Source organism: Vicia villosa, linkage group LG7, assembly GCF_029867415.1.
Source record: "Vicia villosa cultivar HV-30 ecotype Madison, WI linkage group LG7, Vvil1.0, whole genome shotgun sequence".
Taxonomy (NCBI): domain Eukaryota; kingdom Viridiplantae; phylum Streptophyta; class Magnoliopsida; order Fabales; family Fabaceae; genus Vicia; species Vicia villosa.
The window spans coordinates 118165828-118236547 of record NC_081186.1 but is presented as its reverse complement, the minus strand read 5'-3'; the positions used below and the strand labels follow the sequence as shown (position 1 = coordinate 118236547).

The window sequence follows — 70720 nt, the reverse complement described above, 5'->3', positions numbered from 1 at the left end:
AACTCCTGATCAACACAACGGTGTTCTGCATTTTCTCTCATACAATACTTCATAAGGTGTCATACCAATACTCGCGTGATAACTATCATTATACGCAATTCAACAAATGGCAAAAGCTCTTTCCAATTTCCTCTACTTTCAAGCACACACGCTCTAACATATCCCCTAAGGTTTATATCGCTTATTCCGTTTGACTGTCTGCTTGAGGGTGATTCGACGTGCTCAACACCATTCAGATCCCGTGACTTGTTGAAAAGCTCTCCAAACTCGATGTAACTTTGGACCTCTATCCGACACTATACCAGAGGGTACACCATGTAACTTCACCGTTTCTGCAATAAATAACCGTGCAAGATGACTTGTCTTGTAAGTAGTCTTCACGGTTAAGAAATGTGCAGATTTCGTCAACCGATCTACAATCACCCAAATAGAATCATATCCACCTTGAGTACGAGGTAAACTAACTGCAAAATCCATTGGAATACTATCCCACTTCCATATTGGAATCTCTAGTGGTCGTAACAATCCACATGTTCTTTGATGTTCTATCTTTACTTGTTGGCATACGGTACACTCCGATACGTACACCGCGACATCTCTTTTCATTCCGGACCACCAATAATCTCTTTTCAAATCTTGATACATTTTTGAAGAACCCGGATGTATAGTGAAAGCACCCTTGTGAGCTTCATCCAAAATCCTTCCTTTCAATAGCGCATCGTCCAGAACACAAATCCTCTGATTAAACATAATCACCCCATCTGTAGCTCGAGTAAATCCTGGTTGAACCAACACCTCTTGTAACTTAGTATCAGACGCTTGTGCTCGTTGGATGTCGTTTCTCAAAATAGAATTAACATTCAAGTTTCCCATCAATACTCCATTTTGGGTCCAAACAATTGAAGATTGAGATCTCGAAATTTCTCCAATAATGCACACTCTAACATCATCGATTCGGCCCTCTTTAACACCTTCCGACTCAAAGCATCTGCCACTTTATTTGCTTTGCCTGGATGATACTTCAAGTCAAAATCATAATCCTTTAAGTATTCCATCCACCGCCTCTGACGCATATTCAACTCCTTCTGGTCGAATAGGTACTTTAAACTCTTGTGGTCGCTGAACATTTCAAAATGAACTCCATACAAGTAATGACGTCACACCTTCAGGGTAAAAACAACCGCAGCCAAATCTAAATCATGAGTTGGATAATTCTCCTCGCGGAACTTTAACTGTCGAGATGTGTATGCTACCACCTGGCCCTCCTGCATCAATACACCTCCTAACCCTTTCTTGGAAGCATCGCAAAATACTTCATAGGACTTATTTGGATCAGGAACGATCAAAACAGGAGCAGTCGCTAATCTTTTCTTCAAACTCATGAAGCTTTGTTCACACCCTGAATCCCAATCATAAGGACACTCCTTTCTGGTAGTCTAATCATCGGTAGAGCCAATTGAGAAAACCCCTTTATAACCCTTCTGTAGTAGCTGGCTACACCCAAGAAACTTCGGACTTCTGAGGCATCATTCGATCTCTCCCAAATAATTTACCGCTTCAATTTCGACGGATCCCCCGCCACACCTCCTTGAGATATGACATGACCAAGAAATCTTACCTCCGTCATCCAAAACTCACACTTGCTTAACTTACCAAACAATTGATTCTAGCAATACCGACAGAGCAATTCTCAGGTGCTCTTCGTGCTCTTGTGGAGTACGAGAATAAATAAGAATGTCATCAATAAAGACTACTACAAATTGATCTAAGTAAGGCTGGAATATCCGATTCATATAATCCATGGAAACAGCTGGAGCATTCGCAACACCGAAAGGCATCACCAAGAATTCATAATGACCATAACGGGTTCTAAATGCAGTCTTTGGCACATCTGAGCTTTTCACACGGATTTGGTGAAACCTGACCGCAAATCAATCTTCGAGAACACACAGGCTCCTTTCAGTTGATCTAACAGGTCGTTTATCCTTGGTAAAGGGCATTTGTTCTTGATAGTGGCATTATTCAACTGACGGTAATCAATACATAACCTCATCCCACCGTCCTTCTACTTTACTAACAACACCGGAGCTCCCCACGGTGAGACACTAGGTCGCACGAAGTGTTTATCCATCCGTTCCTCCAATTCTCTCAATCCAAGTGGTGCCATCCGATACAAAGAAACGGATATAGGAGTCGTTCTCGGTATCAGGTCAATAGAGAATTCCACTTCCCTTTCCGGAAGGAAGAGAACTGACATCCTCGGGAAAAACATCAGGAAACCACTAACAGAAATTGTGAAATCTCGAATCGCCACCCGTCTCCTTAGTGAGAACCAACAGAACAAACTCCTCTTTCTCAAACAAGAATTTAATCATGCCTACCGTACCTTCCTGTATAGTAATTAAAACATCTTTCGGAGTAACTTCTTCAGATGGAATAATGATCAACTTCTCCTCACACCCAATGAATACTAAAATAGCAGAAGACCTATCCATTCCAAAACAACATCTACTTTCTTAAGTGGTAAACAATTAAGGTCAATCTAGAAGTTTCCTACCACCCACAGATAACACACAATTCTCATACACCAACGGTGTCTCGACTATCTCATCCAAGGCATACATTCGACCAGTACTTCTTCCTTACATTTGATTCCTATTCTGAGGTCCATTCCTCACCACATGCCTTTCTTGTCAATAATAAAACATTTCACCCTTTTTAAGGTTACGCCTTCCAAGGTGATTCTTACCACAACCACGACACACCGGAGGTGCACTCAACCGAGAACCTTACACTTGTTTCCCTTAGAAAACTTGTGACCTAGGCCGAAACTGTTAGCTTGGCCTTCCTTTCTCATTCTGATTCTTCTTCAAATTTTCCTCAGCTTGAACTTTCTTCAAACTTGTCTCAGCCACATAACATTGTCACAACAACTCCGTATAGGTAGTGAACTCCCTCTAGGACACACTATGCGAAATTTCAGCCCTTAAACCAAACAGAAACTGGCCCACCTTCCAACTCTCATCAGGAGCATACCCGGCCTCCCTAGAATAAGCAGCCAGAATTCCAAACTTCTCTGCATAAGTAGCTACCGACATATTCTCCTGCCTTAACTATTGGAACTCCAATTCCTTTTTAGTCCTCAGGGAACTAGGAAAATATTTCTCCATAAAAGTGGTCTTGAAAATTAACCCACTCCTTAGGTACTTCTTGAATAGTCATCAACGCAGAAGCACTCTTCCACCATCTCATCGCTGGACCTTTTAGCGAATGAGAAGCAACACCACCTTGCCCTCTTCACTACAATGCACGATCTCCAAGATTCCTTCCACATTGGCCACCCACTCGTGTGCCTTAATAGGATCTAATCCGCCATGAAATTCCGGAGGATTCATGCGAATGAAATCCTTATAAGTCGCACCTGCAGCTTCGGGTACAACCACCGGAACATATGACCGCCATTCCTCTGTTGCATCATCTGCAGCATGAACTGATTCTGCTGCTGTTGCATGAACTGGGGCCACGGAAATTCTCGCCGCCATACGGTTGATTCACTTATGGGGGTTGAGTGTGGGGGTCTACCACGAGTCCTGCGTCCGTCCACCATGTTCCTGGAGGTCATGAAAATGGGATTAAGTTGATCAGGCTTAATACCATAGTCATAACACAACAAAAATCATGGGAACCCAACACATCTTGGACAAAAAGAAACACTTATAATATCTCATGGCTAGGTCGAGGATACGACCTGCTCTGATACCAACTATAACACCCATATATAATTACATGCATCAAATCATATAAATGTACATGAATCCAAGTATTTGGTACTGAAATACCGATAAGTTCCTAGTCAACACATTATACATATTAATGCCCTAATACAAAAATTCTACACAATGGCATAATACATACAAGATGTTCAAAATAAAATACTAAGAACTAGATCAAACAATGATCTCAAAAGGACTCCACAACGGAAGCTTCGCCAAACCAAAGAACATAAGGAATAAGGGATTAATTGCCTTCTCCTTACCCTTCGCGGAACCTGTAGTACCTGAAATCAATATATAATGGGGTGAGATATAAAATCTCAGTGAGTTCCCTATCCTATGGATCCTCTCGGCTTTACAAGGTTCTAACCTATAAGTCTCAAGTCATAAAAGGAACTAGACCTTGAGCTCTCATACTAACATTATATGGAATCATACTTAGAGTTCAACAACTCAACACAAGATTATTAATCGGAACCAATACCAAGGCATCCCCATATTCCCGTCCCCTTCTACGTCTAGGAGGTGGCACGAGTCATGAATCCTTTGGAAAAATCTTGACATACGAAATGGATTCGGACTCATGAGCCTTTCCCCATGAATCGTCACTTCACATGGCCCGTACACCATCACAAGTCTCTACCCGTAGGTTCCATTCGTACACAAAAGCGGGAATCAAACCTGCCAAGATTATGTGCCTCTCTGCACGGTGAATGCCTGTTAGCATTCAAAGGAAAAATAAAGAAATAAAGAAAATACTACGGTTCCGATTAATACATCAACAATGGTGATCGCTTCCGCAAACCACTAGGCCTGTTAGCCTTTCATACTTTGGTGACCGCTCACGCAAATCACTAGGCCTGTTAGCCTTTCCTCATAAGATTCCAAACACGTATGTTCCATATAATGTCTCATCCTAGGTTTTCTTTGTTAAGCTACATAACCTAACAATTCCTAGTTTTCCTCACTTATCCTTTATTCACATAATAATGAAGTTATTCAACCCTCTTGATATAAACATATATAACAAGGTATACTAATCCACCTGCAATAGAACTCAATAACAATTATAGAGTACACAAGCATCATACCAAAAGCATGACGTTCTCAAGAATTCGAACGAAAACCAACCCAAGAAATCAAGAAATTCCCGACTCTCGATTAAATAATTCTCCCTTTGTTCCCAAAACCTACACTACTAGAAAGTACACGCTTCTAGCTTCCTATCACTTCGAACGGTGATTAAAACAGAGTTATGGTTCAAAAGTTACGATCGAAACAGTTTTATCTCATGAAACTAAAGAACTGGCTAAGTAACCTTCAGTTCGCGCCGCGCAACAGCTAGGTCGCGCCGCGAACCTCAGGCAGTGGCAACCTCACAACATTCTCATAGTGTTCGCGTCGCGAACCCTTGTACGCGCCGCGTACTGATGACAGAACCAAGACCCCTAAAAACCTGCATAGCTCGCGCCGCGTAGCCCCGTTCGCGCCGCGAAGCGCGCGAAATCAGAAATTCCAGATCTGTTTCTTGCTTTTCCCCATGGTTTAATCCAACCATCTCCATACTTAAACCTGTTCCAGAATCATACTAAAGCATAGAACAACTTATACATGGTACACTTGGAATATACAACACTAAATCATGAACATTCATGGTTTGATTCAAAACCTAGGTTTTTCTATAGAAAACCCCAAAAAGCATAACTTATGATTTCCATCCATAATCAAAAGCTATAAGTTTCTAACTAGAACCCACCTCGATTATGAGTCGTTGATGATGAAGATGAGTTGATTCGGCGGAGAAACGACGAAGATCCAAGCTTTTTCCTCTTTCTCCTCTTGCTCTTCCTTCTCTCTACTTCTTCTCTCTAACTTGCCTTTGAAGAAGAATAATGAAGGAGAAAGCAAAGTGAAGGATATAAGAAAAATATCTTAAGTTAGCACTACTAACTCATATGTCCAAAAGTATCTCTAATACACCAATTAATAAAACCTCAGTGTCAGCTAATAACATTAGAGCATTTTAATTTAATACGGGGTATTACACAGACGGTACATAGTAATGGTGTGCACTATATAATCCTACGTGGCATCGACTAAGTCAACACTGAAAAATTCTAAGTCAACATTGCTTTCTTATTGGCCAAAATTATGACTTCACCAAAAAAAAAAATTTATGACTTCGCCTTAGAATTTTCCTTCAATTATTAAGAGTAGCATATACTTCCTCCGTTTTTTTATAAATTGTTTTTAAATTTTCACACATCTCAAGAAATGTAATCATTGTTGTATGAAAAAGATAAATTATTGAAAATTTTACAAAATTATTATTCATTAATTGTATGAGAAAGACAAATTTAAAATATTAAGAGAAGAGAATATAATAAATACTTAAGAGTATTATGGAAAAAATATCATTAATGATTCTTTGGTATTAAAAAACGAATTATATTTTGGTACACAATTTTCCCTAAAACGACTTATAAAAAATGAGGAGGGTTATATTTACTCTAAGAGTAATTCATTATAACTTACTCCACATCCTGACCATTAATTCTTTTCAATCTAATGGTTAACAATAATAATGAATAATTTTCTCTCTCCACATTTAATTACTTATTATTTTTAACCATCAAATTGAAAAGAATAAATGGTCAAGATGTGGAGTAAGTTATATTGACTTACTCTTTGAGTAAATATAACCTTCCTCATAAAAAATCACAGGGAGTACATTATTAAAATCTAGATCAATTTTAAAAAAAAAGCTTTTACAATTACTTTGGTTTGCAAAAGAGAGATCAGTAGGAAGCTTGAGACTTCCAACCATCGAAGCTGAGAGACGGACATGTTCAAGCAAATACGGAGGCCACTAGAAAACTATACTCTCTTAAACATGCGAAGAGAGGACATTTTATAGGAAGTGTATCACATCAGGGCCATTCTCGAACCCCTTACATCAAGGGGGACGACGGGAGATGGGTTGTATAAGTGGTGCAAATACCACAAAATTAGTGGACACCACACAGATGATTGTCACCATTTGAAGAGGGAGATAGAATGACTAATCCAAGAGGGGCATTTATAGATATATGTATGAAGGATCTCTCAGAGCTTGAAAATAAGGCCACATCCACTAGGTTGTGATAGCCCTAAGACTCCCATGCTGAGAAGAGACATAAACCAGGAGGAAAAAAGTGATGTTGGGCAAGTACGCCACACTTTAAACATGATTGCTAGAAGTTGAAGGTAGAGAAAAACACAAGAAATAAGGGTTTGAATTGGGTTTTATAAACTTTTCTTCTTTAGAAATAATATTCATTCAAGATAAACATTAAAGAGTGCGATGAAGATAAAAATGACACATTCATGTTATTCAGGTTCACCTTAGAGAAGGTTAATCATGTCAACCCACCAAGGTGATTTTGCCTTAGAAAATGACTTAATCCACTATCATTAAAATGATTATAGATGCACGGGCCAACTGCCGATGACTAACAATCAAAGCAATGATCAATCTGTGAGTGATCTCTTAAGAATTATGATCCAACTGACCCCCTAAGAGATATAACGATCATTGACTCTTTAAGGATTCTTACCTAACTAGTCCCTTAAAGAAGATTTCTCCACTATGATAATTTTTCTAAGTCTTCTTGAGTATATAGACTAACACTAGTCACTCAAGAAACAAAAAAAATACATGTTGCTTAAGGTTTGTGTTTACATAATTGCTTCCTACAAGTTGATTTCACAAATGTTAAGTACAAGAGATAATAACACAAAAGTGTTACGCAAGTTATGAGCAACAACTCCTTGCTTTTATATAATTCTACAAAGATGTATTTGATATGTATTTAGATAGCATCTTGTAGTGTTCTTCTATCTTCTTCTTTCTTTTCATTCTTTATCCCATTTTTTGTTCGGCTTCGACTTTCACAATTTTGGCATGAGCTTCCGCTTTGCTTGAGTATTTTAGATTCACCAGCTTCAGCAACATCTCTAGCCTTGGAAGCATTCACATCCTTTGTTCTAAAATAATTGATCTTCTTTTATAGCCTTCAAAAGAGACGTTGAGAAGATATAAAGGTCCTTTTCAAAACCAACAGTTACTTTCCAACGGATACTTTCAAGTGTAGATGTTGGATAATACGACATGTTACTTCCTATGCTTGTAGCTTGCAGCTTTATCATGAAAACATGGAAGACATCTTCTGAATAGTACCAACGTCTTTGTGATAGTGGATTTGTTAAGCATAATGTTTTACTAAATTCTTCTTGAGAAATTTTCTTAATCTTGTCTTCAAATGATGTACTTATGATCTGAAGCAATGAGCTGGGAAGAGATCAACTTCTTATATTTGTTCTTCTAATGTATTTTCTGATGAGTAGTTCAGAAACTACTTTGTTATAACAGTGTGAAAACATCAGAGTCATTAGGAACGGAACCTTGTCTTTCAGAAATGATAGCAACAAATTTTCTGAAATACAACGTAAGACTTCCTATCTGAGACTAAAGTATATTTGGAATACATATAAGATATCTGATTTGAAAGAGTGAAAGAATCCATATGAGGTTTCGTGCAATAGTGTCAGAGTCTTTCAAAATTAGTAAAATGTTTTTAGATATATAAAGCAACAACTTTTCTAAAGACAAGTCTTAATATCTATACTTTGAGTCATGACAACTGAACTGCATTTCTGATGTCTGATAACCATATTTCCGACCTTAACTTTTATTAGTTGTAACATGACTATGTCATTAGAATTAGACGCAACAACTCTTCTGACGAACACTTCTTGACTTCTGATCTTTTAAAGCAAAATCTTGTATCTGATGTGGTCTTGTTTTCTTATCTTGAAGCAACATCTTCTAACAAACTTATTTCTTTTGGAGACACTTGATACTTCTGAGTATCAGCTTATAGAGAAGTACACAGGAGATACTCTTTCTGGTTAACATTTAGCATTCTTCAGAACTGTTGATGTTTCCTCAGGAGTGGATGTGAATAGTCTTTCTGACATGCCAAGAACATTTCTGATGATTCCTTAGACAACAACTTGTGATTTGCACACTTAAGAAACCATTAGAAACAAAATTATTTACATATAAAATATATGTGTTGTTATCATCAAAACTTAGAGATTTAGTGCAAAACAAAATCTTGTTCTAACATTCTCCCCTTTTTTAAGATGATAAAACCATGTATTTTGATGTAACAATTTTATAAGGTAATATCATAATCGAATTAAAGTAAAGAAGAAAACCTCCCTTGATTAGCATAAGCTCCCCATGAGTCAAAGACTTAAGAGTTTTTGGAATTAAGGGATAACTGAGCATTATTTAGAAAACTCCCCCTGATTTAAACAATCTCCCCCTGAATCTAAAACTTGAAACTTTAACAGAAAAGTAGGGTTTTATGAGCTTGATCAATATTATATAGATTTCTGATTGAAGCAATTGGAAGCAATTTATCAGGGTTAGATTTATCAGAAATTCTTTCTTTTTAAGAACCTTCGAATCATCAGAAAGGTTCGTTATCAGCTTGATCTTTAGACCCTTCACGATGTTTGAAGTTCATAATCAACACTCAATCTCTCAAAACATTCTAACCATTAGAATTTCCTTTATCAAAGTTTGATCAACAGACCCTTCACAATAATAAAAGTTCTATATCACAGCTTGAATTATTTCTAGACTTTAGAAGTTCTTAATTCATTCTTGTATCTGAAACACATTTTAAACTCTCCCAAAATGTATGAAGGAATTGTTGTGATTTCTGGATAAAATGATAGAATCTTGCAGAAATTTGAAGATAGTCTGAGGGAGATTTATTTGACATTGATTGACCAGAAGGAAAAGAAATAGCCGATAATCATAACATAAGACATTTTTGTTGACTGCTCGAGGAAGAAAATTTGTTAACAACAACTTAAACCAAGCTCTAGGAATTGGAAGGAGACTCTTAGGATTGGTAGGTTCATATTTGAACGACTTATTGTGGAGAGATCCAAGCTTCTCAACGAAAGAATATTGATATTTTACTTGTTTAAAAAGAAAACCAATGTTCTCACAACCACTGGCAAGAACGTTCGAGAATGGGTTGATGGTGATGGGAACACCAAAAACATGAGATGCAATGGAACGCCTTTCATCGCTGATATAGGCATGTTTCAGGAAATCTTTTACAAGATTTGCGTAGATAGGTTTATCCAGCATGGTGAATTAATTTATCCATTCTTGATTGAACATGGTTTGGGTAATACTACAGGCTATTTCTCTTTCCCCCAGATGAAGAAGATCGATTTGTTCTTCAGATATGACTTCAAGGAGGTTTTCATCTCCGCAAAAAGTAACCAAAGACACAAGATAAAAACTAGAAGGAATATTGGAACAATAAGAGAATGATTTCAAGACGATAAAATCATATAAGATGTAATGGGAGAAAAAGTATAAGATATGACATATATAGGATATGAGACGTGACTGACGGGATAAAATATTTCCTTGCGAACACAATCAAACTCAGGATGCCCAAAAAACATTCTGAACAAAAGGGGAAAACAATTGAGAAGAGAAAACAAATCCTTTCCAAAATACTTTTATGAGATAAGAAGCAGGACGATAAACTAGACTAGGAACATAGGGATGTTCTAAGAGATTATTTTTCTATAATAGGGAATTTCTAAAGGAGCTTTCATTAGAAGTTATGTATACTTTATCCCAATGTATCTTTTCTATGATGAGCTCACTTTCTTCGACCTTGGGTCTTACATACTCCTCGTCCTCTTCAGCCTCAGGTATCACTTGTATCTCGTTGGTATAGGTAGTATTAATCAATCCTTATAAGTCTTTATTCAACCATGCAATCCCATCCCTGCATAACCTCATGATCCCTCTCATTCTGATGTGAATTTGGTGACCACTTTTTGCCCTTTTCGGCATCGGATGTTACATGCTCCTCGCCCTATTCGACCTCGGGTGTTAATAAGGACACACGCGAAGAATCTTAGATACACAATTTCAAATCCAAATCTCATTCACTATTCTCCTTCATATACTGACTTGGGCATTTGAGTGTTATCATTGTAGGTCCACCCCCACACCACCACATAGGATATTAGTACTACCGAGTCAGGATTATTAATCATCAATCAACACCAATTCTAGTTCATGTTTGTAACATGAGGTTTTTCAATGTTTTTGGATGATTTGAAATAATAGAAAAACTCTCTATTTTTAAGCCAAGAAATTGTGTAAATTTGGAAACAATAAATGGACCAATTAAATGGCCTACTAGATTAACTAATGGATTAGGCAGTGCAAATAAACGATTGTTGTTGCCCAAAATGGAAAGTCTAGAGAGATATTTGTTACCAATCATTAAGAGATTGTCATAATCCTTTATAGAATCGATTATGCATCATCTAATAAATTAGGTTATAAATCTAATCGATTAGAAAACTTAATAAACATTTCTTAGTTAAGTAGACAATCCCCTAATCAATTGGCTAGGATCCAAAAATATTTTTTTTGTTGTTTTAATTAAAAGGTGAGAGGTTTTTCAATGTTTTAAGTGTGTCTAATTTAGCCATAATACTTTCAGAAATGCCCTTGTGTCTTTACAATATATTGATCACTTAGACAGACACGATCATGCGAGCTTTCATATTTCCTCTCTTTCACACTCTAAAACTTCAAGTCTTGGCATTATCTTTGACTTTATCACATAAGAACCTTGAGTCTTATTAATGAGGCTTGAGGTAATTTTGTATTAGTTGTCATCGTATGAGATGTATTAAATCACTAATGATCATAAACCCTAAGTTTTCATGTGAGAGTCTTTGGACTAGAGTGTTAACTTTAAACAAAAGTCTTTACCTTGAATAAAAAGGATAACTTGATCAACCACCTTGTGCATATTTGTCCGCTTGAGCTAAGTTTAGTAATTTCTTGAATTTTAGTGTTACCATCATCAAGATCATGCCATCATTAAAGCTAAGATGGAAAAAGCGGTTGAAGGTTGGATTGAGTGTGGTCTAGGTTAGTTTTATCGAGACCCCACGATGACCATCAATTGTAATTGTGAAATACAATAAGGATTAATGAGAGTAACTTACTTGTTTGATAGCAAGTGACTCTATATGCTAGGGTTTTATTGAATTAGTGAGTCAATTTTCAAACCCTTAGGTTGAAGTATTTATTAAAGGCTTTTTGGACTGTGTTAGAAAGAGAGAAAAGCTTTTACCTAACTTTCCAACAAAAAAGTGGAAGTAAGGGAAGACAGGTTCTTCCTCAAATCAGGGAGACACAGTTTTCCCCTTTGAATGGCATCCTAGATCATTATCTTTTGGATATCTCACATGTCACATGTGATAAACCGACAAAACATGAATCTTATTTTAGACTAAACAACTAAAACTCAACGGACGACTCAGAGAACGCCTAAACCCAATAGAGTGAATCATAACATACTCGCCCTATATTCCAGCAATTCTTTTTGACCTACTTTGCCTTGAGTTGCCCCTTGTCATACCCCAAAATTTGCCCTATTACTATTATATTTTATTAACAGGGACGTAGTACAAATTCTACAAGGGGTGTATATCAAACTAGTGGGCTTGGCATCTTGATTGGCAAGCCCATTTCAAAAGAGTAACCATTCTATAAATTGTCCAATTCAAAAGATAGGAGTATACATTAAGTAAAAGTGTGTATTTAATTGGGCTTATTATTCATAAGAATATGAGGCCAAATTTTAGGATTCAAAATTATTTTTAAACTTGGGTTTTATAAACTTCCTCGGTTATCTATAATATTTTAGATTTTTGTAATTATTTGTTTCTATCAAAAGTATAATAGTTTACTCTTAAACTATTTATATTTTAATAAATAGAAAATATTTGTCTATGCTTCATATACTTTCAATTGGCTTTTTATTACAAATAAATAACATATCACAATTTGTAAGGAAGCAAGACTTGCAAATAAGAAATCGCGAGTTCGAATTCCATGGGTGACATTTTCACACTTTTTCTCCTATTTTTACCAATTTTCAAAAAATGGGTTGTTGGGCTTGTGGATATGGGTTATTTCTTTTTTGGGATTTTTAACCTAAATTTCCCATTATAAATAGGACCTTTGGCAATCCTATTTGGGGGATATTCTTTCAATTTCACGTACTTTTTTTTCCACAAATTCACACACACCCAAAAACTACGCTTTTCACACAACTACGTTTTCTACGCTTTTTCTCTTCTCCCTTTGAGGGTTTGTCTTAAGGTTTGTCTTGAACATCCCTAATATGCCATTGTCGATTAACTGACAACGACCGACAAACCCTTTTCCCCTTTCAAACGCAATTTTTAAACCACTCAAACCCAAACGTTTTGGCCGATGATTACCTATGAGGCCCCCTTTTAAAAAATCTTTGTTTTGGCCAATGATGAACATTTGAGGCTTCTGTTGAATTTTAATGTTTTTTTATCTTTTAAAGGTTTTTGGCCAATGATGATGCATTGAGGTCATAATTTTATATACTTGGCCATTGTCCTTTGACCATTGTTGTCTCGATCTGGCAATGGTATATTTTTTTACTATACACGTATTTTGGTTTAGCCATGGTCATTGTTGTCTCGATCTGACATTGACCTTATCAAAACCTTTGAGGTTTTGCCCTTTTTGCCATACACGGTCTTTGGCCTGTAGTCATTGTTGTCTCGATCTGACAATGACTCTATCTGACAATGACTCTATTAAAACCTTTGAGGTTTTACCCTTTTGGCCAAAGGTCTTCTTTTTTAAAATAAAATATTTTTTCTGCTAATATATAATAAAAACCTTTTTTTATAAAAATCTAAAGGCTAAATGGATCCCCTTGAGTACAAGGGAGGCAAAGGTTGCCTAACACCTTCCCTTTGCCTAATTAACCTACTTACCCAAAATCTCTTATTTGTAAGGGTTTCTCACTTACCCAAACAAAGTGGGTGGCGACTCGTTTGAATGTAAATTTTTAGGCAGGTTGCTACACCCCTTTATAGTCCCACTAAAATTATCTTAATCTACAAATTAATTGGCAAAAAATAAAATAAAAATTATCTTACAAATGAATTAAAAGTACTGCACATATTTATGACAGATAAATTAAGAAAGTTTCTCAACCCACCCCATGATTATCTTACACACCATGCAAAATTCCATTTTTGCCCCCAGCTTCTGTAGATCCACATCCAGAAGCACCCCAAATTTTGAAAAAATTGATTCCTTCTGTAGATGTATCTACGAAAAGGTAATAAAATAGTGTATATGAGATAAAAATACACATTAAAATATCTTAAGGGAAGCTTCCGTAGATGCATCTACGGAACAGCTTAGCGCCACATTGTTTTGTAGATGCATCTACGGAAGGGTCTGATATAGTTTGAACCAGCATGATCACTCCCTCCATTGTTTCATTTCTCCAAACTCATCATACTCCACACCCTAAAACCCCTACATCATCAATAACTTATTTCACTCCAACACTCAAACTTTTTGGTGCAACAAATCAAAGGGAGCAATAAGAGTCTGAATTTCAGGTAAATAATCACTTCCAACCACTACATTCTTCACATTGTCAATGAATTTTTCTGCAAAAAAGTTACGTTGCTTCCGTAGATCCATCTACGGAACGTGTTGAAGATGAACACTTCCGTAATGCATCTACGGAATAGTCCCAGCAATTTTTTTCCAGCATTTTGTAATTCTGAGTAATTTTGTCAAATTAGGTATGGTGCACCCCGATAATATTTCAAGAGAATTAGCTACTTTAGTCGATGTAGCTACAAGTCTCGATGGGGTAGTCGCAAATGTGGTAGATTTCGGAGGTGACTTTCGTAGCAAGCAAAACTTTGATGATCGTGAAAGCTTGCTAACATGGATTTGTAGGAACACAAATAGTCTTAGTTTTAGTGTGGTGATAGGAAGATCAGATAATGGTACGACAAGAAGAAACCCGTTTGTAACAATATTGGGCGAAAGAAGCGGGAAATACCATCCTCCTCTAAAGAATTTTAAAAGACACGACATGGGTACTAGAAAATGCGAGTGTCCATTTAAAATTCGTTATTAGATGTTGGCTAGCACGAAGTGGAGATGCTCTGTTGTTTGTGGTTTGCATAACCATGATTTGTGCGTAAAATTACAAGGCCATCCGGTGGCATGTCGACTCAATCCGGTTGAGAAGGCATCTATAAAGACATGTCCTTGAATTTTGTTCAACCGAAAAATTTTCTTGTCACATTGAAAATGAAGGAACCCGACAACATTTCAAATATAAGGCAAGTGTATAATCAACGATACCGCAATAAAAAGGCGAGTAGGGGAGATAGGAGCGAGATAAAACATTTTTCGAAAATGTTGGATGATAACAAATATGTGGTGCGGTACAAATATTACGATGACGAGGTTACGATCTGAGATATTTTTTGGACTCATCCGGATTCCATAAAGTTGTTCAACACTTTATCGACAGTGCTCCTTCTCGATTCTACCTACAAGACTAACAAGTATCGAATCCCATTATTCGAGATGGTCGGTGTTACATCCACCTAGAAGACATTTGCCGTTGGTTTTGCTTTTTTGGAGTGTGAAAAAGAGGATAATTTTAGGTGGGCCTTTGAGGTGTGTCGCTCACTTTTGAAAAAACAAGACGAGATGCCTAAGGTGATTGTTACGGGCCGCGATCCCGCTTTGATGAATGCGATTGCAAAGGTATTTCCTTCTTCTGATGCATTAATTTGTCGATATCACATATCATGTAATGTGAGAAGTAAGGTTAAACTCGCAGTGGGGACCAAACAAGTAGCGACCGAAGGTGGGAAAGTGGTGAAGCCCGGAGTGATTGTTGACCAAATAATGGATGCATGGACTCGTATTGCAAGTTCGTCGACAAAAGAATTATATGCCGATACCGTATTGCAATTTCGGAAAATATGTGAAAAAATCCTGATTTATTGAAATACATTGAAAGCACCATTCTTGACATACTGGAGAAGTTTGTTAGTGCATGGACTGATAAGGTCAGACACCTTGGGAATACAACCACCAATAGAGTTGAGTCGGCACATGCTACTTTGAAAATTTGGTTGTGTGATAGCAAGGGTGATTTGTGTACAGCATGGGACATCATAAATCACATGATTTCGAACCAACGCAATGAAATAAAAATTTCGTTTGGTCGGAGCATTACGGTTTTGGAGCATCGATTTAAGAACAACATCATTTACTCTCAATTGATCGGCAATGTGTCTCGGGCCGGATTGAATTATATCTTTCACGATGCGAATCAAGGTGAAACAATTGGTGGCGATACCGCAAAGTGTGGTTGCACTATTACTATCACGTATAGTCTCCTGTGTGTTTGTGCTATTGCTAAAAAGGTGAGATTAGGTGAGCCAATAACGATGAATGAAATCACTCCTCATTGGAAGAGACTTAGTTTTGATGATGATGGTTGTGTCGAAGAAGACTCGAATATCTCTATTATTTCCGAATTGTAGGCGATACAAGAGATGTTTTCGAAGGCCGATGACAACACGAAATTATACATCAAAGAACAATTGTGGAGGATTGGATTTCCCGAAACAACCGACATGAAACCGTCGTCTCAAGTCGTTAAGACAAAAGGCGCTTTGAAGAAAGTGAGGTCTACGCCAAATGACAACTCGACAACACAGTCTCCTTCATATTATGAGCACGTCGACAAACTCTTTCCCGACTCACCTACTCCGAAATCGCAAAAATCTCAAAAGAGTTCAAACAAGGGAGCTCGCCTAAGCAAACCGCCTCCAACACCTATTCCACCGCAAGTTCTGCAAGTATCGACTTCGATTCTTACACCTATTGTTCCAAAAGTTCATATTCTAACACATATTGCTCCATCAATTGAAGAGGTACAAAGTGCTCCAAAAATTCCATTCATTGACGAGATGCCGGTTTTTATGCATATATACATCGACCAGATCGTTAATGTGGTGGGGGACGGTAATTGCGGATTTTAGGCCGTATCGGCTTTGCTTGGTAAGGAAGAGGATGCCCATGATGAGCTTGTCTGTCATGATCTTATCGACGAGTTGGTGAACCATAAAGACTCGTACACGCGGGTATTTGAAGACGAAACCAAATTTCAATCGGTCAACGAAGCTCTTGTTTCTTGGGGGGCGCCTACGCACCGGTTTCATATTGGATGAGATTCCCAGAAATGGGACATCTTATTGCATGCGCATATGACATGGTATTCATTGACTTGACGCGTTATGGTTTTTCCAAAAAATTTTTTCCGCTCCGCACCTCCTACAAATCCAATTGATCGTATTATATGTGTTGGATGGCTCGCCAAATCGCGTCATTTTGTACAAGTTTACTTGAAATCGGGATGCCCCATATCACCTACGTCACCGGAATAAAATCTTCATCATACCGAACTTGCCGAGACGTGGTCGGATGTATTTGTTGATAGGATGCATGAATTCGAAAGATTGAAGAATATCGATTAAATCTCGAATGCGGAAAAGTCAAAATTGGAACCACCAATAGATTTAGCCGGGGACAGTTTTTTTCATATATTTATCTAGTTTCAAAGTGTAATATATGCACTCTGTAACATTGCAATATAATCATTTTTTGTGTTTGTGTGTTTTTGTGTATTTGTTTCCTGAAATCTGCTGCTACTGCTTTCTGTTCTGATTTAAAAATAGTAGGAAAACTTCCGTAGATCCATCTACGGAAGGGTATTAAAATGAAAATTATAGGTCTTTACCGTAGATGCATCTACGGAAAGGTGTTACGTATGACCCTTCTGTGGATACATCTACAGAACTTTCTATGACAGAGATTGTGTGGTTCATATTCTCCAAAGGCTTCTATAAATTTGAGGTTTACAGGTTTGCATTACACACAAGCACAAACCCTAAACACAAACACAAAAATGTCTCGCATTAGGCCAGATGGATGTCACCGAACATCAATGAAGCGTCCCAATCCTGAACCGGAATACTGCATAAGGAATGGGTATGTCATTTTCTTTCCCGTCAAACCACTCGTGCCGGTGAAGTTTTGGAATATCCATTCCTTCGACCAACTCAAAAGGACTATCATGTCTTTTTTAGAGGGGGAGTACAAACCCGGAGAAGAAATCAAAAGGATCTAGAGGCTTAGAACAAGTACTTCGTTTGCGACCGGAAAAATTGAACGTTAGTGGGTTGAAGTGAAACGGGACATGGATTGCATTCAAATGATGCATGAATTAGATGACATTGTTTTAACCATTGTAATTTCTTAGATCTATTAGTTTTCTTAATTTTCTGTTTGAAATTTTGTTGTAATATCGATTAATCAATGAATCAATGCAATGTTTTTTATGTTTAGAAATGCTTCTGCTCTGGTTTTCTGGGTATTGGGTTTATTCTGTAGATGCATATACGAAAGACTTCAGTAGGTGCATCTACGAAACATAACAACATTAAACAAACAAAAAGTAATTTCGAAAATATATCTACAGAAACACGGGAACAAAATTGTCAATTCGGTGGTGCGTAAGATGGATATGAAATTGGATGAGAAATTTTCTAAATTAATTATTTGTCCCCTATATTACAAAATTAAGTATATTTAAACATAAAAAAGAAATACACACTCTAGCTTCCTAACTTAGAAGAAATGAAAAATCCAAAAATTGAAGTTTTTAGTCCGGTTAAAAACAAAGAAAAGGACTTAGCGGTCACGCGGCTAACAAAGCTAGCTGAAAAGTACAAAAAAAAATACGTAAGCTTCATGTATGTCTGTATGTCTGGTCACACCTGCAAACGTAAATAACCTTTGTCAGACAACCTCTGACACCACTTTACTACCTTTCCTTCATCCTCATCACCATCTCTCTCTTTCTCACACTTCACTTCTCAAACTAGATAGATACCACTTTCATTGAAAAGTGAAACATAAAATTAAGCATTTTCTTTTTTACTTTGATCATCATCATCATCATCGGTATCAGCAAACAAACCGACCCACTAGGAAAATAAAAACCTCATTCCATGTCAATGTTCACAATGGAAGCTAACACAACTGGTTTCATTCCACTCTTTTCTGTTTTTGTTTTTTTTTTCTTCCTTGTTCTTGTATTTGTGTTATGAGCTATAAATTTTGTGTTTTTTTATGAGGGCTATTAAGGAGGTGAAGCTCAGAAGAAGATTAAGAATGAGGAAATTGATGAAGGGAAAAGGGGTGTTGTTGTATTGAAGAAAGAGATTGAAAGAAACCCTTTGATCACAGAAGCTCAAAGGCGTGAACTTGACCATCAAGTTTTCATTTTTAATCACTTTGCTTATAACATTCCTCTTCCTCATTATCTTTTGCAGTTTCCAACTCTTGTGTCAGGTTTGTGAAAATTTCTTGTCACACCCTTTTCAATTTTTTACTATTACATTGGAAATTGTTATTTGTTGTTGTGCATGCATTTTCCACACTTTTTGTTTGTTTGAGAAAGAGTATATTTTGGAATTGCATTGATAAATTTATACAATTAATCGTGTTCACAGGATGGTCTTGAAAATGAATTTCATGTTTCAATTTGTAACTAATTAGTATTACCAAAATTCGTAGTTTATCTGACAGAAACCGATATTATTAGGTTGGACGCAATCATAAGGTTTTGATTCACGGTTGTGTGTGTCTGAGTTTCTAGTGGTTATTACCATTTTTTACGATGAAATTGGAAGATACTAATGGTTCTGATTAATTTTTTTCGATTGTAGAGTACGGCTGTCGTGGTTCTGATTACAGAACTATGTTGGATTCAGAACCACATAGGTGTAGAAGAACAGATGGAAAGAAATGGAGGTGTGGTAAGAACACGGTACCTAATCAGAAGTATTGCGAACGCCACATGCATAGAGGTCGAAATCGTTCAAGAAAGCTTGTGGAAGCATCTCAACTTAACTCTCCTAATTTGAAATCAATGCCTAGTAATGGAAACTCACATGCAAAACAAGTCCCGAAAATTGAGTCTACAGTTTCAAATCCAAACCCTTTGGTCATTCAACATAGCCATGCATACTCATACACGCCACCGAGGAGCTTCTGTGTTGTAAATAACCAGTCCAGTTGTAATCGACCGAGAAATGCCATAAGTTCTGATGCCACTTTGGTGACTGTGGTGACCGCTTCCTCGATCCTGCCTCCTGCAGTTAGACCTAAGGTGACCACTGCCTCGATCCTGCCCCCTGCAGTTCGACCTAAGATGACCACTGCCTCGATCCTGCCCCCTGCAGTTGGACCTAAGGTGACCACTTTCGGAGGCATGGCATCTCTTACTTCGAACAACAGAAGCCGTGTTAATGTGTGCAATCAAGGCTTCTCCCCGAAGAGCGTTCTTCAAGGTAATACTGATGGTGTTGCGACAAAATTGTTTTTTTTCCCGAAGTTATATCACTAACTTTGACAGTTAATTTTTCATTAGAAAGCTAAGAGAGTTTTTGATTCCCATTTTCTGCTGTCATTTCAGTTTCTGGTAGCAATGGTTCATACCTCAGCCATAGGAACAGTATAGTAGAATCTGAACCCGGTAGATGCCGAAGAACAGACGGTAAGAGATGGCGATGCAAGAGCGCAGTTCTTCCAGGTCAGAAATATTGTGCAACACATATGCACAGAGGTGCTAAAAGACGTTGTACAAACACCGAATCTCCTCCTTCCGCCATTGCTACTACAACTTCAATTAGTTCAGATGTTACCCTTGCCCGGCTTCCTTACGCTGCAGCAGCAACCGACGTTCAGAAAGCTGACTGTCGAATTCCAAACACACAGCTTTCAATGTCAGTTCCAGAAAGTGCAGCACCATCCTTAGAATGTAAGGAGAAAAGAGGCGGCGGCATCAGTGATACCGATACTAGTACTACCATCACTGACGCCGTTGACGAGTGTAGCTATCTTTCTTTCTGAGTAGCTATGTTTGATTTCTCGAAACATGTTTAGTGTTTATATGAGTGAAAATGTTAAGTTATCAGCATACTGAGATCAGTTTTGTGTTTAGTGAACAATGGTCTCTTATGTCTACATTATGAATAGATCAACTAAATTATCTTAATTGCTGCTTTTTTTAGGCCAAAGTGTTATTTTTATCCTTTATCTTATTTTTATGTTACTAGTTTGGTGGCTCTTTTAAAATGTCACAGCACTTATTTGTTTCTTGTAATATTTACATTTGGGCCTAATTGCTTCCTTTCAGAGAATTTAACCTCCCACCTCGATTATACTTGGCACCCCCACTTTATTTGATAATTCCAAAAGCATGTTTAAAATTAGATTCAAATGTGCGTATGAAATTTTCGGTAGGTAATTCAAAATTTCTGGTAGTGTATTCATAATTTCTAATATGAATTAATCTAAGAATTTTCAAATATTTCTGGTACGTTTGAAATATTACTAGTATTTTCAAAAAATACCATGTTATATTGGAAGTTTCAATTAATTTAAAATTTCCGGTAGTGAAATTTTATAGAAATTTTAACGGTTAGGATTTTGCGGACAGTTTTTTTTACGGTTGTGATTGCACCGACCGTTTTGTGTGGTTCAGAATAAATTCAAAATTATATAAATATGGGTCATTTGTTGTTGAGAAAAACATCTCAAAATATCTCTTTCTCTATTTTTGATTAAGGGAGAAGTGTATTTCAACGAAATGAAACCTTATATAGAGTTTCGGCTTTCAGATGACACCACATTTCAAAATGTCTCTTCTAAGACGAATCACCCAAGGTTCTTGTCTAAATTGAAAAGATCCCAACCAAGCTTTAGATTGGTGGCCTCATTAAGAGCCACCAACGATATAAGACCTAAGTCACCGTGACAGTTTTTCTCTTGGAAGAGTCACCACAGTAAATGAAGCTTCAAACAACATGCTCCAAATCTCTAAGTTGAGTAACCAACCACACATAGATAAACATGGAATGAATGAGTATATTTGGAATGATTAATTAACAAGCTTGACTCTGCTAGCAAAAGATAAAAAAGAACCTTTCCAAGACACAAGTTTATTGATAACTTTATCGACTATCGGTTGGAGAAACTTAGCCTTGGGCCTTCTTTTAAAGATGGGCACCCCAAGATAATTAAAAGGAATGGTGCATATGCTGAAACCAGATAATCCCGACAGAATATTAAACCTAGAAGTAGACATCGTCCCTCGATAGATATATGACTTTGCACAATTAACAATTTGGTCAGAAGCTAAAGAGTATTCTTTGAAGACAGAGATGAGAGCCCTTATATTAGATGTATTACCTTTCCAGAATATAAAAACATCGTCAACAAAGAAAGTGTAAAAAAGAACTTTGATTTGCTTAGGACCATGATCAAATCGAGAGAATCGGAGTTCACCAACTTCGAGATATTCTTATTGAGCACTTCTTTCACTAAACAGAATAGTAAGGGAGACAGACGGTCTCCTTGACAGACTCCTTTAGTTCACTTAAAGTAACCATGAAGCAAACCGTTGACAGAAATAGAGAGCCAGGCAAAATGCAGAATAATGTGGATCCATTGACAGAAGGTTGAATTAAAATCGAATTGATGAACTTTTGGAAGAAACGGTTAGCTTAAAGTGTCGAAAGCTTTAGTTATATCCATATTTAGCGCAACGTTACCGCACTAGACTTTAGAATCGAGCCGATTAAAAGTCTCTGAAGCCAAAGAAAAAGTAAAAGAAACAAAATAAAAGATTGTTCTATATAATCGTTTTTTATTTTAGAAAAACAAAACATATATATCCATGTGGTATATTTTAAACACAATTTAAACGGCAAGAAGACATTGAAAATAAATGGGGAAATTAAAATTTTTAAAAGATAAAGAATATGTGGTATATTTTAAACACAATTTAAATGGCAAGAAGACATTGAAAATAAATGGGGAAATTAAAATTTTTAAAAGATAAAGAATTAAAAAACCAGATAAAGGATTATTAATTTAAGCTACACTAAAAAAACTGATAGAATTAAAAAACCAGATAAAGGATTATTAATTTAAGCTACACTAAAAAACTGAGGATTAGAAATTATTTGTTAGGTGAAAAACCAATACGGGCGAAAATCTGGGCCAATGGCATGCTCTACTAAGTACTAACCGTACACGATGTAAACCGAACCGATGATTTCTTAAAAAATGAAGAAAATGGTTTTTATTGTGAAATTATTTATGAATTTATGCAACAAAAAGAAAATTTACTCTTTCAATATTAATAACTTTAAATGAGTTTTCTAAAACATATAAAAAAAAAAGAAAGTGTTATAGTTTTTTATTGTGAAATAGTCTGTTATTTTCCAAATAAAAAAAATTGGTTCTAAAATCGTTTTTTATTTTAGATAAACAAAAACTGATACCTAAGTGGGAAAATTAAAAAACTGAGCATTAGAATTTATTAGGTGAAAAAGCAATACGTGTACTGATCTGGGCCAATGGTTTGCCTTACTTAACGTACAGGAAGGTTTTTGTGATAAGCGAAGTGAGTGTTTCAAAGAATAACAAAAGATTGGCTTCGCCAGGGTTCGAACCGGAGACACTTGAGTGTTTCAAAAAATAACAAATAATTTGGCTTCGCCCGGGTTCGAACCGGAGACCTTCAGTGTGTTAGACTGACGTGATAACCAACTACACCACGAAACCGTGTTGTTTTCTTTTCATATTTTATCTTATTTGATTGCACAAAGAAATGCCTTCATAATATACACACTGATTGATATTGCATACATTAAAAATGAGTTACATGTTATGTTAGCCTTTTCTCTCCAACTAAAGGCACCTAGTTCCAAACCTGTATCGAGAATTCCTAGATCACTATTCCAACATGATGTTTTCTTATACCCCTACACTGACCATCACCACATATTCTACTATAGATGGATCATATGTGGATCTGGTATGGTCTGGTACCTGTCTGAGAAAGTCTTACCACAGTTCTTGCACATTCACATTATTCCATAGTATCCATATGTAACCCAACAACAGGTTGACCAAAACTATATTGAGCATACATATTTTTCATGGTTGGAAGACTGAGGTGGAATATAATACGAGTTGGTGCTGGTAGAGGAGAGTTGTTGAAGCTAGCTGAAGAGAAATCACTTGCAGATAAAACAACATAAGATGAGGGCAATCATGCAAGTAGTTTGGTCCTTGCTTGGTATGATTTACTGTAAAAATCATACCGAACCGAACCATATTAAAAATGGACTCGAACACAACCGAACCGTTTCAATTTACTCAGAATCGAACCGAACCATAATAATTGGTTTGGTATACCATTTCGAAATTCCAAACCGTTAAAAGTTAATTTTTCTCAAACCGAACCATTAAACTATTTTATTTTTTAAAAAAAAAATAATTAAAACTTATTTTTTGTATTTTTCATTTTTAGTTTCGGTTCAATTATAGTTTCGGTTCAATTCGGTTACAGTTTTGGTTCGGTTTTAGAATTATTTGTACAATATAGTTTGGTTCACTAACCAAATATAATGGTTCGGTTATTTTAACTTTAGTACAGTTCAATTCGGCGGTAGTAGGGTTCATAGTTTTTTTTGAACATCCCTAGTCCTTGCATATGCGTGTATGTGAGACATTGCAACTGAGATACTATTTGATGGAAATAGAGAGAAACACTGCAGTTCACAATATTGTGCTGTTGATTCTCTAGGAGGCTTGAAATTCCTTACAATATATTGTATATGTTGTTATCTGTTTCAATTCCTCATTCTTTTCTGTAATGTCTATAGCACCCAAGTTTTTGAAATCTCATTAGCTTACAAGACTAAAGCATAACAGCTTGATAAGTTGTTGCCTTTTGATATACTTATTCGATCATTTGATCCTTGTTTCCGCAATTTTGGTCACAGTTCTCACAGATTCTATTGAATATCAATCCAACACATTCCTTACTGTTTAAATGGTTAGTACCTGTTAAATTTTGATTGAAGATCCCATAAAAATAATTTATATATAAAAAAAACAGTTTGACTATTATTTTGTCTTTCATCAGAAAAATATTCTATATATAACCATTCTTATGATAAACACTTAAACTACAGTGAGCTATTTATCACAACAGGACTTAGTCAAGCAAAAACCAAGATTATCATGGCTGTAGTTTGACATGCTATCTTCATTTTATGTAAAAGCACAATAAATGTGGATTTTGAACACAGTTAAATTACAAGCATGTTCCAACTTCAAAATCTCATCTTAGTTATTATGTTTGATGAGGATTTGATTTGTTCTGTCCTGCATCATGCATTTCTTCAGAAGCATTTAGATGATCAATGGTAAAGATTCATACAAACAAAGGAAAGATCAAATGAATTTGGGAAAACAGGCGCATTTGCTCAACTTCAAATTGCCTGGAATATTATTTTCAACAGTAGCAGTGTGCGTGATTTCATTCCAAAGAACATTTTTTCTCAAATGCCTCCTGCTCTTTGCGGCATAAGTCAAATTCATTTGTATGGTAGTACATGCAACCAACATAATCGTCCATCTCCTTCGTGCACTTTTGGTGTAGATCCTTCAGACTGCAGAACAAGCATTTTATTACTATCAGGAGTTCATGAGGAGAAAATCAGCTATGTAAGTGTAACAGAATGCTGCAGACAACGATAGAAACTGATAAAGACTTGGTAGTCATATAACTGTAAGCTTAACCATAACATATCAAATAAATCATAAAAAAATCAGGTACATTAGAAAACAACTTTCATCATAACAAAACTGTATGTATCTTTGAACACACGTCAATTCTGTTGAAAGAGGCGGTGCATGTGTGGTAATGACAATAAATATCGAGTTTAATGGACCTACATTGTCAGTCTAAAACAGTTTCACACCGACAATGGCATTCAATATCGGAAAACTAGAGTAAGGGCAGTGGTGTGACATCCATCTAAGTGATGACTTTTTAGGATAAATGAATTTGGTAATAAGATATTGAAATCAGCAATAAACAGGGATGTGAATCCATAAGACTATTAAACTAATATGACAACATCCACAAGAGTCGAAGAAATTTTAAATATCAAATATCACATGCAGGGTTACTTTTGTGAAATTTTAAATTAATCTAATTGAAGAAATTTGAAGTATTGGTAAAAGATATTAAGAAAGTTAATATTGATGCATAACCATTAAAAAAAGGCATTAGCGTCGATATATTTTTTATTTAGTAGGTAAGAACAAGAAACATAAGACATGTGACTTTATGAGATAAGAGTATGACATGGTTTCATATGATTAAAAAACAAGGACTCAGATTTAATGTATATAGGAACAGATTAATAAAACAGTCCAAACATCCAAGAGTACTACGAAGTTCGGATGTAACAGCTGCAAAAAGTAAAAGGCCGGGTTCCATTTGTTTCTAATATCAATTGAATTATCACCATTTTATATAATCCATTTATCAAGCAGACAAATAGAAGGAAACAAGAAAAAAAAAAAAAAAAAGAGCATATGACATAACATAATTTCATGGCTAAAAGGGAAATGTATACTTATTTGTTAAACATTGTTCAGAAACAAGATAAATGGCATTTCAGAAAGATGAGAAGCTGATCTTCAGTAGTCCACTTTAGGATATATAAAATGCAAGGTTCATTCAGAAACACTAATAACCTTTGAAGTGGCTCAGATAGATTTAGCCTATGTTTGGAATTATGAAAAATCACGGTGACAACTCACGTTTGCTAAAATCTAGAACTTGCAGCTTCTCAAAATCACGGTACATGTGGCTCAGGACGTACGGTAGCGGTATACCACTGGATTAGCTAACAGAGTATTAAAGTGCAAGGTTCATCATGAACTGAAAAATTAAAAATCAGTACACTACTACACTCCGACAAAACTCACTTTGCTACATATTGAATTGAATATTGAATCTTAGGTTAAAATTCAAATATGCTGGCCGAAGTATGGAGTAATATTATGAAACTGTTTTCATTTGAAATTTCTTGCGAAAAGAAGAAAGAACCACCATTAAAGAATACAGAATAACTATTTAAAATAATCATCAATTAGGAATTATAAAATTCTAACAGTTACTGCTATTCAGCACTCAAATAAGTTAGAACCATGCAAAACCACTTTGTTTAAGATATATCATTAGCACTCAAAAAGAATTGGAAGAAATATTACCAGCAACAATTGCATGTATGTAGGGCATAAACTTTATAAAGATTAAATTTTCCCAGCATCCCTAACCAAGGTCTTAGTATCTACTTTGTATCATCAATGAATAAAAGAGGGTAATGCCATGCAATGGAGAAAAATTCCAGAATTTTGACATAATTCAGCTAGATTCAAGGGTAAAAATATTCTGCCTATTTATCATTTTCAAAAGAATACCAAGCTCATTGAATGTCTAACTCAGCTAATGTTCCACACTAACGGCTGTTTCAATAAATAGTCAAAACATCAAAATAAATTAAAAATCAAAAAATAGGATTAGCTGACAAATACAGAAATGATGTGTCTTAACTCTTAAATGCAAGGGGTACCCGGCCTGGAGCAGTTTCTGTCCCGCTATCCTTTTCTCCTTTGAAAAACCAAAACTACCCCTTAAATGCAAAACTACCCCTTGAATGTAAAATGTTTTAAGGGTAATTTTGAGTTTCAAACAAATTTGAGTTGAGACTCAACCCTAACCTTCCTTCACCAAAGTTTGTGCACTTCAACCATTCCAAAGAAAAATCACAAATTTCTCCCTCATCTATGCATTTCATATGTTTATGATTATTATTCATGTAATTTGTCCAAACATTATCAAGTTGCAGTCATCCCACTATCCCATTTTTGGGGTTGGCCGCTCTGCATCGCTACCCGGGATTGACTACTCTACTATGCTATCTTCTCAAATATCACGCCACATTGACATATTATATATACTAACACAACCTATCCAAACTTGTTATTAACAAACACACGCATACACAGGTTAACAAACAATTGGAGAAAATACGAGTGATTGATGGTAAACACATGTGAGCCGGTGTCGGTCACCAACACATCAGGACAGGGCACATACCAGACACTAAACACACCCTTAGTTTGAACTGTATGTGCTAATGCATACTCTAACCACATCACATACACATTTTATTCAAGCACATATATCTCCGAATTAGTAAATCATTCATTCTTAGAAAACATGTAAACAGAATAAAAAATAACCTTCAATTCCCTCTACCCACATAACTTTTTTTTCAGACAGCAAATATAATAAAAAATATTAGGAGAAAATAACATCAAAAAATGGAAGAGAGAATGAGAAACTCACAGTCCAAGGACACATCGAGTGACATCCCGACCTTTATCGAGACACTTCTCCGGATTCTGATCCTTCTTCTTACATTTGAGAAACTCCAAATTCTCGGAATGACACCTAAATCCAATGTGCTTCGACGATGCCATCAACACCGCCGATGTAGGGATCGGGTTTCCAGCAGCATCCACAGTACTCGCCGCACTCGCCATGTCTGAATCAGTCCTTCACCTGCAAACACCACAATAATCAGTTATGCGATATCTCTTTGGATTGCCCGAAAATTGAAATGAACGAAGGGGAAAAGGGGGAAATTAGAAATTTGGGAGAATGGGTTAATGAAATTGAAATTAAAATTGAGATGAAAATGGAGAATGAAATTAACTGGAATTGTATTGAATGTTTTTTGGATCGGTGGGAATGAAGAGAGAAAGTGAGGATTAGGTCAGTGTATACAAGTGAGGTTATTTGCTTTAGGTAGAAAAGTTAGTGGCAATGTTCAATTTTATTATTTTGGCTTAATGGCAAAAAATAGTGGAAACCAAGGTTGATTCAGGACTTTGGTTATGTTAATTAATTATTTTCCAGTGTTTTAAAAACCGGACCGGACCGATTGAACCGGAAACCGACCACGTAACTGCTCTGATTCGAATGTTAGATCGGATATGTCAATGAACCGGTTAAAACCGGTGTAAACCGGTAAAATCGACGATTTTTTAAAACCGGTGGTTTAAATGTATTTTCAAAATTTTTTTAATTTTTTATTTATTTTTAAAAACTTACAACAACATCATTTTAATTATTTTAATGGAAAATTAAAATTAAAATAAAAAATGAAAAATAGAAAATAAAAATAAAAAATAAAGATGTTTCGGATGCGGTTGAATGTGTTGCAGATGATTTTGATATTGAAGAAGGAGATATCAACATTGAAACAATTTTTTCTTCTTTGATGCAGTTATTTTATTATAATTTATTCAATTAGATTATGTAGCGATTAAATTTGTTTGCAAATACATACTTTGTAATTTTGTATTATTTTATTATGTGTGATAGCTATGTTTAAAATTTGAATTAAATTATGAACTTGTAAATTTATTTAGGATATGATATTTTTAAAAAAATTTAAGTGCCAGTTATATATTGTAGAGACTGAAGCATCATGTTCGACATATTTTATATCTATATAATTTTATTATAACGACCGGTTTATTCAACCGAGTTATCCGGTTTAATACGATTTAGTCATGCGATTCGACCAGTGACTCAGTGGTTCGACCGATAAATCACTGACCCAGTACCCTCATCGGTTTAATGTCCGGTCCGATTTTTAAAACACTGCTTATTTCATCTAAACTTCCTTCAGTAATTTTCATATTATATTTTCTTTAATTAAAAAGAAAATAGGAAATCTGTTATCTCATCCTACGGGTCTCTTATACGTTGAGCTGTCAAAATTGGCATATTCATATGGACTCGTCCGTCAGGCCCGAAAATCATAGGTCTTGGGCCTTAAAATTAGATCCCATATTTTTAGGGCTCTTTTAGCCCAATTCTAAAAAGCCCACTACCCATTAGGACTAGCCCATATGGACCGTGGATAGCACATTAGACCTGCATAATTATAAATTTTAAAAAAATATATTAATATTTATATTATCTTACTCCAAAATAGCATATTGATTTTTCCCACTTCACTAAATTTTATCTCTATTTTATTCAATCTTTCTCTCGTAAATATTATCTATTAATAATTTAATATAATCAGCAATTTTTCATCATATTACATTAGTTTTTTTTCTTATAATAAATATTTAAGTATTATTTTATACAATTTAAACATATATTGTATTTAAAAACACATTTTAGTATTTATAAGAGATAATATAGTATTTAAAAATGTATTATATTTAAAATAACATAATTTTTAATTTTATTATAATAAATGGTATGGAGTTTTTATTTTAATTTTTTTAAATAAAAAGTCCATTTAGGATCGGATAGCCCGAAGCCCATCTAGGGCCGAACTCAGGTAGTAAATCTCGAGCCCATATTACACAAGGCCTTTTGGTCCAGTCTTAAAAAGCCCAGGGCCGGCCCGTTAAATGCTCTTCTGCTTTCGTAGATTTACTTTCGAAATCACCATTTTTTTTTAATTTGCCTTTTTCCGAAGGTGCATCTCCGGAAGCGTTAAAAACATAGTGATCTTTTAAAAAATTCAAATTAATTTAGTTCATGAAATCTTTTGTAGCTACCTCTACGGAAGATCTTAAAAATAGAGTGTTTCTTAGATGTACCTACGGAACATTATATTATATTTTAAATTAATTACATTTCACTCAAAAACTCAATTTTTATAACAAAAAAAATCAAATTATAGTAAATCAAAGTAGTGCAATAGAGGTTTTTCAATTACTTTGATTTCATGAGCTGAATTAATTTCAATTTTTCAAAGGTTCACTATGTTTTTAACGCTTCCGTAGATGTACATTCGAAAAAAAAGCCAAATTTTACAAAGAAAAAAAGTACTTCCGGAAGTACATCTACAAAAAACAGGGGCAAAAATGAAATTTCGCAGGTGGTTAAGAGATTTGGATTAAGATATTCTCAAAAATTAAGAAGAGTTTGAAGATTTCGATATTATATATTTGGATGTTTTTTAAAATAAATAATTATTTTGTGTTTGTTTAATATAATATAGTTAAAATTTTAAAAATAATTATTGAAATTAAATTTTAGAATAAAATTTTACAAATTTTGATCTTCCTATCCGCTTATAAAATTTGATTTTTCATTTTAATAGAGAAAAAGAGTGATGCACTAACCGTGTAAAAAAGTTTACCCTGTCAATCAATCACGACGGGTCAGATTGATGTGCATAAGGTATATTCTTATGCACGGTGCATAAGTCTCGTACGAGTAATATTTAAATTGTTCCGAGTAACGTTTTAGTTAGAAACGAGTAATAATATCATAATCCATGAATAATATATGCATTATTTATACACATCTATTAATTATGACTAATGAGTACATTATTCTGAGTAATATTTACACCATTATGAGTAATATCGAATTTTAACTATTTTGAGTAATATATTCATTGTTCTGAGTAATATTTATACTATATTGAGTAATCTGTATATTATTTTGAGTAATAAATATAATATTTTGACTAATATAAACAATATTTAAGTATTTATGCACTGTGCATAAGGATATACCTTATGCACATCAACACATCCCAATCACGACCATGCATCCTATTAAGTCATACTGTTATTTTTAAATCACTGAGCTGACACAACAGAATAATTTATTCTCATTGGATGACAGTGTAAAGTTTTTTTACACTGTCAGTGCATTTCTATTAAATCTTTTTAAATATATTAATTTTAGTTTCTTGCTCGTATTTTTGAAATAATAAATTGAGATATGACATGTTTAATTGTCTAAAATGATGAGATAAATGATATAATTATTTATAATAATCAATATTTAAAAAATGTAAGAATTTTTTTTAAACTTTAATTTTATTTTTATAAATTATTTATTTTTAAATTAATTAATTAATTAATGATATATACATAATTAATTCATATTTTATATTTTTGTATATAAAAAAAATAACAAACAAACTATTTTTTTTGCACTCTTGTTCTTAGGGTATTTTTCATCTAAAAAAAATTTAACAACTCTGATTTTTAAGGAAGTAGGACTTTAGTAATCCAGAATTCCTTAGCAGGAGTTCGGTCACCACCCGAGCCCAAGTGTTTGGTTCAAACAAACTCATTTTTAGTTGAAAGTATTATCGACATTGTTGATAACTAGTTTAATGGGATGTGTGAAAGACATGGTGACCAGACAAGGATTGCACCTTTTGGGAATTCATCCTCAAGGACAAAGTTGTTGTATGATGTTTGATCTTTAATTTTATCTTTGGAGCATGAAAAATGGTGATTTGGTGAGAAAATTACAAGCTTCCAAAGTTGAGTACTTAAACATGCAATTTTATGGACTTGAGGAATTTTTTCAATTTCTTCATCTTTGCCCCTTTTGCAAGTAACTTTAAATTTCTTGATTTTTCTAGGTCAAATTGTTCTATCAAACATATTTTCATGATCCTTGTCCTTAAAAGTCCATGGTTGACCAAAAACACCAAAAGTCAAAGTAGATCACTACACAATTGACTTTTGTCAGTTGAATTGCAATTTTTCCAATAACAATGAATCAAGCTCTTTTAGCCAAATGAATGATATGAGTCGGCTATAATGAAGTACTTGAGATACTTGAATTATGTTTTGAGCCATGAGACCATGCTTTGACCACAAGTCAACTTCCCCAGAGAATTAGGTCAAAACCTTAATTGGTATACCAGATGAATTTGAAAGTTGATGGTCTTGATTTGAAGCTTTCTTGAGATTGATTATTGATGATGAGAATCACTAGAGTATATGAGAAGCTTGAGTCCCTTTATGAGCCACAAAGCCCTCGTTGTCTGAGCTCTTTGATCCAACACACCTATCTTGTGAAAGAAGTAAACAAACAAACACATCTTTTTGTATATTTGAGGTTAGTAATGATGCATGAATGATCTTTATATGAGATGAATGGTGATGATAATGATCAAACTTTTTTAGATTCAATGTAAATGAGATGGGATCTTAGGGCCAAAAATTGGAGTATGAAAGATAACAACAGGAAGATACAGTTTACCAACTTTGAACTGAAGATGAATGCAGATTTAAAGGTTATGTTGAGTACTTTTTGGCGATATGAAACAAAAGGTCTGATTAAAATAGATGTGAAGATTGCAAGATCTGTCGACGATATTATCAACATGTTGCAATGTCCGAAATTATCTGTTATAACAATGTGTAATGTTAATTTTCGATTATCAATTATATTTGTAATGTTGAGTGTTTTAATTTAATGTCAAGTTATGCATTTCCAAGTTATTCATACTGTGTTTTCTGTCTTTCATTTAAAGTATCAAAGATATTTTCGGAGATGTATCTCTGAAACATATCAGACACGAATTCAGAGATGTATTTTCGAACCAAATTTTAACAAAAATTTGACATGATGCGTTCAGAGATACATATCTGAACCATAAAGGCATTTTTGAGTTTTTACCATCGATTTGTGAGAATGCACAAGGGTGGGAAAAGAAATATTAAAAAAAAAAAAACGCATGAAACTCTATAAAACTACCTAATCTCAATGACTTGTTCAGTTCTTAGCACCAGGTAAATATTATACTAATCACTAGATTCAAAAGTCTAAATAAGAGTCAGTATTAACATCACAGTAAACAATAAAAACATCAAGAATTTACTAGTCTCTCCTTAATGCATGCCATGGAATTTCAACTTTGCTTTGTTAATTTGCATTAACTAATATTTGCAGGAAAACTTTCTCATCATGGTCTACAAAAAACTTTCTCTCAAACATGGACCTTTAATGCTCCTAAAACTAGGCGAAATTAGTACAATTGTTGTTTCATTCTCAAAGTTAACAAAAGAAAAAAAATGAAACCATACAGAGTAAATTGTGAATTATGGAGAGATGTCGGGCTGTAATTCAAAATCAAGACTCAGCTATCATATGGATAGGCCACTGCATGTAAAAAGTCGTTAGATACTACTCGCCGACACTCATATCAGTTGCATTTTCTTTTATCCAAGGATGCTCCATTATCTTCTGAAGTGAGAGCCTTTTTGAAGAATCTTTTATCAGGAGCTGCACAAATTTACATATAGCATAAAGAAGAACCTAATCATGGATTTGAAAATGGAGATAGATACAATTTAATACAATCATACCCGACTTATAAGATGTTTGGCATTTTTAGAAACAAGAGGGGCAGGAGGAAAGTTCAGATCAACATTTCTTATCCTGCACAAGTTTAAATGCATTACATTTATACATTGGAAGTGAATTTAGTTTAAGATATATATGCAAGTCTCATGCCCATTCATACCTCTGGAAGGTTTCATTTTGACCCTCAGCCTCAAATGGAGTAACACCATAGAGAAACTCATAACAAAGGATACCTAGAGTCCAGTTATCAATGGCATAATCATGACCTCTGTTTTCTACCATCTCAGGAGCTAGGTAATCCAATGTTCCACACATGGTTTGTCTTTTGTTTTTAGATTGTACAGACCAACCAAAGTCGGCAATCTTAAGACGACCCTGTAATCAAGCCGTTATCAAGATAGATTAAATAATCAACTAACTAAAACTAATTCTCAAGGGATATCCACAATGACAGCATTGGAAAAAGGGCAATAAACTTAGGTTATAGAATAAAAGATACCTCATGGTCAAGCAACAAGTTTTCAGGCTTGATATCTCTGTGAATAACATGCTTCTCGTGACAATACGCCAACGCCTTTGTGAGGCTTAAAATGTACTTAAAATTTTAAATTTGAATTGAAAAAAAAGTAAGGGTCAATATACATCAGAGATTTTCTTCAAAAAGGAGTACAATTATTCAAAAATGTCACACATACTCAATAAACTAATAAAGGATTACCGTTGCAGCTTGCTTCTCAGAGAAACGACCTCTTTTGCGAAGCTCCTTGTATAACTCACCGTTATGAGCATATTCAAGAATCAAGTAAACACGCTGGTCGTCATAAAACCAACCATAGAGACGCAAGATGTTTGGATGTGTAAGACTTATCTGAATCTCCATTTCCCTCCTTAGTTGATGGAGAATGTTATACTTTTCTAGTTGTTCCTTATGGATAACCTTCAACGCAATCACATATTTACTCTGAAAAAAGGTTCAAAACCCTAGTAGTTAGTTACAACTTGTGAGTAGAGTACAAAATGAACAAAAAGAAAATGGTGAAAAACTGGATGGATACCTTGATTTCTCTGGCGACGTAGACTCTACCGAATTTGCCTTTCCCGAGCGGTTTTCCGATTTCGAAGTCTTTGATCGACCATTCGCGTTTCGGATTTTCACCCATTTTTGAAGTTCTGAAAACTGTTTAGAGAAATTGAATTGGTTGAAAAGTGTTGAGAGAAATTGAATTTATAGAATCACATAATGGAAGAATGAAGACGAATCGGAAAGGAGAAGGAATGGTGCGAACCTGTGTTGTGAGAATGGTGAGGAGCTTCGGCGGAGATGGAAGAGAGGAGAAAGGAGTTTTTTCTTTTTTGGTAACAAAGAGGGGAATCGCACAGAGCGGGAAATGAAATGAAATAGTTTTTGTCTTGAATTTTAAAAATAAGGTTTCTCAAAAAAAAAAAAATTATTTTCCATAAAAAAAAGAAATCAGTTAAATTTATTTCTTTTTCAATAGTTGTGTGGTTTCTTGGATTTTGATCTATTGTTTCCAAAAAATTTAAGATTTGTTCATCTTTTCACCCGACTTTATCTCATTTGTAGGATACGGAATGAGTCCATTTATCATAATATGTTTCTTCACCTCTTTACGTGACGGTATCTCATGTGTAATAAGTCAAACTTATTACTAATTTTGAAGATATTTAGTGTTCCTTCAATTTTGAGCAAATTTTTTTTATTTATGTTGTCTTTTAATATTTTTCATTGCTTTTGCACACTTTTGTGTGTTTATTTATTAGTGTTTTCTTCCTCTGAACTAAATTCTACAATGAATCTTATTCTATATTTTAGAACAATTCTAACTTCTTTAAGAGACTAACTACTTTTATGACTACTTTTGGCACGATAGAGTTTATTAGAAAGTCACAAGGCAGATAAACATAGTCAGATAAACATTTAGGAAAAGAAAATTGTCACTCTTTTAATTAATTGAAATTACTAGGAATTCAAAGTACAAAAGGGAAATTTGCTGAATTGAAAAAGTACAGAAAACAAGAAATAAAAGAATTCAATATTCTAAAACACATAGATGAGATCATTCATTGCAATAAGCATCATCATCCCTTGTGGCGATTTTCTTGATTCTCTCCATGTCCTTAGCTAGATTATGGCATATATTAAACACTTTGTTGATCTTGGTGTCTTCTATCTCTTCTAGCTTCTTCTTCTTCCTAGACTGTTGGGTCATCCTGTATATCTCCATGTTTGATGAAAACTTTTATTTCTCTAAGAGTAGTGTAGGTGATCACGTGGTTGGTTGAGTCTTCAGTTTCATGCTTGGTATCAATGTTGAAGTTTGCTAGTAGTTTGGTGGTCAGTTGTCCATAAGGAAGTACTGCTTCCTGGATCTCTTTCGAGCGGATCATGTGGTTAAACATTCCTTCTATCCAATTTTTTGGAATTTCTTAGCTTAAAAGCTATAGGGGCACAACATATTATCTAAGAACATAGTTATGGTTTCCATTCCTTGGGAAGAGAATTCTGGTTAAAAAAGGATCCTAAGCTTTGGTTTAAGTAGATGGATTTAAAAGGGACTATCTTTTTCTCTATGAGATTAATAACGAGGCTACTTAAGGCTGTGGAGTATTTGAAGTTTCTAAGGCCTAATGGTCTATCAAGGGAGTAGGACATTCCTACAAAAGGTAGCTCAAAGATTCTTCCAAAATTGTCTTTGAGGATGTTTATTTCTACTCCCCTTACGAGATTCTTAGTTAGGTTCTTACAAGTCTTAGATTTAAGTAGAACTATCTGGTACTTGCGTGAAGAAATCTTCCAGACATGTTTGATATATTTGATGATATGGTTTGTGACTCTTTAAGAGGCTTGGCTCCATGATCAGGGTTGGATAACCTTCTTCCTTAGGATCATCATCTTCTCTTCTTGCTTTATATTTATCAATCTTGCGGTTAACTCATCCCTTCTTGGCGTTTCTTCGAGTTTGATATGCTCTTGATGCTAGGATTTGAAAAAAACATTAGTGGAATTTTGTTCGTCTTCAACCTGTCGTTTTACTTTAGTCTGTTGATATTCTCAAGGTTTATTAGCAAATGACGTGACTTTTCGAAATTTGTCTCTCTAATCGCCCTCCATGTGTTAGGCTAAGACTAGTAACATGATGACCTATGACTTGGTCTCTTATAATGAGTTTCCTAGGAACTGCCTTCTTCATTATTACTTTGATGATGCCATTGAAGATGTGTACTTTGTTCATTTGTTGACATTCAATCTTTTCTTTACTGTGTTTCTAGATCTTGGAGTTTTTCCTTTTCATTTTTGTTTTCATATGAGTATAAATACTTCAAGGTGCTGTTTTTTTTATTTTTATATCTTCTGCTGTTTTCTTATTTCTCCGCAAGTGTTTTTGTTTTCCCCCTCTTCTGCAACTGATTCATTACTTTGTTCAACTACTTCCTCATGAAACTACATTTGAAGTCTTCTTGCTTCGCAAATCGTTAATAGAGATGGGGCCTTCATGTCGTCAACAGTTTTTGCTGAATGACTACCCTACATGGCTAAGGTAGTGAGTTTGAATAATTATATGCTCACGGCGGACATTGAATTTTGTATCGGGGAAGAGGGGAATCGGTTCAAGATTGAAGCTTTGGAGAAAGAATTGGGTGAAGTTCGCCGGTCTAGGGACGCAATCCAAACAAAGAGAAATACTGTAATATTTTTATTGCATAATACACACAAATAGTACATACATTTCTATAATCATCTTCAATAGCACAAATTACATTATTTTTAACAACAATTGAAAATATAAATTACACACCATTTATAACAACATGCCAACATATTGAAACATGTCAACATCTAATCATTGTCATATGAACTACTTGAGACAAAGATCTTTTGCCAAACCATTGACTTGTTGTATATTGGTATCAATCTCAGACAAAATGGAAGAGTGATGAGAAGTATTCTCCAATGGGAAGCATGACACAACAACTTTCCCCCACGCTCTTCCAGTTTCTATATAACCAAAAGCCTCAATCACATTCTCAAATTTATATTCACCTTTTGGATCAATCACAGCTTTCAACTCTCCACTTTCCAAATATGGCCTCAACTTTTCCAAGATTTCACCACTAACTGTCAAACTTGAATAAACTGCTCTTGGATGTGATGGAGGCCATGTTATGTCAACTATTGCTCCATCATTCTTTGCTACAACTATTGATTTCTTGCAATCACCTGAAAATATTTAATCGTTAATTCATTATGCGATGTAAAACATCAACATGGATTTAAGAAGCAAAAAAACATTACCAACAGTATCATAGAGAAAATCAAATTTCTCATCGATATCTTCATATTTAGTCTTAGTATAATCCACCACTTTATCAGCACCAAACTGTTTCACAAATTTCACTTTCGGGGTGCTGCATGAAGACACAACATAGGAAGCTCCAAACATAAGTTTGGCCAGTTGAAGAACCAAAGTTCCAACACCACCTGCTCCACCAACCACAAACATTGTCTCGCCTTTCTTAAAATCTCCTGTTTTGAAGCCTTCTATTGCTGTTTGAACTGCCAATGGCAAACTTGCAGCTTCCTCAAATGAAAGACATTTCGGTTTTCTTGCAACTAAGTTCTCTTCCACAACAATGAACTGTGCCAATGTTCCGAGTTGCTTTGGTTTTTCATTAGTATTATTGAAATCTTGTATGTTTCCATACACTTCATCACCTATGTCAAATTTTTTGACATTAATACCTTTTCCTATCACCACGCCAGCCATATCGCATCCAGGAACCACCTGCATAAATAAATTCGTTTATGTTTATAGCAAGCATACACCATGGAGGTTTAATGATTGTTCGGGAGCAAAAGTTCGAATCTTTACTCGAACAAAGTTTGACTAGAGTTTACTTACTTCCCGGCCAAACCACGGTTATGAAGAAAAAAGGTTACTTATGCAACAAGCAACTTGCTAGGAAACATAAAATAAAAAATTCAAAACTCATTACTTACAATTTTCCATTAAAATATTAAAGAATATCTAAGATAAAAATTGTGTCCACAACAATTTTCCATTAATGTCACATTATTGACAGTACCTATTATATACACTAGTTCTCTTGTCCTTTGGAAAAAAATGTTATCTATGATATCCTTTGAAACTTATAAAATGGATAACTAAATTAGTGTGATTTAATATAACTTCATTTATAAGCAAATTTAGAGTTTCACAGACTCACAGGAAACTTGGACGGAAAAATAGGACGCAAACGCCTCTTTGAATCAATCGGATTCAAAGCAGCAGCATGAACTTGAACAAGTAGTTGGTTATGCAGAGGAGATGGAATTGGTAAGTTCCCTAGCTTAAGGACTTCCTTAGGGCCATACTCCTCATAGAACCAAGCTTTCTGCATTTTCATATTATAACTAAGAAAATTTTCTCTCAAATGGTTTTAGTTTATGTAATTAGACTTGGCAACCATGGTATTTATAGTAAGTTGGTTAGTGAAAAAGTATTCAAAATATCTCTTCTTATCCTTAAGTGATTTGACCTGTTTCTCACTCTCTATGGCTATAACCATTAAACTATATCTCTTCTTATCCTCTGGCTTCTATAATAGATGCTACCCAACCAAAATTTAATGTAGAAGAATATACAAGTTAATGTGAGGATATTTGAGTGAAGAGTTTAATTAAACAGTTACTCAGTAAGTGTTTATTATGTTAGAGATTATGTCTTAAGCAATTCAATAGGTTATTTGTGTTTCAAGGGAGTTAATCCAAAACCATAACTGATTATGTGATCTAAGATACAGGAAGCAATATATTACTCCTATCTCTTGAAGATTAAATAACTAATGCATGGATTTCTTTTTTTTTGGTAATCGTGTTATTGGTGTAAAGAAGTTTCGGTGTATTTTTTTTCACGATGTTGTAACGGAGAAAACCAGTAATGACCACTGCGGATACTGTTATGTCGCAGCCTCAATCATGCTGATACAACTTTTCTAATACCTATTTTAAGAGATTCAAGTTCAATACCAGTTAGATCAACATTATGTTAGTAACACTATCTAAAATAAGATGTTTGGCTAATGGTGTTTGTGTCTCCAACTCGAAGGCTGTCTTTGAGGGGGTGTAAGGCGAGCTTTCGCACAGGGTTTAAAATTTGTCACAGTTAAACCAGAGCTAAATAAAGCCTAATAAAATATTTGCCACTGTTAAACTGTGGTTAAATAAGACCTCTGATTATTTTATCATGATTGAATCATGACTATCTTACACAAGACCTCCAAAAACTTAACTCTGGATTGCAACCACATTATCTTTTTATCATTCAAGCTTGGAATTTACTCGGTACAACTTGTATTTAAATACTAAGATTCCGCTTGAATTGTATTCACATCTTGTTGTTAAGCTCACTTATCAGTAAACTATTGAGTTGACCTCACATCTTGGTGTTAAGTCTATATGTTCCATAATCCAAGTGGTTTAAGGTAGATATGTTTGAATGGATACTCATTAATTCTTGTTATCCACATTGAAAAAAACACTGGTTGGAATTCATTTTGTTGTAGAAAACTTCTCAACGGATAATCCAACAGCTTGAAAGATGTGGCTTAGAGAGTGAAAGAGATGTGGTGCAACCGTAACATGCGAGAGAATATTAATATTATCCATAGCCAACTACCAGTCAATGCAATTGCAATGCAAAGACTTAATCTAGCAACCTTAATACTCACTCTCATATAATCCAAAAACAGTACTTAAATACAAGTTGTATGTAATAAACTTAATCTAAGATTAAATGAAGCAATGTTATATTGTCTCTTACTTAAAGAAGACATGTTGGACTTGAAATTCATTAATTCTTGTTTTCTTCACTGAAAAACTAGCTCTATATATGGAAACAATTAGTGTGGTTGGAGATCATCTGCTGTAGTACTGTCCTACTACTGATATCAACATTCAACTACTAGTCAATCTAGTGCAAACCATTTGGTGAACTAACCTTAAAAAACATGGCATGTCTTGCAATATCCCCGAAATAAATAAAAATCAAACGAAAACTTTATAAATTCATAAAATGATGAGTGAAAAATTGTCATTATAGCTTTATATTTTCTTTATTGAAAAGTAAGTACCACATAGTAAAAATTAAACAAAATGAAAGTATTTATAATTTCCGAATTGCGTTTTTTCGACACTATCAAGTTTGTTATTATTCCAAATTATTCATAATATAATTCTACATCTCATTGTTGTATCTTTTAATTTTTTATATAATAGCGGTGCAAAAATAAATCTGAATGATCATTTTAGTACCCTGCAAAAGGATCCTTCTGGTAGATTAAATTACATTTGTTTGTTTAGTTTAGTGTTATTTTTAATATGCGTAATTGATGTAATAATTATAAATGAGGGATATAACTAACTAAGAGGTGGTTAGGTAGTTAGTTAAGTTGGTTAACTTGTGACTCAAATAAGTTACTTGAATCACAAGCAACTATAAAATCATCCATCCCTGCACCTTTCATGTAATGAAATGTTAATAAGCTCGTGGGAAGCCTTATTGAAAATTATTTGAGCAACCCTTTTTTTCTTTTCCTATTTCCTAATTCTGTGTTACTTGCTTTGTATGTAACAACTTTGATGCGCCATAAATTTGCATTTAGAGCCTAATTTTGACATCAAAGTGGGTTGCTGTTGATTCATAAGGGAAACACGAGTGAAGTGCGAGGAAAACACAGAGTGAAGAAAAGTTGCAAAGGTTTCTTGAAAGTTGAAATAGAAGAAAGATGAATGTAAATGGTGGTTTCAAAACCGATATTTTGACTCTTGATGGAAGCAATTGGGAAAGGTGGAGTCACTAGTACAAAATGGTTAATTTAGACCCATTTTTTATGCAATTTACACCCGTTATTGAAGGGTGTAAATTCAACTGGTGAGAAACGTCTATTGAATTTACACCCGTTTAAAAATGAAAGGAATTAAAATATCCTAACATTATCATGTAAGTATATGAGGATAGAGCATTAAAATTCAAATCCTTAAGTGATTTGACCTGTTGTATTGTTAGTCACTCTCTATGGCTATAGCCATTAAACTATTTATCATCTTATCCTCTAGCTTCTACAATAGATGCTACCCAACCAAAATTTAATGTAGAAGAAAATACAAGTCAGTGTGACCATTGCGGATATTCAATCACGCTGATGCAACTTTTTTAAAACATTGTTTAAAAGATTCAAGTTCAATACCACCTAGATCAACATTATGTTGGTAACACGATGTAAAATAAGAAGTTTGGCTAATGGTGTATGTCTCCAACTGGAGTAATAGGGCTATCTTTGAGGGGATGTAAGGCGGGCTATCTCGCAGAGCCTAAAATTTGTCACAATTAAACCGAAGCTAAATAGAGCCTCTGATTATTTTACCTTGATTGAATTGTGACTATCTTACACATGACCTCCAAAACTTAAGACGACTCTGGATTGCGACCATAATATCTTTTATCATTCAAGCTTGGAATTTACTCGGTATAACTTGTATTTAAATACTAAGATTCCGTTTGAATTGCATTCACACCTTGTTGTAATGTTCATTTATCAGTAAACTATGGAAATTGGCCTCACATCTTGCTGTTAACTGTGAAGTCTATTATGTTCCATCATGCAAGTGGTTTAAAGTAGACATGATTGAAAGGATATTCATTAATTCTTGTTATCCACACTGAAAAAAACACTGGTTGGATTTCATTTGCTGTAGAAAACTTCTCAAAGGATAATCCTATTGGTTGAAAGATGTGGCTTAGAGAATATGGCATTTGAGAAAGACTGTAACACGCGAGAGAATATTATCCATAGCCAACTACCAGTCAATGCAAATGCATTGCAAAGACTTAATCTAACAACCTTAACCTTTACTCTCATACAATCCAAAAACACTAGTTCAATACAAGTTTGAAATGCATGGATTATTGCTCTTGCTGTTTCTATCACCCATGTGGGCTAAGAAAGACATGATTGAATTGAAATTAATCAATTCTTGTTACCTTCACTGAAAAACTTGCTATAAATATGGAAACAGTTAGTGTGATTGGATATCATCTGCTGTAGTACTGTCCTACTACTGATATCAACATTCAACTACTAGTCAATGCAGTGAAAACCATTTGGTGATCAATCCTTTAAACACCAAAAACGTCATATTATGGCTTGTTTTGTTTTTATTTATAAGTTCATTAAATGATGAGTGAAAAAATCTCAACATAACTTTGTATTTCTTTATTGAAAATTTAGCACCACATAGTAAAAATTAAAGAAAATGAAAGTATTTATAAGCGCCGGATTGCGTTTTAGCATACAAGCAATTTGTTTTTCGACACCATGAATTGTAATCATCATTTTAGAACCCTGCAAATCACTTTCGAATTTGTTGAGAATAACAAGTGCGAGCAGTGTGGAGAATTCTCACATTGGTTAGAAATTTGTTGAGAATAACAAGTGCGAGCATTGTGGAGAATTCTCACATTGGTTAGAAATTTAGATACTTGAACTTATCTTGAACGAAGTTACCCCATGATGAAATATCATATAGCAGATATCCAATGAAGTTACCCCATGATGAAATAGCATATAGCAGATGAATTTCAACCACATTGTTCTTTTCCATATAAAGCTTGCTATCCAATGAAGATAACAAGAATTAATGGATTTCATTTCAAACATGTCTAGCTTAATCCACATGGGTGACAGAAACAGCAAGATCAATAATTCATGCATTTCAAACTTATATTTAAGTACTGTTTTTGGATTGCATGAGAGTAAATGTTAAGGTAGTTAGATTAAGTCTTTGCATTGCAATTGCATTGACTGGTAGTTGGCTCTGGATAATATTAATATTCTTTCGCATGTTACAGTTGCACCACATCTCTTTCACTCTTTCTCCAATGCCATTCTCTAAACCACTTCTTTCAACCTATTGGATTATCCTTTGAGAAGTTTTTCGACGACAAATGAATTCCAACCACAATGTTTTCTTTCTGATAGCTTGTTTTTTTCAGTGTGGATAACAAGAATTAATGAATATCCGTTCAAACATATCTACCTTAACCCACTTGCATGATGGAATGTAGACGGATAGATATTTATTGAAGTTTCACAAGGTTTAAGTTTCCGAGCTGTTAGATGTATAAACGTGTTTGAATACTATCATCCTTGAGTTAGTTTTCAAGATATAGTATTTAAATACAAGTTGTATTTCGTAAATTTTAAGCATTAATAATAGAAAAGTACTGTTTCGGATACATAGGTACAATTGACCGAACTTTGTTACCAAACATAGTGTGTTTTATAAAATATTTGCCACTATTAAATCATGGTTAAATATGGTCTCTAATTGTTTTGTCATGGTTGAACCGGAATTTTCCTTCAGAGGGTCATTCTCTAAGCCACATCTTTCAAGCTATTGGATTAACCTTTGAGAAGTTTTCTGCAACAATGAATTCTAACCACAATGGAACATAGACTTAACAGCAAGATGTGAGGCCAATTCCATAGTTTACTGATAATTAAGTGAACTTAACAATAAGATGTGAATGCAATTCAAGCGGAATCTTAGTATTTAAATACAAGTTGTATTCAATAAATTCCAAGCTTGAATGATAAAAAGATAATGTGTAGCTTAGTCACGATTCAATCATTATAAAATAATTAGAGGTCCTATTTAACCAGAGTTTAACGGTGATAAATATTTTATGAGGCTCTATTTAGCTACGTATAAGTTTTTACTATGTGTTACTTAATTTTCAATAAAAAGATATAGAGTGATGTTGACATTTTTTCACGCATCATTTTATGAATTTATAAATGAAAACAAAAGAAGCCAATAATATGAAGTTTTTGCAAGACAATGTGTTTTAAGGATAGATCACCAAATGGTTTGCACTGCATTGACTAGTAGTTGAATGTTGATATCAGTAGTACGACAATACTACAGCAGATGATATCCAACCACACTAATGTTTCCATATATATAGCAAGTTTTTCAGTGAAGATAACAAGAATTAATTAATTTCAATTCAATCATGTCTTTCTTAATTAACCCACGTGGATGATAGAAACAGCAAGAGCCATAATTCATGCATTAGTCATCTTCAAGTAAGAGATAATATAACATTGCTTCATGTTTCTTAGATGTCAATACTGTTTTTCTCCATTACAACGTCGTGAAAAAAATCACCCCCAAACATCGTTATACCAATAACATGATTAACAAAACAAAAATCCATGCAATAGTTATTTAATCTTAAAGAGATAGGAGTATCATATTGCTTCCTGTATCTTAGATCATAAAATCAGTTATGGTTTTGGATTAACTCCCTTCGACCTTTAATAATAGCAAGTTTAGAATGTGACTTTTCTAGTAAGCACTGAGATCACTAAGACATTGAAACACAAATAACCTATTGAATTTAAGCACTTAAGCCATAATCTCTGACATAATAAACACTTACTGAATAACTGTTTAATTAAACTCTTCACTCAAATATCCTCACATTAACTTGTATATTCTTCTACACTAAATTTTGGTTGGGTAGCATCTATTTTAGAAGCCAGAGGAGGATAAGAAGAGATATAGTTTTATGGTTATAGCCATAGAGAGTGACTAACAGGTCAAATCACTGAAGGACTTGAATTTTAATGCTCTATCCTCACACTTCAGGATAAGAAGAGATATTTTGATTACTTTTTCACTCATCAACTTACTATAAATACCATAGTTGCTAAGTCTAATTGCATAAACTAAGACCATTTGAGAGAAAATTTTCTTAGTTTTAATATGAAAATGCAGAAAGCTTGGTTCTATGAGGAGTATGGTCCTAAGGAAGTCCTTAAGCTAGGGGACTTTCCTATTCCATCTCCTCTGCATAACCAACTACTTGTTCAAGTTCATGCTGCTGCTTTGAATCCAATTGATTCAAAGAGGCGTCTGCGTCCTATCTTTCCATCCAAGTTTCCTGTGAGTCTGTGAAACTCTATATTTGCTCATAAATGAAGTTACATTAAATTACACTAATTTAGTTACCTATTTTATGAGTTTCAAATTACATCATGGATAACATTTTTTTCCATCGACAAGAGAACTAGGGTATATAATAGGTTACTGTCAATCATGTGACAGTTAATGGAAAATTGTTGTGGACACAGTTTATATCAGACATACTTTAATATATTAATGTAGATAGATTTCTTGAGGCTGTAAGTAATCAATAAATATTTTCAAATTGCAATAATGAGTTTTGAATATTTCATTTTAAGTTTTCAAGCAAGTGGCTTGTCGCATAAGTAACCACTTTTCTTCATAAAAGTACTATTTCTTGTGTTATAAACATAAATGGATTTATTTTTACAGGTGGTTCCTGGATGTGACATGGCTGGCGTGGTGATAGGAAAAGGTACTAATGTCAAAAAATTTGATATAGGTGATGAAGTCTACGGAAACATACAAGATTTCAACATTGAAAAACCAAAGCAACTTGGAACACTGGCACAGTTCATTGTTGTGGAAGAGAAATTAGTTGCAAGAAAACCGAAATGTCTTTCATTTGAGGAAGCTGCAAGTTTGCCTTTGGCAGTTCAAACAGCAATAGAAGGCTTCAAAACAGGAGATTTTAAGAAGGGTGAGACAATGTTTGTGGTTGGTGGAGCAGGTGGTGTTGGAACTTTGGTTCTTCAACTGGCCAAACTTATGTTTGGAGCTTCCTATGTTGTGTCTTCATGCAGCACACCTAAAGTGAAATTTGTGAAACAATTTGGTGCTGATAAAGTGGTGGATTACACTAAGACTAAATACGAAGACATTGATGAGAAATTTGATTTTCTCTATGATACTGTTGGTAATAATATTTTTCTTCTCGAATCCGTGTTGATGCTTTGCGTTGCATAATGAATTAATTATGAATGAAATTTTTCAGGTGATTGCAAGAAATCAATTGTTGTAGCAAAGGATGATGGAGCAATAGTTGACATAACATGGCCTCCATCGCATCCAAGAGCAGTTTATTCAAGTTTGACAGTTAGTGGTGAAATCTTGGAAAAGTTGAGGCCATATTTGGAAAGTGGAGAGTTGAAACCTGTGATTGATCCAAAAGGTGAATATAAATTTGAGAATGTGATTGAGGCATTTGGTTATATAGAAACTGGAAGAGCTTGGGGGAAAGTTGTTGTGTCATGCTTCCCATTGGAGGATATTTCTCAATATCAGTCAACCATTTTGTCTGAGATTGATACTAATATACAACAAGTCAATGGTTTGGCAAAAGATGTTTGTCTCAAGTAGTCCATATATTAATTACTATAGATGTTGACATGTGCAATTCAATATGTTGGTATGTTGTTGTAAATTTTGTGAAATTTATAATAATGTAATTTGTGTTCTTGAAGTTGATTATGGAAACGTATGTAATATATTTTAAGTATTTGTGTGTATTATGCAATAAAAAAAATTACAATATTTCTCTTTGTTCAACTCTCTATTTATTCCAAGCTTTGAATTTATCTTCAAACGTCATAATACCTTCCAAAAGAAAATAGATACAAATTATTAGCGTCATCCTTGTCTGCAGCCAAAACCAAGACCACATGTGCAAATATCACGTTTTGCCAAAAACTGAACTGCTTATTCCTCAAAATTGAAAAGATTGGCTTCGCCCGGGTTCAACCCGGAGACCCTCAATGTGTTAGACTGACGTGATAACCAACTACACCACGAAACCTTGTTAATACAAGGCTTTACGTTTTATAAAATGATGTTTGTATGTTATTGAAATTAGGCCTAATAAGAGTTCAATGTTTACACTACTGCAATAAAATGATTTCTATTATTATATAGAGATGCTTTCATGTACAAGAGATTAATTCAACTTTGAAATCTTCCCACTCCAAATGCTCAACTTGTCTTATTATATATCTCAAACCAAATCTACAATAATAAGGACAAATTGCACTATAGCAACCTTTTCTATCATCACAATTCTTCTTCTTTTAACAACAAAAACTCAAGAAAAAATGGATGTTTTCTACTCCATGTTGACTTTCATAGCCTTCACTTTTCTAGCTCTTTTCCTATTCATATGCTTCATCCTGATGACAATCTTCAAAGGAAAATCCATAGGGGACCCTAAATATGCACCTATTAAAGGCACTGTGTTCAACCAAATTTTCTACTACAAGAAACTCCATGATTACCATACTCAATTGGCCAAAACTCATCCAACTATGAGGCTTCTTGCTCCATATTTAAGTGAGTTGTATACCATAGATGTGAGAAATATAGAACATGTATTGAAAACCAACTTCGATAAATATTCTAAAGGTAAGCATAATCAAGATGTTGTGACTGATCTTTTGGGTGAGGGGATTTTTGTTGTTGATGGTGAAAAATGGAAGCAGCAAAGAAAAGTTGCTAGCTATGAATTCTCCACAAGAGTTCTTAGAGATTTTAGTTGTTATGTTTTTAGAAAGAACGCTGCAAAATTAGTTAAATTTATATCGAAATTTTCTCATGAGGGTCTTCATTTTGATATGCAAGTGAGTAGTTGTTTATATTTTCCTAAATTTATGTTCAAGTTGTTTTGTTATTGAGGAAGCTTTAGTTTAGATTGTGTGCATTTTGTTCTTGTTTTTTATAGGACTTACAAATGAGATGTGCTTTGGACTCGATATTCAAAGTTGGGTTTGGAACAGAATTGAATTGCTTAGAGGGATCAAGCAAAGAGGGAATTGAATTCATGAAAGCCTTAGATGAAGCAAACGCTATAATTTACTGGCGCTTCGTTGATCCTTTCTGGAGCCTTAAGAGGTTTCTAAACATTGGTGGTGAAGCGAAGCTTAAGCGCAATGTGAAATTGATAGATGAATTTGTGAATGGAGTCATAAAGACTAAAAAGGAACAATTGACACTTCAGAAAGATTCTGTAAATTGATAAATTTGTTCTACTTTCTTGCTTTAAGAGTTTCTACAGTTAATGATACGAGTGATTTTTTGTTTTTGTTTTTTCAGAATGTTAAAGAAGACATACTATCAAGGTTTTTGATGGAGAGCAAGAAAGGCGAAACAAATATATATTATTGAAGTTTCACAAGGTTTAAGTTTCCGAGCTGTTAGATGTATAATTGTGTTTGAATACTATCATCCTTGAGTTAGTTTTTGAGACGTAGTATTTAAATACAAGGTGTATTTTGTAAATCTGAAGCATGAATAATGGAAAAGTACTATTGTCGCTATATAGTCGGAGATGTAGGTACAATTGGTTGAACTTTGTTACCGAACACTTTGTGCTTCTATATTGGCCAACTTTGGTGGTGTGCAAGGCGGGCTACCGCGTAAAATCCAAAATTTGTCAATGTTAAATTGTAGTTAAATAGGGTTTCATAAAATATTTGTCACCATTAACTCGTGGTTAAATAGAGCCTCCAATTGTTTTGTCATGGTTGAATCGCGACTTTCCTACGACGGGTCATTCTCTAAGCCACATCTTTCAAGCTATTGGATTATCCTTTGAGAAGTTTTCTACAACAAATGAATTCCAACCACAATGTTTTATTTTTCTTTGAATGATAAAAAGATAATGTGTAGCTTAGTCAAGATTCAATCATTATAAAATAATTAGAAGTCCTATTTAACCAGAGTTTAACCGTGACAAATATTTTATGATGCTCTATTTAGCTACGTATAAATTTTTACTATGTGGTACTTAATTTTCAATAAAAAGATACAAAGTGATGTTGACATTTTTTCACTCATCATTTTATGAATTTATAAATGAAAACAAAACAAGCCAATAATATGAAGTTTTTGTTTGATTTTTATTTATTCTGGTATAGTGCAAGACAATGTGTTTTAAGGATAGATCACCAAATGGTTTGCACTGCATTGACTAGTAGTTGAATATTGATATCAGTAGTACGACAATACTACAGCAGATGATATCCAACCACACTAATGTTTCCATATATAGCTAGTTTTTCAGTGAAGATAACAAGAATTAATGAATTTCAATTCAATCATGTCTTTCTTAACCCACATGGGTGATAGAAACAGCAAGAGCCATAATTCATGCATTAGTCATCTTCAAGTAAGAGATAATATAACATTGCTTCATGTTTCTTAGATTAACTGTACTGTTTTTGGATTGTATGAGAGTAAATGTTAAGGTAGTTACATTAAGTCTTTGCATTGCAATTGCATTGACTGGTAGTTGGCTATGGATAATATTAATATTCTCTCGCATGTTACATTTGCACCACATCTCTTTCACTCTTTCTCAAATGCCATTCTCTAAACCACTTCTTTCAACCTATTGGATTATCCTTTGACAAGTTTTCTGCAACAAAGAATTTCAACCACAATGTTTTTCTTTCTGATAGCTTGTTTTTTTTCAGTGTGGATAACAAGAATTAATGAATATACATTCAAAAATATCTACCTTAAACAACTTGGATTAAGGAACATATAGACTTAACACCAAGATGTGAGGCCAATTCCATAGTTTACTGACAAGTGAGCTTAACCACAACATGTGAATATAATTCCACCGGAATCTTACCGAGTAAACTCCAAGCATGAATGATAAAAAGATAATGTGGTCGCTATCTATAGCAGTTTTAAGTTTTTGAAGGTCGTGTGTAGGATAGTCACGTTTCAATAATGATAAAATATTCAGAGTCTCTATTTAACCATATTTTAACAATGACATATTTTATGAGGCTCTATTTATCTTCAGTTTAACTCTGACAAATTTTGGGCTATGTGTGAGCGATATCTTGCACGCCCTAAAAGACAAACCTGTCGCTATCCATTGGAGAGATAGACACCATTAATGTTGATCTAAGTTGTATTGAAGTTGAGTCTCTTAAACAAGGTTTTAAAAATGCTGCATCAGCGTGATTGAGGCTGCGACAAAACAGTATCCACAGATGTCAATACTGTTTTTCTCCGTTACAATGTCGTGATTAACAAAACAAAAATCCATGCAATAGTTATTTAATCTTCAAGAGATAGGAGTATCATATTGCTTCCTGTATCTTAGATCATAAAATCAGTTATGGTTTTAGATTAACTCCCTTCAACCTTTATTAATAGCAAGTTTAGAACGAGATTTTTCTAGTAAGCACTGAGATCAATAAGACAGTGAAACACAAATAACCTATTGAATTTAAGCGCTTAAGACATAATCTCTGACATAATAAACACTTACTGAATAACTGTTTCATTAAACTCATCACTCAAATATCCTCACATTTTTAACTTGTATTTTCTTCTACATTAAATTTTGGTTGGGTAGCATCTACTGTAAAAGCCAGAGGATAAGAACAGATATAGTTTTAATGGTTATAGCCAAAGAGAGTGACTAACAGGTCAAATCACTTGAGGATTTGAATTTTAATGCTCTATCCTCACACTTCAGGATAAGAAGAGATATTTTGATTACTTTTTCATTCATCAACTTACTATAAATACCATGGTTGCCAAGTCTAATTGCATAAACTAAAACCAATTGAGAGAATTTTTTTTTTAGTTTTAAGATGAAAATGCAGAAAGCTTGGTTTTATGAGGAGTATGGTCCTAAGGAAGTCCTTAAGCTAGGGGACTTACCTATTCCATCTCCTCTGCATAACCAACTACTTGTCCAAGTTCGAGCTGCTGCTTTGAATCCGATTGATTCAAAGAGGCGTTTGCGTCCTATCTTTCCGTCCAAGTTTCCTGTGAGTCTGTGAAACTCTTAAATTGCTCATAATATAGTGACTACTAATAAATGAAGTTATATTAAATTACTCTAGTTTAGTTATACATTTCATAAGTTTCAAACAACATCATGGATAACATCTTTTCCAAAGGACAGTCATGTGACAGTTAATGGAAAATTGTTGTGGACATTAATTTTGATATACTTTAATATTTGAAAACAGATTTCTTAAGGCTGTAAGTAATCAATAAATATTTTTTCATTGCAATAATGAGTTATAAATTTTTAATTTTAAGCTTCCTAGCAAGTTGCTTGTTGCATAAGTAACCTTTTTTCTTCATAAACGTGGTTTGGTCGGGAAGTGAGTAAACTTTGTTCGAGTAAAGATTTGAACTCGAGAGCTCCCAAACATTCATGATGGATGCATGTTACAAATATAAATGGATTTATTTTTGCAGGTGGTTCCTGGATGCGACATGGCCGGAGTGGTGATAGGAAAAGGTACTAATGTCAAAAAATTTGATATAGGTGATGAAGTCTATGGAAACATACAAGATTTCAACATTGAAAAACCAAAGCAACTTGGAACACTGGCACAATTCATTGTTGTGGAAGAGAAATTAGTTGCAAGAAAACCGAAATGTCTTTCATTTGAGGAAGCTGCAAGTTTGCCTTTGGCAGTTCAAACAGCAATAGAAGGTTTCAAAACAGGAGATTTTAAGAAAGGCGAGACAATGTTTGTGGTTGGTGGAGCAGGTGGTGTTGGAACTTTGGTTCTTCAACTGGCCAAACTTATGTTTGGAGCTTCCTATGTTGTGTCTTCATGCAGCACACCGAAAGTGAAATTTGTGAAACAGTTTGGTGCTGATAAAGTGGTGGATTATACCAAGACTAAATATGAAGACATCGATGAGAAATTCGATTTTCTCTATGATACTGTTGGTAATAATATTTTTCTTCTCGAATCCGTGTTGATGCTTTGCGTTGCATAATGAATTAATGATTAAAATTTTTCAGGTGATTGCAAGAAATCAATTGTTGTAGCAAAGAATGATGGAGCAATAGTTGACATAACATGGCCTCCATCACATCCAAGAGCAGTTTATTCAAGTTTGACAGTTAGTGGTGAAATCTTGGAAAAGTTGAGGCCATATTTGGAAAGAGGAGAGTTAAAAGCTGTGATTGATCCAAGAGGTGAATATAAATTTGAGAATGTGATTGAGGCATTTGGTTATATAGAAACTGGAAGAGCTTGGGGGAAAGTTGTTGTGTCATGCTTCCCATTGGAGGATATTCCTCAATATCAGTCTACCATTTTGTCTGAGATTGATACCAATATACAACAAGTCAATGGTTTGGCAAAAGATCTTTGTCTCAAGTAGTCCATATATTAATTACTGGATGTTGACATGTGCAATTCAATATGTTGGTATGTTGTTGTAAATTTTGTGGAATTTATAATAATGTAATTTGAGTTCTTGAAGTTGATTATGGAAATGTATGTAATATATTTTAAGTCTCTATTTTTCCAAGCTTTGAATTTATCTTCAAACGTCATAATACCTTCCAAAAGAAAATAGATACAAATTATTAGCGTCATCCTTGTCTGCAGCCAAAACTAAGGACCACATGTAAAAAGAGTGGCTTCGCCCAGACTTGAACCGGAGACCTTCAGTGTGTTAGACTGACGTGATAACCAACTACACCACGAAACCTTGCGTTGTGTTGCTTCACGTTATCCATAATTATTTTTGTATGTTAATGAAATCAGGCCTAATAAGAGTTCAATGTTTACACTACTGCAATAAAATGATTTCTATTATTATATAGAGATGCTTTCATGTATAAGAGATTAATTCAACTTTGAAATCTCAACTTGTCTTATTATATATCCCATACCAAATAAAAATATAAGACTACAATAATAAGGACAAATTGCACTATAGCAACCTTTTCTATGATCACAATTCTTCTTCTTTAAACAACAAAAACTCAAGAAAAAATGGATGTTTTCTACACCATGTTGACTTTCATAGCCTTCACTTTTCTAGCTCTTTTCCTAGCCATATGTTTCATCATGATGACAATCTTCAAAGGAAAATCCATAGGAGACCCAAAATATGCACCTGTTAAAGGCACTGTGTTCAACCAAGTTTTCTACTACAAGAAACTCCATGATTACCATACTCAATTGGCCAAAACTCATCCAACTATGAGGCTTCTTGCTCCATATTTAAGTGAGTTGTATACCATAGATGTCAGAAATATAGAACATGTATTGAAAACCAACTTCGATAAATATTCTAAAGGTAAGTATAATCAAGATGTTGTGACTGATCTTTTGGGTGAGGGGATTTTTGTTGTTGATGGTGAAAAATGGAAGCAGCAAAGAAAAGTTGCTAGCTATGAATTCTCCACAAGAGTTCTTAGAGATTTTAGTTGTTCTGTGTTTAGAAAGAATGCTGCCAAATTAGTTAAAGTTATATCAAAATTTTCTCAAGAGGGTCTTCATTTTGATATGCAAGTTAGTAGTTATTTATATATTTACCTTAAGTTTATGTTCAAGTTGTTTTGTTATTATATGATATGTATATGCATTTTGTTCTTCTTTTTGATAGGACTTACAAATGAGATGTGCTCTGGACTCGATATTCAAAGTTGGGTTTGGAACAGAATTGAATTGCTTAGAGGGATCAAGCAAAGAGGGAATTGAATTCATGAAAGCCTTAGATGAAGCAAACGCTATAATTTACTGGCGCTTCGTTGATCCTTTCTGGAGCCTTAAAAGGTTTCTAAACGTTGGTGGTGAAGCGAAGCTTAAGCGCAATGTGAAATTGATAGATGAATTTGTGAATGGAGTCATAAAGACTAAAAAGGAAAAATTGACACTTCAGCAAGATTCTGTAAATTGATAAATTTGTTCTACTTTTCTTGCTTTAAGAGTTTCTACAGTTAATGATATGAGTGATTTTTTGTTTTTTGTTTTTCAGAATGTTAAAGAAGACATACTATCAAGGTTTTTGATGGAGAGCAAGAAAGGCGAAACAAATATAAGTGATAAGTACTTGAGGGATATAATTCTAAACTTTATGATAGCTGGAAAAGACTCAACTGCGAACACTCTTTCATGGTTCTTTTACATGTTATGCAAGAACCCTCTTGTTGAGGAAAAGATTGTGCAAGAAATAAAAGATGTGATTTGTTGTAGTCATGAAAGTGAAGTCAAGATAGATGAGTTTGTTGAGAATTTAACAGATACAATAGTTGATAAAATGCATTATCTTCATGCAGCTCTGACAGAGACATTGAGATTGTATCCTGTACTTGCTATAGTATGTACCTTGTATAAACAACATTAGATAGATTTTGATGATGTTTTTGCTTTTTTAATAATATGATATTATTTTTGAAGGATGGAAGAACTGCAGATGAACCTGATGTTCTTCCTGATGGCCACAAACTCGAAAAGGGTGACGGAGTGTACTACTTGGCGTATGCTATGGGTCGAATGACTTCCATTTGGGGGGAAGACGCTGAGGAATTTCGGCCTGAAAGATGGATTAATGAAGGAATTTTCCAACCGGAATCGCCATTCAAATTTATAGCATTTCATGTAATTTGTATATTTGTTTCCTTTGATTTTGCCTGCTTTATAAGAATTGATATTATTTATGATCATTGGAGGTGATCTAAAGTTTTCAAGTTTGATTGTAGGGTGGACCTCGGATGTGTTTAGGGAAGGACTTTGCATACAGACAAATGAAAATAGTGGCAATGGCTCTTTTACATTTCTTCAGATTTAAATTGGCAAATGGTACACAGAATGTGACTTATAAAGTCATGTTTACTCTTCACTTGGACAAGGGTCTCCCACTCAATGCAATTCTAAGATCATGATGACTAGTGAATAAGATCACATGTGAAGTAAAGCAAATCACAATGTATAGCATTTCTAAAGTTTAATTTTTTATGTTGATCTAAAAATAAAATAAAAAGGATAATGATATGTTTTAGCTATATAAATCATTGACCCTGCCATGCTATTTTCTATTATTATTATTATTATTATTATTATTATTATTATTATTATTATTATTATTATTATTATTATTATTATTATTATTATTATTATTATTATTATTATTATTATTATTATTATTATTATTATTATTATTATTATTATTATTATTATTATTATTATTATTATTATTATTATTATTATTATTATTATTATTATTATTATTATTATTATTATTATTATTATTATTATTATTATTATTATTATTATTATTATTATTATTATTATTATTATTATTATTATTATTATTATTATTATTATTATTATTATTATTATTATTATTATTATTATTATTATTATTATTATTATTATTATTATTATTATTATTATTATTATTATTATTATTATTATTATTATTATTATTATTATTATTATTATTATTATTATTATTATTATTATTATTATTATTATTATTATTATTATTATTATTATTATTATTATTATTATTATTATTATTATTATTATTATTATTATTATTATTATTATTATTATTATTATTATTATTATTATTATTATTATTATTATTATTATTATTATTATTATTATTATTATTATTATTATTATTATTATTATTATTATTATTATTATTATTATTATTATTATTATTATTATTATTATTATTATTATTATTATTATTATTATTATTATTATTATTATTATTATTATTATTATTATTATTATTATTATTATTATTATTATTATTATTATTATTATTATTATTATTATTATTATTATTATTATTATTATTATTATTATTATTATTATTATTATTATTATTATTATTATTATTATTATTATTATTATTATTATTATTATTATTATTATTATTATTATTATTATTATTATTATTATTATTATTATTATTATTATTATTATTATTATTATTATTATTATTATTATTATTATTATTATTATTATTATTATTATTATTATTATTATTATTATTATTATTATTATTATTATTATTATTATTATTATTATTATTATTATTATCTTTATTATTATCTTTATTATTATTATTATTATTATTATTATCTTTATTATTATTATTATTATTATTATTATTATTATTATTATTATCTTTATTATTATTATTATTATTATTATTATCTTTATTATTATTATTATTATTATTATTATTATTATTATTATTATTATTATTATTATTATTATTATTATTATTATTATTATTATTATTATTATTATTATTATTATTATTATTATTATCTTTACTATTATTATCTTTATTATTATTATTATTATTATTATCTTTATTATTATTATTATTATTATTATTATTATTATTATTATTATTATTATTATTATTATTATTATTATTATTATTATTATTATTATTATTATTATTATTATTATTATTATTATTATTATTATTATTATCTTTACTATTATTATCTTTATTATTATTATTATTATTATTATTATTATTATTATTATTATCTTTATTATTATTATTATTATTATTATTATCTTTATTATTATTATTATTATTATTATTATTATTAGTATTATTATCTTTATTATTATTATTATTATTATTATTAGTATTATTATTAGTATTATTATTAGTATTATTATTATTAGTATTATTATTAGTATTATTATTAGTATTATTATTAGTATTATTATTATTAGTATTATTATTATTATTATTATTGTTATTATTATTATTATTAGTATTATTATTAGTATTATTATTAGTATTATTATTATTATTATTATTATTATTATTATCTTTATTATTATCTTTATTATTATTATCTTTATTATTATTATTATTATTATTATTATCTTTATTATTATTATTATCTTTATTATTATTGTTATGATTATTATTATTATCATTATTATTATCTTTATTATTATTATTATTATTATTATTATTATTATTATTCTTATTATTATCTTTATTATTATTATTATTGTTATTATTATCTTTATTATTATTATTATTATTATTATTATTATTATTATTATCTTTATTATTATATTTATTATTATTATTGTTATTATTATCTTTATTATTATCTTTATTATTATTATTGTTATTATTATCTTTATTATTATTGTTATTATTATTATTATTATTATTATCTTTATTATTATATTTATTATTATTATTATTATTATTATCATTATTATTATCTTTATTATTATTATTATTATTATTATTATTATTATTATTGTTATTATTATTATTATTATTATTATTATATTTATTATTATATTTATTATTATTATTATTATTATCTTTATTATTATTTTTTTTTTTGAACCAATCAATGATATATTAATTCAAAAAAACATTACAACCAAGGCAATCCAAATTAGGATTCAGCCGAACAAAATGATCCTACAGCATTAGATTTGCCACATGCAATCTAAGTTTTCTATTTTCCCAACCTCTATATGCTATACAATCAATAATCTTTTCCACAGTAGTATTCCTATGTGTATTGCTATTGAAAATAGAATCATTACGATATAGCCAAATTTCGTGGACAGCTTCCGTAACTGCCAGTTTAAAAAACATTGCTTTCCAACCCTTTCCTTTAGTGTTCTCCAATATCCAAGGCAGCTCTAAGCTCCAAGGCAATGGACAGTGGTGAATATGAAGCCAGTTCAGAATTGCAGTCCATAATCTCTTAGTAGCAGAGCAATCGAAAAAGAGATGTTCAACGGTTTCCTCTTCATGATCACACAGGCTGCACCTCTTGTTTTCCACCAAACCGAATCTGTACAACCGCTCTTTGGTAGGTAATTGGCCGTGACACAACATCCACAACGTAATTCGAGCTCTAGGCCGAGCAATATTACGTCTCAACAACGAGTGCCAACAAACAGAATTACCTGCGATCAAACAGTTATACACAGTTTTCATAGAGAACTTACGGTTTAAAATCATACGCTGCCACTCCGAATCAATATTAGCGATCATAGATTTACAATTCAGCACTTTTTTCATAATCCAAGTCCAGGACTGCCCCGTCTCTACCTCCATCACATTCTTCCCTTTCAAATAAACCTTATGGATCCACCGAATCCAAAGGCTATCACTTTTGTTGCAAATGTTCCAGAGGCATTTAAGAAGTGTAACTTGATTCCACACGGTGATATTTAGTAAGCCCAATCCTCCTTGCTTACACGGGCTGCAAACTTTCTGCCAAGCCACCGGACTTTTCCTACTTGCCTCCGATTTTCCTGTCCACACAAAGGTACGGCAAATAGTATCAATTTGCTTCAAAACAGATTTAGGGAAGGGAAAGTTAAGCATCCAATACTGAGTAATGGAACCAATCACACTGCGGACTAATTGGACACGACCAGCGTAACTAAGCATCTTTGAGGACCAGTGACGGATTCTGCAGGTAATCTTATCAACAAGGGGAAGATAATGATTCACACTTAGCTTCTTGCTGCTGAGGGGAACTCCTAAATACCGAACAGGGAATTTTCCTTCATCAAAACCTGTTAACGCTTGTATCTGGCGCCGGTTCTCGTCATCAACACTTCCATAAAATACTTTACACTTTCGAGGATTGAATATGAGACCTGTAGAAGCAGAAAAGTTCTGGAAAGTATTCATTAGAAATTGGACAGATTGTGCATCACCCCTACAGAACAGTAGGATATCATCGGCAAACGCAAGATTCGTAAGTGCGAGAGGCTTGCATTTGGCATGATGATGAAATCCCGGATCACGCTGCATCCTCACCATGCATCTGTTAAGGTATTCAATCATCAAAACAAATAGGAGCGGGGATATGGGATCTCCCTGACGAATTCCTCTCCTGGCTTGCAAGTTATTAGAATACCTGCCATTGACTTTAAAAACATAACAGACAGAATTGACAAGATTCATCACCCAATTAGTAAAAATATTCGGTATACCCATCTCCTTCATAATACAAGCCAAGGCATCCCAATGAACCATATCGTACGCCTTCTGTAAGTCTATCTGAAACATGCATCGGGGCGTCCCTGTTTTCCTCTCGTAACCCTTCAATAATTCATAGGCAAGATGGATATGATTGTGTATATCTTGTCCTGCCACGAAAGCAGCTTGATTGAAGTTGATAACGCTCGGGAGAACTTTCCTCAATCTAGCAGTGAGGATTTTTGAGATAATCTTCAGGAATGTAGTACATCCCGCAATTGGCCTATAGTCTCTAATACTCTTCGCATTGTCACCTTTCGGAATAAGCGTGACCACAGTTTTATTAAATCTCCTATCCATCACTCCTGTTCGAAAGAATTCTGTGACAGCATCCACAATATCTCTTTGCATAAAAGGCCAGCATTTTTTAAATATCTTAGCATTAAATCCATCTATTCCCGGGGATTTATAGTCTCCAATGCCTTTTAGTGCAGTTTCAATTTCCGGGATCGTAACATGGCGTGTGAGGTCCATCTGCTGATCCATATCAAGTTGTTTCCCCTCCCTCATGGCCACAATATCTATATGTTGAATGTGTCTAACCCGGTCCCCCATGAGACTGCCATAAAACTCCATGATTTCATTCTCTAGATCACTCTGCTCAGTTAAGATTTCTCCATTTTCCTTTTGAAGAAAGGTGATACTGCTTTTGTTCTGTCTTGCCTTTAGATAAGCGAAAAAAATTTGGAATTTTCATCCCCCTGCCGAATCCAGTTGAGTTTTGTCCTTTGTCGCATCCTGGAGTCCTCGTGCTCATGAATCATGTTGATATCAATAGATAGCTGCTTAATCCTCGCTATAAGACTAGGATTCTGCCTGTTATTGGTAAGCTCCTGTTGGGCTTGATGGAGGTTAGTGTGGACCGTCCTTTCGGGCCATACCCCTCCGTGGGTGGGATACGTGAACTGACTCTTTTTTGTCGATCGGACGCTTTCGCGTCACTTTTGAAAAAGTTTACAGAGTCGCCACCGACCTTTTATTTTATCCAATGAAGGAAAGGTTTATAAAAGAAACAGAAAAAAGACCTTTGAGAGATTCTGGGTAAGGGGGTAGGTTATACAAAGGGAAGGTGTTAGCACCCTTTGTATCCATGGTTATCCATGGGCTCTTTAGTTTGCTTAGCTCATTTGCTTTACTTTTCAATTGATTCGGAATGCTTTACCTGTGTTTTTGAAATACCTTTGCAAATAGAATTTGTAATGATCCTTGTGCGGATATATACAAATGCTTGTTTATCTTTCGAAAGATGTTTTGAAAAGATCGTTAATTTTGTAATGATCCGTGTTTGGATGTATACAAAATATTGTCTTTTGGAAAATTCGTTTTTAAAAAAAACAACAGTGTATGAGAATTTTGTTTGTTTTGATTTTGAGCAAGCAAACTAGGAGGTCTACCCTGAGTTAGGAGGTCTTTATCCTTGTTCCCTTTAAAAATCTATCCATTCGTCGGATATAAACAAAAGGTTCGATTTTGTACTCGAAACAGTAGAAATGTAACTTTGATTTTGAAAAGAGTGAAAAGGGGTTACCCTAGGAGGTGCAAATGTGATTGTGATTGAATTCAGATATTTATCTTTGAAGTTAGTGATCTGACGGTTCAGTTTTATCTTTGACATACACGCAGTTTATATGGGTGCTGGAAATTAAAATGCGGAAATGTAAAGTGCGGAAAGTAAATCTACGCTATTACATCGATTGTGCGGGAAATGCAAACTAGCCTATTTACATGAATTTGACATCCTATACATTTATCTAGGAATTTTAAATTGCAAGAAATAAAAGGCATATTTTTGTATTTTTGTGATTTATTTTAAATATAATTAATGCATTATTAATTAATTTAAAATAAAGAAAAGATGGAAATATGATTAAACCTAGCAAATAAGTTTAAAAATATGTACAAAATGTTTGTTAATTGATTTTAGAACAAAACTAATTTTTTTGGAATTTTTGAAATTGTTTTTGGATTTTTTAAGTTAATTAAAACATAATTATATAAATAATTACACAAATAATTAAAACTTAATGATAAAATTATCCTAAATATGTACAAAATTAGTTTATGATATATAAACAATATTTAACACAAAGAACAATTTTTTTTATGATTTTTTGATTGGTTAGAATAATTAAAAAGTAAATATATAAACATATACTAATTAATTATGTAAAATATTGAAATTATGAAGAAAAATAAAATATTTTTATTTCAGAAAATAATATATATTTTTAGAAGTCTAAAATATTTTTTGTGGAATTTTTTGGAATTTAAAACTATTTTTAATTATTTTTGCAATAAAAATAAAATAAAATAGAAAATATAAAAAGGATACTTATCAAGTGTGGAATTTGATGAAGGTGCATGGTGTGGTTGCATGTTTTGGAGCGTTGGATGGTGGGATTGATGAGATCAAGGACCCAGATTTGAGGTCACATGAAGCACATGATTAAAGCAAGGCATGGGATTAGTGGGAGACCAAAGTCAGACTGGTCCCCACCCTCGCCTGCATGGACCAATGGAAACAGAGGAGAGAAGGTTGAAAAGTTGACTGACGAACCACGCTCGGACGCGTGGTCGTCTTCAACCTCCGTCCCATGCACTTTTTCAGACAGATAGCGGGGGTTTTTAACCCCCTCTATTTCACGATACAAAAACGTTATTTTCGGTAGCTTCCCAAACCTGCAAGAACACACGTTAGCAACATATGAAAACAACCCAGATCCACTAAACATGATGCCCTGAATCCAAATATGTCATTAGTTTCGTGGTTTGATGCTCATAGCTATAGGTTCGAAGATGTTAAAGTATGAACACTCATAAGCTTATGTTAATGGCATATGGCTATCCTCACGTGGGAGTTGGCATGTTAAGGCCCAGATCATTTGCATAGGACCTTATGAGCATGATAGGATGGTTGGTTAGCATTGAAATCAGTTGTACATATGAAAACGAAAGTTAAGGCATATATACATGAAGAACATTTATATGCACTATACGACTCTCATAGGCCTATATTTATAGTTCAATCTTACTCTATAATGTTTGAGAAGATGATTAGAAAGCTTGGTTTGTATTAATATTGATTGGAGAATTGAATTTGAAATTTACAAAGTTTTGAGATTTTTTGAGAATTTTGAGAGTTTTATGGCTATGCTCTTGCTATCTCTTCGTGTGTCCCCCCTTTTGTTGTGGAGGTATGCTGCTCCTTTTATAGCCCATAGGCTGCTTGGAAGTGAAGCAAGAAACTTGGTTGCCTTTGTTGAAAGTTTTGGTTCTTTAATAATAAAAAACTTTGAATTTTTGACCAAGCCTTGACTACATTCAATGCTCTTGCCTTGGGCATCAATTTTCTGCAGAAAAATGAAGACTTTGGAGGTGTGTCATACTTGGAGATCAAGCCATCAATTATCCATGCAATTTCCTTTAATTTTAATCTTAAAATAAGATAAAATTATGTCAAAAATGGATAATATAGATGTGGGCTTTGTCTTGGTCGTGGGAGGCCCATAGTAACATGGCAAAGATGTTTGGACCACAAAAACTTGGCATCTTTTGGAAAAAAAACATTTTTGAGCAATGTTGATTTCATGCATTTTCCCAAAATTTAGCCAACTTCAACAAGGTGTAAATCCTTCAATTTTTGTCATATGAAGGAGATCTTGCACTTTTTGGAAACCTCAAAGAGTCCTCTAACCAATGTCTTTGGTCTCATATCAAAATGAGTTTTGGTTCTCCTTGTGTGTCCATTTGAAAAAAGTGTCTTTTTGTTGACTTTGAAAATGACCTGTAATGTCTTTGGCCATATTTTTCAAATGGTGAATGCTATGACCATGGGATCAATTGCATTTGAAAGATAATTGAATTTCCTTCAAAATGAGCTTTGGTTGACATTTTTTGGATGAAGGATGAGAGAGTTATGATCAGTCAAAGTTGAGTTGACTTTTCAGGCAAAAACCCTAATTTTGAATCTTAGGGTTTTGTTGATTTTTGATCTTTCCTTGATGAATTGTGATCATCCAATGATCAAATGTTGAATCCTTTGACAAAATATGGACTTTGACAAAAAATTTCATTTTTGACTGTCAGTTGACTTTTTTGGTCAAACGGGTCGTCTGTTGACTGTTTGAGCTGCTGACGGTGCGTCTGAGTGAATTGAAGTTTGAAAATTTGTATGATGGTACTTTGAGATGTATGGATGTATATGAAATCCATTTGAGCTCTCAAAACTTGTTGCTCCTGTTAAAACAAGAAAAACCCTGATTAGGGACTGTCTGTATAGGAGGCAGTTAAGCGTACCTGATTTTTGTGCAGTGTTGAGTTTCTGCTAATCATGTGATATTCAGAAGACTTCTAACACAAAAATCTTGGAAATTTGAATTGTGAATGATTGATTTGATTGATTGTACAAATCACTGTGAATTGTACTGTCTGCAGCTTGTCTGTCAACCGACTGTTCGTGTACAGTACAGTGTTAAAGTGAAAAATCAACCGTCAAAGTTAATTTTCTTTTTTTTTTTTTTTTGTTGTTATTTTTGTTTTATGTTTGAAAAATTAAAGTTATTTACATGACTTGTTAAAAACACAGACATAATAAATAACTAATATATACTGTTACCAGTACAGTCTGAGTTTCCTGATTCTGCGCCTGCAAAAAGATTTAACTCTGTACCAATTGTGTCAGTACTATTTATCTGTAAATAAATAAATAGCATGTGTGAAGTAATAAACAGTATTTGGCGTTTGCGTAAGAATAAATTCCACTGTAAGCCAAGTTACTGTGTAAGAAAAATTCTGAAAACCAAGTTCTTCATATGTCAGGATATTTTAAAAAAATCCATGTTTATATGAGACTCTTAATTTTCATATTGAAACTTTCCTGAAAAAAGAAGTGGGCAAATTTTGGGGTATAACAGTTGCCCCTATTCAATCTTCTTAAACCTGAAGAGATTGTCTGAAATCTGAGGGTAGAAGATGATTGAATAAATAGATGCCCTGAAAATTTGCACTTACCTTGATCAGCAGAGATGTTGGAAGTTGCATTTGAATGTTGTCTGTGAAATGTTATTGACAGATTGAAACATTACCTGAGATGGGCTTTCGGATGCCACCTGGACAATGTGTTGATGGTTTGTTCATCAGAATGAATCTGTTGATTATATCTTGATGAAGGATTTGAAAGTTGATCATTGTGGAACCGTTTGAGGTATCACTTTAGATCTGCAATGTTAGATCGTTCTGGAACCGTCTGAGGTTTCGCCTTAGATCTGAAATGCTAGATCGTTCTGGAACCGTCGGAGGTATCGCCTTTAGATCTGAAATGCTAGATCGTTCTGGAACCGTCTGAGGTATCGCCTTAGATCTGAAATGCTAGATCGTTCTGGAACCGTCTGAGGTATCGCCTTAGACTAGCAATGTTAGATGATAAATGAGTTGAGAATGAGAGTTCTTCAGAGTGAATCTTTGGTTTGATTGTATCTGAAAGGACTGCTTGTCTGAATAAGATTCAGGATGAACACTGCATGTGAGTGAGAACATCTTTGCTGAAGACATCTGTCTACCTGAAAAATCAAGTTAATAATATGCGATGTCTATGATGCATGTATGATATGAGATCCTCGAGCTAGAGGAGAAATATGCAAGTTATGTTGTGTATGAATATGCGTATGATGCATGATTGTGAATGTGAATATGAGTGTGAATGTGATGCATGGTTTATGCAGCTTAGAGCGTGTCAAGCTCCTGATTGGGAAAATAAATCCCAGCTTAGTCGTCAAGAAATGAAGGCATTGTGATTGGGAAAATAAATCCCTGCTAGCCATTTGGAAGTGAAGGCATCGTGGTTGTTGATGATCTTCTGTCTCGCTTGAGTACCCTGGGTTGGGGAAATTCTTTGAGAACCAGGATGTTCTATTGAAGGATCTTTGATTACTGCTCGGGGATGAACAGTAGTTTTGAGAGTTCGGACTGTGACGCCCTTTGGAGTGGGAATGAGGAAGATGCATAATCCTCCGATGCACTATCTGACCAAGTTTGGGTGCGGAGATCACACCTTCTGAAGACAGTAATCTGGAACAACCCTGCTGGGGAATAAGACTTCTTTCGAAAGAAAAATCTTTTTGAGGGATTTGTTGAGGAATGTGTCTCCATTGGGGAAACTTCCTTCTGATGCTGGTTTAGGATAATGTCCAAATAATTGGGACATGTCCGGAATGCTATTCCTGTTTTTCCTGGTAAACATCAATCATATTCAAATGCATATGTTCATTCAAAATATCATTGGGATGCTCGCGTATTCAAAACAGAAAAAATGAAAATGTTAGTTATAAGCTGCATTGATTTTTGAAAAGGTGCCGTGATAGGCGGATTAGTATAGGGAGACAACAATCCTAGAAGTAGGAAATTGTCAGAAAGTTTTGAAAAGTATTTATGAAAAGAAATAGCTATGTGAGAACGATCCAGTCAAGTTTCAATTCTGCTATTGCCAATCTGTCTTCGAGCATCTCATCCCTCACTTGTTGGAAGAAAGTGATTGGACTGATCGGTGTCTTTGAGGTGTTGAACCTTGTCGGTGAGTAGGCAGCTGAGCGGGACATAGTTGTATGCTTTATTCCCTAATTTTTGCCTAGGCTGCCCTTTCAGGTTTTCAGCCTACCGGGATTGTATTTGTTTTGTCTCTAATTTTTGCCTGGATCACCCTTTCGGGTTTTCAATCCACCGAGACGCTCATTTTTGCCTAAGTTGCCCTTTCAGGTTTTCAACTTAGCGAGCTGTATTTTTTTTTTTTTTAAGCAAAGTACTTTTTGACTATGTCCGCATTCACAGGGTGTGGGAAATCCTCGCCATCCATGGTGGTAAGCAACATGGCACCGCCGGAGAATATTTTCTTGATTATGAATGGTCCCTCGTAGGTGGGGGTCCATTTGCCTCTGGGATCACCCTGTGGTAAGATGATGCGTTTGATAACCAAGCCACCAGTTTGGTATGCTTGACTTTTGACTTTCTTGTTGAATGCTTTGATCATGCGCTTTTGGTATAGCTGGCCATGACAGATAGCTGCAAGTCTTTTCTCATCGATCAAGTGTATTTGGTCGAATCGAGTTTGAATCCAATCGTCTTCGTCTAGATCGGCTTCTTTCATGATCCTTAAGGAAGGAATCTGGATTTCGATTGGGAGAACTGCTTCCATACCGTAGACTAACGAGAATGGAGTTGCCCCTGTTGAAGTACGCGCAGATGTGCGATAACCATGAAGAGCAAAAGGTAACATCTCATGCCAGTCTTTGTAGGTTACTGTCATCTTTTGTATGATTTTCTTGATGTTTTTGTTGGCGGCTTCGACAGCGCCGTTCATCTTTGGTCGATATGGAGAAGAATTATGATGTTTGATCTGGAACTGCGTGCAGAGTTCAGTAATCATTTTGTTGTTTAGATTCGTGCCATTGTCAGTGATGATCCTTTCGGGGATGCCGTACCGACAAATGAGATTGTGCTTGATAAACCTGGCTACCACATTCTTGGTGACAGAAGCATATGAAGCTGCCTCTACCCACTTTGTGAAGTAGTCAATAGCGACCAGGATAAAGCGATGTCCGTTGGAAGCAGTAGGTTTGATTTCTCCAATCATATCAATACCCCACATTGCGAAAGGCCAAGGAGCCGTCAGAACGTTTAATGGAACTGGAGGTACATGCACTTTGTCGGCATATATCTGGCATTTGTGACAAGTTTTGGAATGATGATGGCAATCTGTCTCCATGGTAGACCAGTAGTAACCTGCTCTCAAGATCTTTTTAGCCATTGTATGTCCGTTGGAATGAGTACCGAAGGTACCATTGTGTATGTCTTCCATGATTTGTTCTGCTTCCTTCTTGTTTACGCAACGAAGTAAAGTCGAGTCATGGTTGCGCTTGTACAAAGTTCCATTGCTTAGGAAGAATTTGGAGGCAAATCTCCTTAGAAACTTTCTGTCGTTAATAGATGCTCCTTCAGGGTACTCCTGGGTTTCGAGATACCTTTGTATTTCATGGAACCATGATTTGTCTTCCATTTGTTTGGTATCGATCTCATTGCAATAGGCTGGTTCGTCTTGCCTGTAAATGGTGATCATAGGAGCTTCGTCGTCCCAATTGACTTTGAACATGGATGACATGGTAGCTAAGGCATCAGCTAGTTGATTTTCTTCGCGTGGGATGTGTTCGAAAGTGATCTCCTCGAAGTAAGGAATCAAACTCAACACATGTTCTTTGTATGGAATTAGATTTGGGTGCTTTGTGTCCCATTCCCCTTTGACTTGGTAGATTACCAAGGCCGAGTCTCCGTAGACTTCAAGGAATTTGATTTTTAGATCAATTGCAGCTTTGAGACCCAGAATGCATGCTTCGTATTCGGCTATATTGTTGGTGCAATTGAAACACAATCTGGCGGTGAAGGGTGTATGACCTCCTGTGGGGGAAATGATCACAGCTCCGATGCCATTGCCGAGCGCATTAGAAGCTCCGTCAAAAACCATAGTCCATCGGGATCCTGGTTGTTTGTAGTCATTGACTAGCATAATGTCTTCGTCTGGGAAGTCAAAGTTCAATGCCTGATAATCATCTACTGCTTGATGAGCTAAATGATCAGCTACCACACTTCCTTTGATTGCTTTTTGCGAAGTGTATTGAATGTCATATTCTGTTAGGATCATTTGCCATCTTGCAATCCTTCCAGAGAGAGCAGGTTTTTCGAACACGTATTTGATTGGATCCATCTTGGAGATCAGGAAAGTGGTGTGATTTAGCATATACTGTCTTAGTCGGCGAGCCGCCCATGCTAAGGCACAGCAAGTTTTTTCGAGTAGTGAGTATCTTGTTTCACAATCGGTAAACTTTTTGCTAAGATAGTAGATTGCGTGCTCCTTTCGACCGGAATCGTCATGTTGTCCGAGTACACACCCCATTGAATCTTCTAACACAGTTAGGTACATTATCAGAGGTCTGCCTTCCACAGGAGGTAACAAGATTGGCGGTTTTTGAAGGTATTCTTTGATTTTATCAAAGGCTAACTGGCATTTGTCATTCCATCTTTCCACTTGATCTTTCTTCAGTAATTTGAAGATTGGCACACAAGTAGGAGTCATATGGGCAATGAATCTGGCTATGTAGTTTAGACGTCCCAAGAATCCTCTGACTTGTTTCTCGGTACGGGGTATAGGCATTTCTTGAATGGCTTTGACCTTGGCAGGATCAACCTCAATACCTTTACTGCTGACGATGAAACCTAAGAGTTTACCGGATCTTACTCCAAAGGTACACTTGTTCGGGTTCAGTCGCAATCTGTATTTCTTGAGTCTGTCAAACAGCTTGTGTAAATGACTCAAATGTTCTTCTTCGGTGTTGGATTTTGCGATCATGTCATCGACATACACCTCTATTTCCTGATGAATCATATCATGAAATAGTGTTACCATTGCTCGTTGGTAGGTAGCTCCAGCATTTTTTAGACCAAAGGGCATTACTTTGTAACAAAAGGTTCCCCAGGGAGTTGTGAAGGTTGTTTTTTCCATGTCTTCGGGTGCCATCTTGATTTGATTGTACCCTGAGAATCCGTCCATAAAGGAGAATACCTTGCATTGTGCGGTATTGTCAACTAGTACATCGATGTGCGGTAAAGGGAAATCATCTTTAGGGCTTGCCCGGTTCAGATCTCTGTAGTCTACACACATTCTGACTTTCCCGTCTTTTTTGGGTACAGGCACGATGTTAGCTATCCAAGGAGGATAACTTACAACTTTTAGGAATCCGGCATTGAATTGTTTTTCAACCTCGTCTTTGATCTTTTTTGACATATCAGGCTTACTCCTTCGCAGTCTCTGTTTGACCGGAGTGCTTCCTTCTTTGATTGGCAGGCGATGAATTACAATGTCCGTGTCAAGGCCAGGCATATCTTGATAAGACCAGGCGAATATCTCGGCGTAGTCTTGCAACAATTGAATCAGTCTTTGCTTGACACTGTTTTCTAAGTCAGCCCCAATTCTGACCTCTTTCTTTTCTTCGTCACTGCCCAAGTTGATGACCTCAATCGGCTCCTCATGAGGCTGTATGGCTTTTTCTTCTTGTTCTAGAAGTCTTGCAATTTCTCTTGGCACTTCACAATCTTCCTCACTTTCGTCCTCAGTTTGGTAGATCGGATTTTCAAAGTCATGACGGGCAATAGCAGAGTCGTTATTGACTGGATCCAGCGTGTATGTGAATCTGCAAGTTAATTATGTGAGTATGTGTGAAGAAAAAAACATAGCTATTAGAAAGCGAAGAAAGAAAGAAAAAGGATCACAAAATTTAAATATGCAAGCGTCCCATGATTTTAGTGAATGCACATGATCATGATATGATAAGCCCTTATAGAAGGACCGTTGTGCTAAGGCACACGGCTTTCAAGCTCATGGTTCGATTGTTCAGGAACCACTTTTATCTTTGCACAATATACACAAAGAAAACAGGAAATGGCATTTACTCCTGATCAAAGGAGATCACATCCTCTGCTTTCCAGTTGTTCAATCCACCGTTGTTAGCAGGGAGCACCCAGCTGTTCCAGTTGTAGTTGTTCTTTTCGTCTTCCGTAGCATTGATTCCGCTAGTGGGAAAATGCGTAGGTAATTCCTCAGGATAAGTTGGATGATTTGTTGGATATGAGAATCCAGGTGGAGGTCCCTCTATTGGCTGAGCGAGATGCTCGATAAGGCCGTCCCATGCAGTAGGAATGATGTTTTGAATAGAGACTTGTGCATCCTGATAAGGAGTGTACTGTGACAGAAAATAACCTTCGTTGTTTGGCATCTTCCTGGCTTCTTCAAGAGCGAAGTTGTCGTCGTACTGTTCGTCCCATCCAGTCGGGACAATGTCTTTGATGGGAGTTGAAAAGCTCGGAGGAGCGGAATATTTCACCATATAGTCGTATTTGCCGCTGGGTTCTCCTAGCGTGTCCCATACTTCTTTGGGTGGATTTTGATATTGCTGAGTGAC

The 70720-nt window shown here is 34.2% G+C and overlaps 8 protein-coding genes and 2 non-coding genes across 10 annotated transcripts; 5 read left to right on the top strand and 5 right to left on the bottom strand.

Moving 5' to 3' along the window:
* Positions 1–18589: 18589 nt before the first annotated feature.
* On the top strand, positions 18590–20890 carry LOC131618408 (growth-regulating factor 9-like). Its single transcript, XM_058889638.1, has 4 exons — positions 18590–18873; positions 18976–19182; positions 19560–20183; positions 20309–20890. The coding sequence occupies exons 1-4, from the start codon at positions 18840–18842 to the stop codon at positions 20743–20745; spliced, it is 1302 nt and encodes a 433-aa protein (XP_058745621.1). The 5' UTR covers positions 18590–18839; the 3' UTR covers positions 20746–20890.
* Positions 20891–23392: 2502 nt separating this feature from the next.
* TRNAV-AAC (transfer RNA valine (anticodon AAC)) lies at positions 23393–23466 on the bottom strand. The gene has a single exon. It is a non-coding gene; the product is annotated as a tRNA-Val (tRNA).
* Positions 23467–24938: 1472 nt separating this feature from the next.
* On the bottom strand, positions 24939–28628 carry LOC131616709 (NADH dehydrogenase [ubiquinone] 1 alpha subcomplex subunit 8-B). The gene is made up of 3 exons (XM_058888124.1): positions 28491–28628; positions 28121–28336; positions 24939–25364 (listed from the first exon to the last, which is right to left on the bottom strand). The coding sequence occupies exons 2-3, from the start codon at positions 28315–28317 to the stop codon at positions 25232–25234; spliced, it is 330 nt and encodes a 109-aa protein (XP_058744107.1). The 5' UTR covers positions 28318–28336; positions 28491–28628; the 3' UTR covers positions 24939–25231.
* Positions 28629–33424: 4796 nt separating this feature from the next.
* Positions 33425–35327, bottom strand: LOC131618407 (serine/threonine-protein kinase Aurora-3-like). The gene is made up of 7 exons (XM_058889637.1): positions 35215–35327; positions 34984–35105; positions 34647–34889; positions 34428–34523; positions 34089–34303; positions 33931–34003; positions 33425–33847 (listed from the first exon to the last, which is right to left on the bottom strand). The coding sequence occupies exons 2-7, from the start codon at positions 35086–35088 to the stop codon at positions 33749–33751; spliced, it is 831 nt and encodes a 276-aa protein (XP_058745620.1). The 5' UTR covers positions 35089–35105; positions 35215–35327; the 3' UTR covers positions 33425–33748.
* Positions 35328–37619: 2292 nt separating this feature from the next.
* LOC131618406 (2-methylene-furan-3-one reductase-like) lies at positions 37620–39381 on the bottom strand. The gene is made up of 3 exons (XM_058889636.1): positions 39176–39381; positions 38244–38733; positions 37620–38168 (listed from the first exon to the last, which is right to left on the bottom strand). Exons 1-3 carry the CDS (start codon positions 39353–39355, stop codon positions 37807–37809), a joined length of 1032 nt encoding a protein of 343 aa, XP_058745619.1. The 5' UTR covers positions 39356–39381; the 3' UTR covers positions 37620–37806.
* A 6351-nt stretch (positions 39382–45732) lies between these two features.
* Positions 45733–47402, top strand: LOC131616707 (2-methylene-furan-3-one reductase-like). Its single transcript, XM_058888122.1, has 3 exons — positions 45733–45959; positions 46353–46836; positions 46915–47402. The coding sequence occupies exons 1-3, from the start codon at positions 45780–45782 to the stop codon at positions 47277–47279; spliced, it is 1029 nt and encodes a 342-aa protein (XP_058744105.1). The 5' UTR covers positions 45733–45779; the 3' UTR covers positions 47280–47402.
* Positions 47403–47824: 422 nt separating this feature from the next.
* Positions 47825–49225, top strand: LOC131616708 (cytochrome P450 704C1-like). The gene is made up of 3 exons (XM_058888123.1): positions 47825–48529; positions 48631–48915; positions 49002–49225. Exons 1-3 carry the CDS (start codon positions 47885–47887, stop codon positions 49071–49073), a joined length of 1002 nt encoding a protein of 333 aa, XP_058744106.1. The 5' UTR covers positions 47825–47884; the 3' UTR covers positions 49074–49225.
* A 2276-nt stretch (positions 49226–51501) lies between these two features.
* LOC131616705 (2-methylene-furan-3-one reductase-like) lies at positions 51502–53208 on the top strand. Its single transcript, XM_058888121.1, has 3 exons — positions 51502–51706; positions 52146–52629; positions 52705–53208. The coding sequence occupies exons 1-3, from the start codon at positions 51527–51529 to the stop codon at positions 53067–53069; spliced, it is 1029 nt and encodes a 342-aa protein (XP_058744104.1). The 5' UTR covers positions 51502–51526; the 3' UTR covers positions 53070–53208.
* Positions 53209–53328: 120 nt separating this feature from the next.
* On the bottom strand, positions 53329–53402 carry TRNAV-AAC (transfer RNA valine (anticodon AAC)). Its single transcript has one exon. It is a non-coding gene; the product is annotated as a tRNA-Val (tRNA).
* A 176-nt stretch (positions 53403–53578) lies between these two features.
* Positions 53579–55723, top strand: LOC131618405 (cytochrome P450 704C1-like). The gene is made up of 5 exons (XM_058889635.1): positions 53579–54211; positions 54306–54590; positions 54678–55019; positions 55100–55300; positions 55402–55723. The coding sequence occupies exons 1-5, from the start codon at positions 53690–53692 to the stop codon at positions 55582–55584; spliced, it is 1533 nt and encodes a 510-aa protein (XP_058745618.1). The 5' UTR covers positions 53579–53689; the 3' UTR covers positions 55585–55723.
* The last annotated feature ends 14997 nt before the right edge of the window (positions 55724–70720 follow it).

Excerpts from the sequence above, each read along its gene's own strand:
- LOC131618405 (XM_058889635.1), top strand. The coding sequence starts at position 53,690 with ATGGATGTTTTCTACACCATGTTGACTTTCATAGCCTTCACTTTTCTA. Across the intron at positions 54,212-54,305 it reads GTCTTCATTTTGATATGCAA|GACTTACAAATGAGATGTGC; the intron begins GTTAGTAGTTAT and ends TCTTTTTGATAG. Across the intron at positions 54,591-54,677 it reads TGACACTTCAGCAAGATTCT|AATGTTAAAGAAGACATACT; the intron begins GTAAATTGATAA and ends TTTGTTTTTCAG.
- LOC131618408 (XM_058889638.1), top strand. The coding sequence starts at position 18,840 with ATGTCAATGTTCACAATGGAAGCTAACACAACTG. Across the intron at positions 18,874-18,975 it reads AATGGAAGCTAACACAACTG|GAGGTGAAGCTCAGAAGAAG; the intron begins GTTTCATTCCAC and ends AGGGCTATTAAG. Across the intron at positions 19,183-19,559 it reads GTTTCCAACTCTTGTGTCAG|AGTACGGCTGTCGTGGTTCT; the intron begins GTTTGTGAAAAT and ends TTTCGATTGTAG.
- LOC131618407 (XM_058889637.1), bottom strand. The coding sequence starts at position 35,088 with ATGGGTGAAAATCCGAAACGCGAATGGTCGATCAAAGACTTCGAAATC. Across the intron at positions 34,890-34,983 it reads ACGTCGCCAGAGAAATCAAG|AGTAAATATGTGATTGCGTT; the intron begins GTATCCATCCAG and ends ACCTTTTTTCAG. Across the intron at positions 33,848-33,930 it reads CCAAACATCTTATAAGTCGG|CTCCTGATAAAAGATTCTTC; the intron begins GTATGATTGTAT and ends AAATTTGTGCAG.
- LOC131618406 (XM_058889636.1), bottom strand. The coding sequence starts at position 39,355 with ATGAAAATGCAGAAAGCTTGGTTCTATGAGGAGTATGGCCCTAAGGAA. Across the intron at positions 38,734-39,175 it reads TTTTTCCGTCCAAGTTTCCT|GTGGTTCCTGGATGCGATAT; the intron begins GTGAGTCTGTGA and ends TTATTTATGCAG. Across the intron at positions 38,169-38,243 it reads TTTTCTCTATGATACTGTTG|GTGATTGCAAGAAATCAATA; the intron begins GTAATGTTTTTT and ends AAATATTTTCAG.
- LOC131616709 (XM_058888124.1), bottom strand. The coding sequence starts at position 28,317 with ATGGCGAGTGCGGCGAGTACTGTGGATGCTGCTGGAAACCCGATCCCT. Across the intron at positions 25,365-28,120 it reads ACTCGATGTGTCCTTGGACT|TCTGAAGGATCTACACCAAA; the intron begins GTGAGTTTCTCA and ends CTTGTTCTGCAG.
- LOC131616708 (XM_058888123.1), top strand. The coding sequence starts at position 47,885 with ATGCTCAACTTGTCTTATTATATATCTCAAACCAAATCTACAATAATA. Across the intron at positions 48,530-48,630 it reads GTCTTCATTTTGATATGCAA|GACTTACAAATGAGATGTGC; the intron begins GTGAGTAGTTGT and ends TGTTTTTTATAG. Across the intron at positions 48,916-49,001 it reads TGACACTTCAGAAAGATTCT|AATGTTAAAGAAGACATACT; the intron begins GTAAATTGATAA and ends TTGTTTTTTCAG.
- LOC131616705 (XM_058888121.1), top strand. The coding sequence starts at position 51,527 with ATGAAAATGCAGAAAGCTTGGTTTTATGAGGAGTATGGTCCTAAGGAA. Across the intron at positions 51,707-52,145 it reads TCTTTCCGTCCAAGTTTCCT|GTGGTTCCTGGATGCGACAT; the intron begins GTGAGTCTGTGA and ends TTATTTTTGCAG. Across the intron at positions 52,630-52,704 it reads TTTTCTCTATGATACTGTTG|GTGATTGCAAGAAATCAATT; the intron begins GTAATAATATTT and ends AAAATTTTTCAG.
- LOC131616707 (XM_058888122.1), top strand. The coding sequence starts at position 45,780 with ATGAAAATGCAGAAAGCTTGGTTCTATGAGGAGTATGGTCCTAAGGAA. Across the intron at positions 45,960-46,352 it reads TCTTTCCATCCAAGTTTCCT|GTGGTTCCTGGATGTGACAT; the intron begins GTGAGTCTGTGA and ends TTATTTTTACAG. Across the intron at positions 46,837-46,914 it reads TTTTCTCTATGATACTGTTG|GTGATTGCAAGAAATCAATT; the intron begins GTAATAATATTT and ends GAAATTTTTCAG.